This window comes from Henckelia pumila, chromosome 2 (genome assembly GCF_033568475.1).
Source record: "Henckelia pumila isolate YLH828 chromosome 2, ASM3356847v2, whole genome shotgun sequence".
Lineage (NCBI taxonomy): Eukaryota > Viridiplantae > Streptophyta > Magnoliopsida > Lamiales > Gesneriaceae > Henckelia > Henckelia pumila.
Window position 1 is genome coordinate 93586153 of NC_133121.1, and position 72089 is coordinate 93658241.

The 72089-nt window shown below is 37.9% G+C and overlaps 5 protein-coding genes across 9 annotated transcripts; 3 read left to right on the plus strand and 2 right to left on the minus strand.

The window, feature by feature from the left end:
* Nucleotides 1-16957: 16957 nt before the first annotated feature.
* Nucleotides 16958-17503, minus strand: LOC140877937 (uncharacterized). The gene has a single exon (XM_073281535.1). The coding sequence runs from the start codon at nucleotides 17501-17503 to the stop codon at nucleotides 16958-16960; it is 546 nt and encodes a 181-aa protein (XP_073137636.1).
* Nucleotides 17504-19522: 2019 nt separating this feature from the next.
* On the plus strand, nucleotides 19523-26124 carry LOC140883470 (uncharacterized). Of its 4 annotated transcripts, XM_073289949.1 has the most exons (4): nucleotides 19523-19685; nucleotides 23109-23165; nucleotides 24541-25587; nucleotides 25680-26124. In XM_073289949.1, exons 3-4 carry the CDS (start codon nucleotides 24553-24555, stop codon nucleotides 25806-25808), a joined length of 1164 nt encoding a protein of 387 aa, XP_073146050.1. In that variant the 5' UTR covers nucleotides 19523-19685; nucleotides 23109-23165; nucleotides 24541-24552; the 3' UTR covers nucleotides 25809-26124. The 4 variants fall into 4 exon arrangements, with proteins under 4 accessions (XP_073146050.1, XP_073146049.1, XP_073146048.1 ...); XM_073289948.1 differs by lacking the exon at nucleotides 23109-23165 and having other exon boundaries at nucleotides 24521-25587; XM_073289947.1 differs by lacking the exon at nucleotides 23109-23165 and having other exon boundaries at nucleotides 19525-19685.
* A 2653-nt stretch (nucleotides 26125-28777) lies between these two features.
* LOC140881537 (protein FATTY ACID EXPORT 5-like) lies at nucleotides 28778-32246 on the plus strand. The gene is made up of 3 exons (XM_073286923.1): nucleotides 28778-29111; nucleotides 31071-31158; nucleotides 32024-32246. Exons 1-3 carry the CDS (start codon nucleotides 28913-28915, stop codon nucleotides 32094-32096), a joined length of 360 nt encoding a protein of 119 aa, XP_073143024.1. The 5' UTR covers nucleotides 28778-28912; the 3' UTR covers nucleotides 32097-32246.
* A 12602-nt stretch (nucleotides 32247-44848) lies between these two features.
* On the plus strand, nucleotides 44849-47104 carry LOC140885341 (probable serine/threonine-protein kinase PBL23). Of its 2 annotated transcripts, none has more exons than XM_073292306.1 (5): nucleotides 44849-45177; nucleotides 45516-45697; nucleotides 45801-45990; nucleotides 46101-46492; nucleotides 46609-47104. In XM_073292306.1, exons 1-5 carry the CDS (start codon nucleotides 45039-45041, stop codon nucleotides 46870-46872), a joined length of 1167 nt encoding a protein of 388 aa, XP_073148407.1. In that variant the 5' UTR covers nucleotides 44849-45038; the 3' UTR covers nucleotides 46873-47104. The 2 variants fall into 2 exon arrangements, with proteins under 2 accessions (XP_073148407.1, XP_073148408.1); XM_073292307.1 differs by having other exon boundaries at nucleotides 45056-45432.
* Nucleotides 47105-55114: 8010 nt separating this feature from the next.
* Nucleotides 55115-60382, minus strand: LOC140877938 (uncharacterized). The gene is made up of 8 exons (XM_073281537.1): nucleotides 60034-60382; nucleotides 59520-59973; nucleotides 58707-59010; nucleotides 57937-58416; nucleotides 57426-57717; nucleotides 57266-57319; nucleotides 56883-57131; nucleotides 55115-55722 (listed from the first exon to the last, which is right to left on the minus strand). The coding sequence occupies exons 1-8, from the start codon at nucleotides 60380-60382 to the stop codon at nucleotides 55115-55117; spliced, it is 2790 nt and encodes a 929-aa protein (XP_073137638.1).
* Between the last annotated feature and the right edge of the window lie 11707 nt (nucleotides 60383-72089).

Below are 72089 nucleotides of genomic sequence, written 5' to 3' on the forward strand. Positions count from 1 at the left end.
TCAGGACCCTCGACTTGCCGTTCCCCGACTTCATCCCAGAATAACGGAGTACGACACCGTCGACCATACAATGCCTCGAAAGGTGCCATATCAATACTACGATGATAACTGTTATTGTAGGCAAATTCAATCAAAGGTAACTGATCCTGCCAAGATAAACCAAAATCCATGACAGAAGAACGTAGCATATCCTCCAGCGTACGAATAGTGCGCTCTGACTGCCCGTCAGTCTCCGGATGATACGCCGTGCTCAAACTCAGAGTGGTACCCAATGCTTCCTGAAAACTACCCCAAAAACGTGAGGTAAATCGCGGATCTCTATCACTGACAATGCTTACTGGAATCCCATGTAATCGCACTATCTCCTGGATGTATAAACGTGCCATGCGATCATAAGAATACTCCCGGTTATAAGGAATAAAGTGTGCTGATTTCGTCAAACGGTCAACAACGACCCAGATAGCATCACACTGACGTGAAGTCATAGGCAAGTGGGTGACAAAATCCATAGTCACGTGCTCCCACTTCCATTCGGGAATCTCAAGATTCTGCAGTAATCCACCTGGTCGTCGATGTTCAGCTTTGACCTGTTGACAAACCAAACATCTCGAAACAAATTGATACACACTTCGCTTCATCCCCTTCCACCAGAATCTAGTTCGCAAATCCTTATACATTTTCATACTTCCAGGATGAACTGATAATCGACTCCTGTGAGCTTGAGATAGAATATCATTCCTGAGCTCTGCAACATTAGGTACAACCACTCTATTGGATAGGCACAATAAACCATCTGCCTGAAAATGGAATCCAGATGTATTAACTTCATTGGCTAGATGTGCCAATCGCTGAGTCTTAACATCAGATATCTGAGCATCTCTGATCCGAGAATACAATGTTGGCTCAGATAGAATAGTATACAAACGAATACCATTCCTCCCTTTCTTGTGCTTGAGCGTAAAACTCAATGAACAGCACTCTTGTATCATATGAGATATTTCATTAGTCTGAAGTGCAGACAGTCTCACCTGCCGACTCAAGGCATCAGCAGTAAGATTAGCAGAACCTGGATGATATTTGATTTCACAATCATAATCCTTTAGGAGATCCATCCAACGTCTCTGTCGCATATTCAACTCTGCCTGAGTGAATAAATACTTCAAACTCTTGTGATCCGTAAATATCTCAAATTTCTCGCCATAAAGATAATGTCTCCAAATCTTGAGCGCAAATACAATGGCGGCTAACTCGAGATCATGCACTGGATAGTTATTCTCATGCGTCTTCAACTGTCGAGAAGCATAGGCAATAACATGTTCATGCTGTGTCAACACACATCCCAACCCCTGACCAGAGGCATCAGTATAGACAACATAACCTCCTGATCCAGAAGGTAGAGCTAACACAGGTGCAGTAGTAAGACGTCTACGCAGTTCGTGAAATGACTCCTCACAATCCGAGGACCAAATGAAGGCAACATCTTTCCGTGTAAGCTGAGTCAAAGGCCTTGCCAACTGTGAAAAATTCTCGATGAACCGACGGTAATATCCCGCTAGACCCAAGAAACTACGAATCTCAGCAACCGTCGTCGGTCGAGACCAGTTCAGCACTGTCTCTATCTTACTAGGATCAACAGATATCCCTTCATTAGAAATCACATGACCGAGAAATACTACCCGATCAAGCCAGAATTCACACTTGCTTAATTTCGCATATAGCTGCTTATCTCGTAACGTCTGTAGAACAATTCTCAAATGCTGTGCATGCTCATCCTTGTCATGAGAATAGACAAGAATATCATCTATGAAGACGATGACAAATCTATCCAGATAATCTCGAAATACCTGATTCATCAGATTCATAAAGACTGCCGGTGCATTCGTCAAACCGAATGGCATCACCAGAAACTCATAATGCCCGTATCTGGTCCTGAAAGCAGTCATAGATATATCTGAGTCTCGTACCCGCATCTGATGGTATCCAGATCTCAGATCTATCTTCGAATAAACAGAAGTACCCTGTAGTTGATCGAACAGATCATCAATCCGCGGCAAAGGATACTTATTCTTGATGGTGACACGATTCAACTGCCTGTAATCAATACATAATCGCATCGATCCATCCTTTTTCTTGACAAACAAAACAGGTGCTCCCCACGGAGAAACACTCGGACGAATATATCCCTTATCAAGCAGATCTTGCAACTGCTGTTTCAATTCCCTCATCTCTGACGGTGCCAGACGATAAGGTGCTCGGGATATAGGCGTAGTTCCTGGTACTAGATCAATACCAAATTCAACCTCTCGAACCGGAGGAAAACCAGGAATCTCATCAGGGAATACGTCAGGAAACTCGCTGACAACCGGTAGCTGATCAATACCCGTACTACTCATGGACATATCAACTGCATAGATGAGGTAGCCCTCCCCACCTGACTCCAAGACATGACATGCCTTCAGAGCCGAAACAAGTGGCATCGGAGGTCGCGCACCCTCACCATAAAAGTACCAACTATCACCCTCAAGGGGATGAAACTGTACCAGACGCTGATAACAATCCACAGTAGCGTGATACAAAGTCAGCATATCTATTCCCAAAATACAATCAAAATCCATCATCGCTAATATCATCAAATTAGCCGATAACACATTACCCTCAAATTCCAGAAGGCAACCCATCACTAGACGCTTAGTTACTACTTCCTGCTCTAACGGAGTAGATACAACTAAATCTATATCTAATGATACGTAAGGTAATCTATGTCTCTTAACGAAGCGACTAGAAATAAAGGAATGCGATGCTCCAGTATCAATTAATACAAGTGCAGGAATACCACATAACAAGAAGTTACCTGCCAACATGCGATCGCTTCCCTCAGTAGCCTGCTCCTGAGACAGAGCAAACACCTGCCCTTGAGTCTGGGGACGATAACCAGAAGAACTCTGTGGTGCTGGCTGCTGACGTGGAACAATAGAAGCCTGAGATCCAACCTGGGATCCCGATCCACTAACAAAACCCATGCGCTGAGGACAATCTCTCCGCAGATGTCCCTGCTGACCACAAATATAACACGCCTCAGTAGCTCTCCGACATGAAGCTGCAGGATGCTTCCCTCCACAATGGCTACAAAACTCCTCCTTCTTCTTCTTCTTCCCAAAACGGAACATACCTCGTGAACCACGAGATCCAGATGAAGTAGTAGGAGTAGAAGAAGACGTAGGTCCAGATGGCACAACAGATTGAGCTCGAGGCTCAAAAGATCCACTAGGCTGTGCTGGCATCATCAACTGTGCACGCCTGTTGCTAGTCTCCACAAGACGGCAACGGTTCACCAAAGTCTCAAAAGATACCGGGTCATCACAGACGACAACCTGAGAGTAGATATCTTGGTTCAAACCTTGTAAAAAGATATCATACTTCGATGCATCACTCTCATTAATATGAGGACTGAAAGGTAGCAGATCAAGAAATCGTTGCTGATACTGATCAATAGTCATTGATCCTTGCCTCAAAGTAAGCAACTCCATAGATCGTGCTTGGCGAACAGCCGGAGGAAAATATAATTTCTGAAACTCCCGACAGAAATCCCCCCAAGTCACCTGTCCTCTCTCAGTACGTGCCTGAGCAGCTTTGGCATCCCACCAAAAACGTGCTCTATCCTCTAGAACGAATTCTAGAACTTCCAATTTCTGATCCTCAGTGCAATCGAAAGCACGAAAAGTACTCTCGAGTTTAGACATCCAACTCCTCGCCTGTTCAGGATTCTCGCCTCCCACCAAGGGTTTCGGTCCTACTTGCATGAACTTATTGATAGAGTAGCGACGTCTACCCTCATGATGACGATGTTGATCATCATGATGGCGGTGACGATGATGAGGACCACCTCCCTGACCAACACTACCGTGACTCTCGTCAGCCATATCCTGAAAAGAATTGCACATTAAAATCCCAAATGCGCAAGAATTACTCAAGACTAAACTAAAATCCCAAGTACTAATCCTAAAATCTATGCATGCTCTGATACCAAAAATGTAGTGACCCTACATGGAATCACCTACTAACTGGCAACTAATAGCATGCATTAAACTTAATATAGCAAAATACTTAACAGAGTAAAAACGCGCGGAAACATAATCCATAATTTACATATCAGCTTAGTAATATAATCCAGGCTTAAATCTGTAATGATACAACCATAGCGAAATTCTTAACCAGTAAACATTATACAGCTAATAAATCATGCTGTATAAAAACTTTCAAAGCTCCTGCTCCCTAATCCTGCCTTGAACTACCAGCTCCGTCCATCCTGCAACCTTCCCCATGGAATAGGGTGTCCAAGATAACAACTAGGACGTGAGCGCTACGCCCAGTACATAGACATGAGTAAACATATGTATATAATGCATGCAACATGATGACTGGTACAGTGTCATCTGAAAAGTCATGCTCAGTACCGGCGCCATATGAGTGCTGCCACCGCACGGATCAACCTCTGGGTGCAACCACACTCGTCTAGTACACCAGAGTAGACAGACATAAATGCCCCCGCCTTCGCGGTACTCTCAGTGACAGACTATCGAGTATAGAGCTGAGCGGCTCTATAGTCAGGTATAACAAGGTATAGGCTCAATGTGTATATGCACATGACATATGAGTATAGAAAACGGTAAATCATACATCATGCCATATAATAATGCCAAATAAATGCAACATATAAACATGTATACTCGCTGGAAATCTCAGTCAATGTGTACGTACCTCTAGGCTAGTTCAAGTATAATAGGATCCTAGGTTCCAAGCCTATATTCAAAAGTTCACCGTATCACTACATAAATTCTATAAGCCTTAACTAAGCTAATAAGTACTCCCAAAACTTAAATAGATTCCCGGACCATACCTTCGTCCGTAGTTAGCCCTTTGGAGTCGCTAGTCCCGGATGACTATAACCACACCTTGGTTATTCCAGAACCTCTATTATAATCGATAGGGTCCTCAAGTGTATAACTCACACTATATAACTGAAGAAGGAAACTTGGGAATTCGTAATTCAAAAATGAACTCTGAACGGCCCTATTTATAGCCAAATTTCTCGGCTAGGATCGGAACTTCCGATTTCGGGATCGGAGCTTCCGATCCAGCTCATTGCGTGCATGTCTGCCACGCCAGGATCGGAACTTCCGATCTACGATCGGAGCTTCCGATCTGCTCTATGACCGACACTTGTCAAAACTCGCGACTGAGTCATCGATCATTTTTGACAGCTGGGGATCGGAACTTCCGTTCCAGGATCGGAGCTTCCGTTCCGATCGGAGCTTCCGTTCCAGGATCGGAGCTTCCGTTCCGATCGGAGCTTACTATCCGGGATCGGAACTTACTATCCGGTCCAAAATGAAAAAGCCCAAATTTTACTTCTGAAGTCCAATAACACTCCGAAATTGGTTAAATACCAACCCTTAATCATGTTTAACATATTATTATCTTAAAATGGTATCTGGGTTACTACAGTTTTGATGGTTTATATTTGAGCTGAAGTTGTTATCTAGATGATATGAATGCTATAGCATTTTATTCTTCAATTTCAGTCGAGTTTGAAAGGCCAACGAATCAAGACGTCAACTTTGTACCGAAGAAGTTTGATTGAGGTTTGAAATGAGTTTGATTGACGATCTTAGGATGTTTTCGACTCGATTTCGATACTATAGATTGGAATGAAGTTTGATATATGTGTATTTGATGTATTTTTCAGATTTGAAGAGTTCAGAATCGAGATAAACAAAGGTATAATGACGACATCACGAGTTAGGGACTTTGAAACTCAAGAACGTCTATTCTTGAGTTGGCCCGTAAAAACCACATACTTGATATGTTTTGATTTCTGTTTTGATGTTGTCGATCCATCTGATGTAGTTGATCTTTGAGTTTGAGTCGATATGATAGTATATTAAATTGATTCTATGCCTATAGTGACCTTTACCTGGATCACCTACTAAACAGAACTTAGGCATGCAATTAACTTAATTAAACTGATATCAGAATAAAACTGCGGAAACCCAAAAACAATATACAATCCCAAGGAAAGGAATCTGTAAATATCCAAATATTATACAACCAGATCGAACAGCTGAATCAATCTAATAACAACAGAATAAAACCTAGGCGAAGCTCCAGCTGGCCAACAACTGCCTAGCCCCTCTTGGATCCACCCGCCTCATCCAATCGCAAACCTGCCCCATGGAATAGGGTGTCCAGAAATACAGAGTATGAGACGTGAGCATAAAACGCTCAGTACGAGAGTATGAGTATACATGCATGCAAAGTGAACTCCCTATAAACTCGAGGTCAAGGATCAGATAACAGAGACAGACCGGGCCCTGGTATGTAGCATGCTGTGCCGTCGCTTCAGGAGGTGGCTCCCATACCATAATACAAGTGGATATGCCAGACCCAAATCGATGAAAGTCCAACCACTAACAGGATAGGGAAAAACCCTACTAACAGACATCTCGAAGGAGATAGCTCAGTATGCAAATGAATGCAGCATAATCAATGACATATAAACCATGCAGTCACATAATACATGCATACTCAGTCAGGATATCTCGAACAGTACTTTCGTACCTCAAATCAGTGCAAGCTCTACCAACTCTAGGTCCACGCCTATAGTCTGCTCTACACTGCCAAATGATACTACTATCATTAAAGTGCTCTAAAAGCCTTAACTAAGCTATTGCATACTCCTAAATATTTATAGGAAGCAAAAGATATATCTTCGTCCGTCGTTAGCCCTTTGATGTCGATGCCTCCAGAACTTGGGCACAACTCCACTACGACTATCGAACGCCTCGACGACTCCCGGGTCAAGCCTAGGAAGGCTAGAACAACTCAAATATGACTACAGTAGAGAGGAAATCCGGAATTGGCAATTGAAAATGAATTCTCGGCCTTCTATTTATAGACAACGATCGGAGCCTCCGATCCTCGATCGGAACGTCCGAACCTCGATCGGAACGTCCGATCCTGACATCGGAGCTTCTGAAGATCCTGATCTGCCACGTGTCAAAATATCACTTGTTGACTTCGGATAGGGGTGATCGGAGCTTCCGATCCTGATTGGAGCTTTCGATCCAACCACACGTCATGCCTGACATAATACCATCGGAGCTTTCGATCCACCTTCGAAGCTTCCGATCCTGTTCGGAGCTTCCAAACTCTACCCAAGTAATTATGATTAATCCCTTAATTACTGATTTTGGTTACGGGCTACTACATTCTCCTCCACTTAAGATATTTCGTCCTCGAAATCAGATCTTAAGTACTGAATGTAATACAGAAATCAGAAACATTCTTTATTCAAATCAAACGTTTACAGAGTTTGCAACTGAATACAACTTAAAGAATGAAATCAAAACAACTCAGGATGGTCTTCACGCATCCTATCCTCAAGCTCCCAAGTAGCTTCCTCAGTGCCTCGGCGCTGCCACTGAACTAAAACCAAAGGAATGACTTTGTTTCGCAAAACCTTATCCTTATAATCCAGGATACGAATAGGTTTCTCAACATAAGTCAAATCCTTGCTTACCTGAACCTCAGACCGCTGCAGAATATGAGACTCATCCGCCATATACCGTCGCAATAGAGATACGTGGAACACGTCGTGAATACTGGAAAGATGCGGTGGCAAAGCTAGTCGATAAGCCAAATCGCCAATGCTCTCCAAGATCTCAAACGGACCGATAAACCTTGAAGACAACTTGCCCTTAAGGCCAAATCTGAGAATTTTGCGGAAAGGTGACACTCTCAGAAACACTTTCTCCCCGACATCGAACTGCAAAGGCCTACGCTTGGTGTTAGCATAGCTGTCCTGACGATCCTGTGCAGTCTTAATCCGTTTCTTGATCTGATCAACAATGTCTATCGCCTGTTGGATAAACTCCGGTCCCTCAGCCTGTCTCTCTCCCACTTCTTTCCAGAAGAGTGGAGTACGACAACGTCGCCCGTACAACGCCTCAAAAGGTGTCATTCCAATGCTAGTATGATAGCATTTGTTGTACGTGAACTCGATCAATGGCAAGTGATCCTGCCAGGCTGAACCAAAATCCATGACGCACGCTCTAAGCATATCCTCCAAAGTATGGATAGTGCGCTCTGACTGACCATCAGTCTTCGGATGATAGGCAGTACTCAAACTGAGAGTAGTACCCATCGCACGCTGAACACTCCCTCAGAATCTAGAAGTAAACCTGGGGTCCCGATCGCTGACAATGCTCACAGGCACTCCATGAAGTCGAACGATCTCCTGAATGTACAACCGAGCCATACGATCCACATTGTACTCCCGGCTATAGGAAATGAAATGCGCTGACTTGGTGAGTCGGTCCACCACAACCCAGATAGCATCACAGTCCCTCGGGGATAACGGCAAATGGGTCACAAAGTCCATTTTGATAAACTCCCATTTCCATTCAGGAATAGGCAGACTGTGAAGCAATCCTCCAGGTCGTCGGTGCTCTGCCTTGACCTGTTGACACACCAAACATTTCGAAACAAACTGATAAACACTGCGTTTCATTTCCTTCCACCAAAAACGAGTACGTAGATCCTTGTACATCTTGTTGCTCCCAGGATGAATACTCAACTTAGTGCGATGTGCCTGAGACAAAATCTCCTCTCGCAACTCTTCATCCTGCGGAATCACAAGCCTACCAGACAAACACAGAAAGCCATCTGACTGATGATGAAATCCAAACGAGCTACCCTCGTTAGCTAGACGAGCTAAACGCTGGGTCTTTGAATCAGACATCTGAGCTTCCTGAATCCGCGAATACAAAGCTGGCTCAGATAATATCGCAAACATCTGGATACTCTGCATACCTTTCTTAAGCTTGAAGGTATATCCCGAAGTACAACAGTCACTGATCGCACTAGACATCAAACAAGTCTGAAGTGCGGATAGTCGCACTTTGCGACTCAAAGCATCAGCGGTGAGATTAGCAGCTCCCGGATGGTACTTAATCTCGCAATCATAGTCCTTAAGCAAGTCCATCCAACGTCTCTGCCTTATGTTCAACTCCGCCTGAGTGAACAAATACTTGAGACTCTTATGGTCGGTGAAGATCTCAAATTTCTCGCCATACAGATAATGACGCCAAATCTTCAAAGCAAACACAATGGCTGCTAACTCCAAATCATGGACTGGGTAGTTGTCCTCGTGAAGCTTCAGCTGTCTAGAAGCGTATGCGATCACATGACCATTCTGAGTCAGGACACAACCTAACCCCTGCAGAGAAGCATCAGTGTACACCACATACCCTCCAGATCCTGACGGTAATGCCAACACCGGCGCGGAAGTCAACCGTCGTCGAAGTTCACAGAAATTCTCCTCACACTCGGAGGACCACTCGAAATTCACACCCTTGCGGGTAAGCTGCATCAAAGGTCGAGCTAGCTGAGCAAAGTTCAGAATGAAGCGACGATAATACCCTGCTAGACCCAGAAATCTACGGATCTCAGCAACTGTCGTCGGACGTGACCAATTAAGTACCGCTTCAATCTTGCTTGGATCAACAGAAATCCCCTCCTTGGATATGATATGGCCAAGAAAGACCACTCGATCCATACAGAACTCACACTTGCTCAGCTTGGCGTACAACTGCTCATCTCGAAGAGTCTGCAGTACCAACCGCAAGTGAGAAACATGATCTTCCGTATTACGCGAATACACCAAGATGTCGTCAATGAAGACCACGACAAACTTGTCCAAATACTCCCTGAAGACGCGGTTCATCAGATCCATGAACATAGCCGGCGCATTAGTCAAACCAAATGGCATCACTAGGAACTCGTAATGCCCATAGCGAGTACGGAATGCAGTCTTGGCTACGTCCTGATCACGGACTCTCAACTGATGATACCCAGATCTCAAGTCAATCTTGGAGTAAACTGACGTGCCCTGCAGCTGATCAAACAAGTCATAAATATAAGGCAACGGATATTTGTTCTTCACAGTGACTCGATTCAGCTTCCGATAGTCAATGCACAGCCGCATCGACCCATCCTTCTTCTTTACAAAAAAAAACTGGAGCTCTCCAAGGAGATACACTAGGACAAATGTACCCCTTGTCCAAAAGATCATGTAGCTTATTCTTCAATTCACGCATCTCTGACGGAGCCAGACGATACGGTGCTCGAGAAATAGGCGAAGTACCCGGCATCAACTCTATGCCAAACTCGACTTCCCTAGCAGGAGGAAAACCCAGAATCTCATCAGGAAAAACATCTGGGAATTCATCCACAACAGGAATACTCTCTATCCCAATGCTCTCAGCGGACAAATCAACTGCATAGATAAGGTAGCCTTACCCGCCAGACTCTAGAGCTCGACAGGCTCTCAAAGCTGATACCAAAGGCATCAGGGGTCGCGCTCCCTCACCATAGAAAAACCAGCTCTCACTCCCTTCCGGATGAAAGCGTACTAATCTCTGATAGAAGTCCACTGAAGCTCGATAGGTAGTAAACATATCTATTCCCAGAATGCAATCAAAGTCATCCATCTCCAGGACCATGAGATTCGCTAACAGAATGTTCCCTTCGAACTCTAAAGGGCAACCCATCACTAGACGCTTAGCCAAAGCAGATTGGCCCATCGGAGTAGAAACAGACATCACTACGTCTAGTGCAATGCATGGTAACTTATGCCTCTTAACAAAACGTGCAAAAATGAAGGAATGAGATGCACCAGTGTCAATAAGTACAAGAGCATGTATACCATAAAGCAGAAATGTACCTGCGATGACTTTCTCATTCTCCTCCACTACCTGATCATGTCTCAGGGCAAACACCTGGCCAAAAGCTCGTGGCCTCAAATGAGAACTACCAGAAGGCTGTCCCTGCGTCCTCTGCTGAACGGTAGCCTGAGAACCAGATCCTAAAACAGAACCAGAACCTCCTCCCCCAGATAGTGGACAATCCCTCCGGATATGACCAGTCTCTCCACAATGGAAACAAGCTCCAGAAGCTCTGCGGCAACGGTCGGTCGGATGGTTCTTCCCACAATGATCACACTTGTCCTTCTTACCGAAACAGACAAAACCTCCAGAACCAGAGGAAGAAGTAGATCCAGACTTCTTGAAAGATTGGGCACGGGGACCCAAAGAACTAGCAGGCCTCGACTGAGGGAAAGACCTGTTTTGCCGAATGCTGTCCTCCTCCTGGTGACAACGGCTCACCAAACCCTCGTAGGACATGTCGTCGCCAACCGCCACACGGTCATGGATCTCAGGGTTAAGGCCCTGAAGGAACAGATTATACTTCATCACAGAGCTGTCAGCAATCTCGGGGCAATAGGATAGCAGATCAAAGAACTTCTGCTGATACTCATCAATAGACATGGCTCCCTGTCGCAGACTCAGTAGCTCACCTACCTTCGACTGACGGAGTGCAGGAGGAAAATACAGCTTCTGAAAAGCTGTGCGGAACTCGGCCCAGGTGGCCACTCCTCTCGCTGCAATAAAGGGTGCAGAAGTAAACCTCCACCACCTACGGGCTCGCCCATCCAGAAGATAGCCAAGGGTCTCCATCTTCTGCTCCTCGGTGCAGTGTTAAGCCTGAAAAGTCGTCTCCATACGGTCTAACCAGTTCTCCGCATCCTCCGGAGACTCACCTCCAACAAGGGGCTTAGGAACCATCTGCAAAAATCGTCGTACAGTGAAACGATCCTCATCACAACGACGATGATGACGGTCCCGATGACGCTCACGATCATCATCTCCCCAGCGTCCACCTCCACTACCATGGCTACTCTGGTCATCGTAGTTCGCCATCTACAAAAGCACCTCACGGTTACCTTATGCAAAGTCTAAATCCCAAGAATACTATGCATGCTCTGATACCATAAATGTAGTGACCCTTACCTGGATCACCTACTAAACAGAACTTAGGCATGCAATTAACTTAATTAAACTGATATCAGAATAAAACTGCAGAAACCCAAAAACAATATACAATCCCAAGAAAAGGAATCTGTAAATATCCAAATATTATACAACCAGATCGAACAGCTGAATCAATCTAATAACAACAGAATAAAACCTAGGCGAAGCTCCAGCTGGCCAACAACTGCCTAGCCCCTCTTGGATCCACCCGCCTCGTCCAATCGCAAACCTGCCCCATGGAATAGGGTGTCCAAAAATACAGAGTACGAGACGTGAGCATAAAACGCTCAGTACGAGAGTATGAGTATACATGCATGCAAAGTGAACTCCCTATAAACTCGAGGTCAAGGATCAGATAACAGAGACAGACCGGGCCCTGGTATGTAGCATGTTGTGCCGTCGCTTCAGGAGGTGGCTCCCATACCATAATACAAGTAGATATGCCGGACCTAAATCGATGGAAGTCCAACCACTAACAGGATAGGGAAAAACCCTACTAACAGACATCTCGAAGGAGATAGCTCAGTATGCAAATGAATGCAGCATAATCAATGACATATAAACCATGCAGTCACATAATACATGCATACTCAGTCAGGATATCTCGAACAGTACTTTCGTACCTCAAATCAGTGCAAGCTCTACCAACTCTAGGTCCACGCCTATAGTCTGCTCTACACTGCCAAATGATACTACTATCATTAAAGTGCTCTAAAAGCCTTAACTAAGCTATTGCATACTCCTAAATATTTATAGGAAGCAAAAGCTATACCTTCGTCCGTCGTTAGTCCTTTGATGTCGATGCCTCCAGAACTTGGGCACAACTCCGCTACGACTATCGAACGCCTCGACGACTCCCGGGTCAAGCCTAGGAATGCTAGTACAACTCGAATATGACTAGAGTAGAGAGGAAATCCAGAATTGGCAATTGAAAATGAATTCTCTGCCTTCTATTTATAGACAACGATCGGAGCCTCCGATCCTCGATCGAAACGTCCGAACCTCGATCGGAACGTCCGATCCTGACATCGGAGCTTCCGAAGATCCTGATCTGCCACGTGTCAAAATATCACTTGTTGACTTCGGATAGGGGTGATCGGAGCTTCCGATCCTGATCGGAGCTTCCGATCCAACCACACGTCATGCCTGAAGTAATACCATCGGAGCTTCCGATCCACCTTCGGAGCTTCCGATCCTGTTCGGAGCTTTCGAACTCACCTTCGGAGCTTCCGAACTCTACCCAAATAATTATTATTAATCCCTTAATTACTGATTTTGGTTATGGGCTACTACAATGCCAAGGTTGCGGTTAACCTTATTTTCTAGCCCGGAATGGCTACGATAGATGGATATCCATGTCAAGATCGTTTACGAATCTTGATGGCAATGAAGTGATATGAATCAATTCTTATTGAAGCGTTGATTACTCTATTTGTTGAGTCGAGTTTTAAATAGAGTTGATATGATTGATTTAACTCTTTCTATATATGTTGGTTATACTGAGAATTATTTTTCACCGGAGTTTATCCGGCTGTTGTCTTGTTTTGTATGTGTGCATGACAACAGAGAGGGCAGGAGCTGATCAACGACGTCATTGACAGCTGGGAGAGAGTCTAGCATGCGAGAACTCGGGTTGTAGAGGAATTCTTGAACTCTAGAAGCATTAAACCTTAGAACTTGTTGGTTTTTGAATACATGTATGAAACTTGAGATAGTTATGTCGTTTACCGATCTTTAGCGATTTGTTCGATGTAATAAATGCATGTATAAATGCTTGAGACCCTGTTTATATGTAGATGCAAGTTTCAGATCTTTTAAACCATGCCTTGTATTGATTTTGGTGATGAAAATTGATGGTGCACGGTTTTGATAGCAAAAACTTTGATCTGCTGATTTCTGGAATTGGAGCCCGCTCGATCGGGTGAACTTGACCGATCGAGCGAGGCCTTTAAAATGAAAAACAGAGAACTGAAATCTTGGGCTCGCTCGATCGGATAAATTCAACCGATCGAGCGAGGCCAAAATGGTTTTCCATCCGAGAGCTGAGCTTATGTGCTCACTCGATCGGGTGAGTTTACCCGATCGAGCGAGACACTGTTTATAAAAAAAAAAAAATTACTTTGCTCTTGGTTATTTAATTGATGTTTAATGAATGTTAATTGTTCATTATTGCCCTAATATGAGATTAGTAATCCGAGGTCCCCACAACTTTCATCCTGACTATCATTGTCTAATTGTATTTCCTGAAATAAATATGAGATTTGATGAGTATTAGTTACAATATCAGTAGTTAAATCTTCATCAAATATAACATGAATTGATTCTTCAACATTTAGAGTTCTTTTGTTGAAGACTCTATATGCTTTGCTAATTGAGGAGTATACCAGAAATATACCCTCATCTGACTTTGCATCAAATGCAGTCAGATGAATTTTACCATTGTTGTGGATGTAGCATTTACTCCCAAAAATTTTGAAGTATGATATATTAGGTTGTCTGCCATTCCAGATCTCATATGGGGTTTTAAAAAATTTCTTGCATATCATTGATCTGTTCTGAGTGTAGCAAGCAATGTTCACAGCTTATGCCCAAAACCTTTAAGAAACTTTGGAGTCGGCTAACATGGTTCTCGCAGCTTCTTTAAGAGTACGATTTCTCCTTTCTGCAACACAATTTTGTTGTTGTGTTCTAGCTGCTGAGAATTCATGTTTGATTCCATAATGCTCTAAAAAAGAAGATAAAGTTTGATTGACAAATTCAGTTCCTCTGTCACTTCTGATTCTGTCAATCTTAATTGATTTTTCGTTAAAAAGTCTTTTAAAAATCTTGATTAGTTGAGAAGCAGTTTGGTCTTTTGATTTTAAGAAAATGACCCAGGTAAAACGTGAGTAGTCATCAATGATGACAAGATTATACCTCATTCCCCCTAAACTTGTTACTGGAATTGGACCAAATAAGTCCATGTGCAATAGTTCTAAGCATCGGGAAGATGAGTTATAACCCTTGTTTTTTAAAAGATGACCTAACTTGCTTCCCAAATTGACAAGCTGAGCAAACTTTGTCTTTGGAAAAATCAATTTTAGGCAGACCTGTTACTAACTCGAGCTTACTCAGACTGGCAATTGTTTTGAAGTTAAGGTGATTCAGTCGCTTGTGCCAAATCCAGTTGCGCTTAGAATTGAAAGCTACAAGGCAAACTGGTTTGATAGACTGAATGTTCCAGCATACTTTGTATATGTTTCCATATCTATTTCCTGTCAAAATAATGTTACCAGAGGCATCTTTAACAATGCAGTTTTAGTTTTTGAAATTGAACAGAATGCCCATAGTCACACATCTGACTAATGCTGATTAAGTTATATTTCAGAGTTTCAACCAATAGAACATCTTGAATGATAATGTTGCCGTGGATAATCTTAACCTTACCCACGGTCTTACCTTTGAGTTGTCACCAAAAGTGATAGTGAGACCATGGTATTTAACGAGTTCAGACAGTAGTTTATCATTTCCAGTCATGTGTCTTGAACATCCACTGTCTAAGTACCATGATTCCTCCTCCTTTTCCTTGGTACCTGCTACCTGCATTCACAAGGTTGAATAACTTTTGGTACCCACATCTATTTGGGTTCACGAGAGATTAATCCTTTAGGAACCCAAACCTGGAATACTTTAACCAGTTTACCAGTTTCTGTGTTTCTATAGGTGCATACTAAGTTAGATGCTCTAGATGGTGGAGTGTGATGTGCTTGTGAAACCATATGTTGTTTGTCTTTTCCAACATCCTTGAAATTTCTATGTCGCTTTTGAACTGGACGTTGATTATGGTATTGACTTCGATTTCCTCTCATAGAGTTAGGTTGATATGCATTAGTCCGTTCAAGACTTTTAGCAGTCTCTACCTTAGTTTCATGAGGATTGAAGTCGATACCAAATCTTTTTCTGTTCATCTGCTCTATTTGCTTCCAAGTCATCAAGATAGGTTTTTCATTTTCATTTTCTCTAACTGCTCGTACAAAGTTTATGTATTTGCCTTTGCACATGTTCAGTTTGGGTATAGTATTTGATTCACCAGTTTCCACTGTCTTACCATATCCAAGACCAGTTTTGTCATGAAGAGGTCTTTGTGAATCATTCATTTCTGTCAATAGGCTCGAAGATTTATTCCATGATCTTACTAATTCATCCATGTTATGTTTTTCTGTTGTAAGATTCATGATGTCGGTCTTGAGTTGTTCATTCTCAGTTCGGAGCACAACAATCTCTGTTTCAAGACAGTTTATCTCAACTGATTGTTCCCAGGAGGGATCAGTTGAGGCATCTTGCAGATCTTTTTGCTTAACTCTAAATTTATCGAATGCTAAGGACAGTTGATGATACTCATTTTCCATATCATGAAGAGCTTTGATCAGTTCCTATCTGGTAAATTCTTCAGAGCTGAAATCAAATACCTGTTCACTAGTGGATGGAAGCTCACAATCATTTGTCATAAGACACTTGACCTCTTCTTCATCATCACTGGAACTGGAGGAGCAATTTGATCCCTCTGAATCACTATCTGTTTCTGCCCACTTGGTTTTGCTATCCTTTGCAACCAATGCTTCATGTTTCTGTCTCAAAGTGTGTCTGTCATCCCTTGAACTTTTCCTTTTGTCAAAGTTCTTTGGTTTGGGACAATCAGCAATGAAATGTCCTGTTTTCCCACAGCTGAAGCAACTTCTTGGTTCTTCAACTGCCTCTTTCTTTTGGAAATTTCTTCTGTAGGATCCTTCTTGGTTTCTTCTGATGAATTTGTCGAACTTCTTCACAAACAAAGACATGGCATCACTGCTTAGTTGTTCTGCTGATTTTTCTGATTTAGCTGGTGACTCTATTTTTACTGCAGTCAATGCCTTGGTCAATTGTGAGGTAGACTGATCTTCTTCTCGAGTCTGCAACTCGGATTCATAGGCTTTTAAATCTGCAAACAAGTCATGCAGCTCTAATTTATTCAAGTCCTTCGATTCTCTCATGGCCATTATTTTTACATCTTATTCTTTGGGAAGGCCTCGAATTACCTTGAGAATAACTTCCATGTTGGGATATGTTTTTCCCAATCCATTATGCTCAATAACAATGCTGCTTACTCTCTCATCAAATTCTGTCATTGATTCACCTGGTTTCATCTTGATGTTGTCAAATTTTTGAGTGGCGACAGACAATTTGTTTTCTTTCGCCTGTTCATTTCCTTCACAGAGTTGAATCAACTTCTCCCAAATTTCTTTCCCGGTTTTGCATGTATTGATTTTGCTAAAGGTGTTCTTGTCAAGCATTTTATACAAGATATCTTTAGCCACATTATCAATATTTGCCTTTTTTTTGTCTTCAGCAGTCCATTCGATTCTTGGTTTCTCAATGTACTGTGGACCACCTTCAGAAAGAGCTATAGTAGTATTGATCTTGGTGATCGCAAGAGTTCCATCAGTGATGACAAACCACATGTCATCGTCTAGTGCTGATAGGTGTGCTTGCATACGAATCTTCCAGTCATCAAAGTCTTCTTTTGAGAACATAGGAATTTTGCTGAATGAAATCATTTCGGTTCAGTGCTTTAAGAGTAAGATAATAATCTCTCTGATACCACTTTTTAGGATCGGTTGAAAGTCTAGAGGGGGGGGGGGGGTGAATATACTTTCAAACAGTTTAGTAGGAAATATTGAACTCGATCGGTTTAATGAATGAGTTTGAGGCTTATCTTAGTGTCGGATGTAGTTTGGCAAACAAAATATGTGCGGAAATATGTCAAGCTGCAGATTTAAAACACTGAGTGAATATCAGTTTAGGGTGTGTGGTAATGGTGAGTAAACTGAAAATGACACAAGTAGTTGTTTATGGATGTTCGGAGATTTCAAACACTCCTACGTCCCCTTCTTCCACCTCGGAAGGATATCACTAGAAGACTTTGATTCATACAAGTAATTTGCACAAACTCAATCCAGTTTAGGACTTAGACACTGCCTAAACAAGAACTTCTAGTATAAAACTTTAGTTTCAGTCCTAGACTGATAGTATAATAGAAAGAATACAACTCGAAATCCTTAGCACAAAGATTAACCCTTCAATGATCTGAATAATGCTTTGAATGTTTGTGCTTCGAGTTCCTTGATCAAATCTTGAGCGTAAAAAGCTTTTTGTATTCTTGCAAGAATGGCAGAGTTTTTGGAACGTCAGTGGTTCTCTGATGTTGATCAAGATCTCTATTTATACCCTTTGGATTGCCAACGGTCATAAGTTCAAATTGTCCTTCAGATAAGATTTGAATTATTCCCGTTGGATTTGTAACTATCATCAACGATTTCTGGAGCCAACATTCCCTTAGTATCGCGGCACTACCTTCTGCAGGGATGTCAGAGTACGGATGATCTTATCCGAAAATGGCACGGTAGTAAACTGTTGTGGATAAACTGATGCAGTCAGTTTGGCAAGGGTAAACTGATGGATTCAGTTTAGCGAGGTAAACTGCTTTGCATCCCTTTAGTCATTTGAGTGCGGTCGTTGATAGCGACTTTATCAGTTTAGTGATTCAGTTTAGCGATTCAGTTTTAGCGACGTAAACTGCATTCCTATGCCATAATGACGTCATCATTTCCGAATATCAGTTTAGCCTTTTTGTAGTTGCTCAATTATTTTGGCTTTCTTTTGTAAATACCAAAACTACATTTTCCAACATATTCCATTGTTCGATGAGTTGCATAGTAAGAATAAGAGAGTGTTTGGCTGAGCTTATAAGCTCTACAAAACATAAGCTATTTTGGAGTTTATAAGCTCATCTAATTTGTTTGGCAATAATTTTGTCAAACAATTAACAAGCGGTCAAAATAAGTTATTGACAACGTATAAGTTGAAAAAATATCTTATTTTAAAATTTTACTTCACTAAAATAGTCTTCTATGTCCATAAATTTCCACCATATCCTTCACTTATTAAATATTAAATATGTTTAAAAATGAAATTTCCAAATAATATCAAATTTTCTAAATTAAAATATGAATTTTTTTATTTTTTACATATAAGTTTAATATTTATGATAAAATTTAAAACTATTTTTAAATAACATTCATAATATTATACCCTTCTTTGGTAATGTTAACAATAAAAAGATCGTATAATGTCAAACACATCAACATCTTTAATTCGTTTAAAATAAGTTCATTCAAACACTTTAACAATTTATGTTTAAAATAAGTCGTGACAGCTTATAAGCTCTTAAAACAATTTATAAGCTCAAACTTATAAATTATTTTTAATAAGTTTACCCAAATACGCTCTAAATAAATAAATAATCACTTTAAGACTTTTGGAATTCTTCTTCCTTCTCTAAAATCAAAATTATAATCAAATTATTTATTTATTCATTTTGACTGGGCTCTTGCTGATATATTTTTCCAAAAGCCCATTCTGTAGTTGGTCCAGTGCATCTAACCCAAATCTAGACCCGACCCAATTCAACTCTAATTCTCAATATGACACGTTTCATATTAGAATACGCCCGTGTTATTCTTATGTCACAGACTGGTGATTTAATGAGCCAAGCTAGGAAGAAAGCATCGTTCATTACGCTCGTAATAAAAATATAATCTTCTCCCAAATTATAATTAGCATCCCCTAAGCCCCAAAAGCTTTGAATTCGATCCCTCGCTAGGGTTTAACGAGCAAAACATTCATATTTTGTTTCGAATTTACTAGCGAGAAGAAATTACTCCCAAATGCTTCTCAAAGGTACTGCCATTTCACCAGCTTACGTAAATTATTTGTTTTTGTTTTTTTTTTATTTTTTTGTTTTGGGTTTGAGATTTTGCATTATAAATTTTTACCGGTTGTATGCAATTTATTTGTCTTAATCGAGTAACCGTGAGTGTTTTTTGTTCTGAGAAAATTACAACTGACGTGATTGACGTTGCTGGTTTAATTAAATTATTAATTAAATTTTTTTTGTGTCTTATTGATTTTTTGGTTGTTGCATGGTTTTGTGAGCTTTTTCTGGTATGCTTTCTATGTGGAGTACTGAACTTGTTTAGATATATAAAATGGAAGGCGTGGATTTTGGTGGTTATAACTATTATAGAGATGACATGTGTAATATTTGGGTTATGATGGCTTTTTTTAGTATCTGATTTGTTTGATGATTTCTTTTTAATGCTTTCTCAGTTTTTTTCTATTGCAATGAGGTACAAATATTGATGGAATGTGGCTGTTAATTTAAATGCGAATTTGCAGATCCGCAATTCATATAATTTTACATTTTCTAATTATGAAGTTCGGTTTGATCACACAATTTGATATAAGATACACTACAATCTGTTACGTGATACTTTAGTGTAGTAAAATGGTATAAAATCAGGTGAAGAAGCGTGATTGCTTCACATATTCATGTTTCTTTATTCACCTGCCTGTGCATCCCGTGCGACTCGAACTCGGGATCTAAGTTTTGGATCATCATTTGCTTCACCATTTGGATCATTGATCGATATGGTATTTTGAGGGGCACAAGTTTTAGAAGTCTGGAAGCTAATCTATATATGCTTTGGTGTGCTACCCTTTTGATTTTTTGTCTTGTTATTAATATTCATATTATTATGTTAATGTTTATAAAATTTGTAATATCAATAACAAGTTGCACCTACCAGTTTTGCCAGACTTCAACATAAGCCATCTGAGTCTACTGGATGAATAATCTCTATCTAACCCATTGTGGGATTCTCAAAATCTAATCGAGATTTTGTCAAATATTTATATATTTTCTCAAGTGTTTTCATGTAAATATGCATAGCGGCTTAAGTTTGGTGGTCATTTGTTGACAAAAAGCGATTAACGACTGCGTCCGTTGAGTTTCTGTCTGCTTGTTAAGGAAGACTTTTTTACCGTTATATTTCTCTACTAATTTTTGTTCAGTTCTTAATTATTTCTTTATTTTTCTCATGGCTAGTTTGCCTGCTTGACAAGCTTATGCCTATTAAGCATGTACTATCGAAATAAAATTATATTGAAATCAATAAAAGCACTACACTGAGTGTGTAGTTTTTTTAACAAGACGTAAAATACTATATGGTAATAATCTGAAATGGCACTTGACGTTTGTTATTTGAGGCATCATCGCATTAAATTTTCTTTCAACCTACTCATAATATTAGTTGTTTTCTAGTGTCAAAAGCACCTTTTATCACTCGAACTGGTGCAAAAATTTAGAATTAAGTCTCTCGCTTCCAGCTATAAATGTGTGTGCCCTCGTTGTGTTTTGCCATTCTATTCATGGCGATATTTTCATAGCCTTGTTTAAGATCCCCAAATCTTCTATTAATTTGTATGATTTACTTTCTATTCTCTCCGAGAGATATCTGTAGACTCTCGTCAAGGTATACTCTTCCATATTTATTTACATGTTGGTTTGCCTTCATTTGCTTGATTCGTTTAATTTAAGTTATGTGAAAAGTTCTTGCTATTACTAGAAACAATTAGAGATGACTTTGAAAATCTGCCAACTTTTGAGGACTGGGAGAGGTCATTCACATCAAACTTTTGCAATTTTGAGTTTGAACATTGAAGTATGTAAACTTTCGGCGAGAGGCTCATATTTATGGGCAAGTAGCATTTTCCGAAAAGCATAAAACCTCGTAAGTAAAATAATAGGCTTACACCCCTATGTTTTTAAAAGTCAAGCATATTTACCCTATTTGCAAGGAGTTTTATGCCTTATTTTTTTAAAAACAGGGTTTTAAATGATTATTCATTTCACAATGGATGTTTTTGGCTTTTTTGAATTTTTAAGGGGTTCTGATGCAATTTATCCTGTATTTATGATCTTTCTACACCTTGAGAAAGATTCTAAAATAATGTTGATGACATGATGTTCTCAACTAGCCTTAGGGAAATTGAGATTGCAGGAATTTAATTGTTGTTATTGGTCTTCTTCCACATCGTTGTCATCATCACCCATGCCCATTTCCCCCTGTTTCTTGAATCTTGTTAAAAATGAGTCAGTGGTTAGGCTATGCCATGAACAATGGCACTCAATGCTGGACTGCTGGCGCATAGCTGGATTTTTCAGAGCTTTTGTTGGTAATTTTTTGGGAATAAATGATCTTTAATTATGTAATCTTTGTTGATTTAATAAACTATATCAATAAGCATTTTAGTGAAAATAACTATGCGATACGTGAATCAAAACACTGAATCGCTCAACCCTTATGTTGGAATTTAAGGAACAGTAGATCAATACATCTATCAGCATCACTCACCACATCTGAATCCAGCCTGTCAACGATCCGTTTGCATAGGAGTTATTTAAATTTCTCACACTCAGATCCATACAATTCATTTGTAGATTCTCCAAAAATACATTGAGATAAATATAGGAGAGTATCTGGGGGGGTTTTGTTCCATTACGAAATTAGGAGAGAGGCGAATGTTTATAATCTTTTTGTTAGAAAGATAGTCCTTCTCAAGCACTGTATTGGAACTTATCCATATAGTTGCATGTTGGATTATAAATCTATTACTATCTAATAAAGCAAGAGATTGGTATAGTAACTACCTTTTGTTATTTATACGTGAACTTCCAAAAATAACCCTATCCAATAAATAAATTTTAAAAAATATTTGGCAATTTCAATTTATTTACATACAACTTTCCAACATTTCATACTTCACATTTGACATATTTTAATTTCAAAATTCAAAAAATAACTCTCACATATATTACCTACTTTAGATTGGTTTCTTAATTTTTTTTACAAAAATTAACTTTTATCATAATTTATTTTGTAATATGATAATTTAATAAACACACGCACTGCGTGTGCAAGACGCTAGTATCTAATGATTTATGAGTTCTAACCCCAAGCCAGGACTAATAAATAAAAAACCAACACCACATATTACTGATTAATTTAATATTGTTGAGCTTATCTCACTAGGAACCAATGCTCTAAAAAGCACTAGGCGGGCGGCGACCCGCCGCGTAGCGCCTAGCCGTCTAGGCGGTTTTTTTTTTAACCTAAAAAATTAAAATCTTGGAATATTTATGAGTTTTACTATGAAAAATAATTTTTATGTCTTATGTTTTTTTAGTTTTTTGTGTAAAATTCTTTCAAAATTTTAATAATATAGTAAAATATATATACTAATATAGTCAATACTCAATAGTTGGGGAGGCAGCAAGAAGGTTGAAGATTGAAGACAAGTTCACGGCGGCTTTTCTCGGTTTTCTTCCACCTTTTTTTTTTGTTTTGTTTCTTCTCTCTCTTAATTGTGGGTTTGTGGCCCTTTCTCTTCTTTTTAAGTTTGCTTTATTATTTAAAAAAATTAAAAGTTTATTATTATTATTATTAATGGGTAAACCACCTAGGCAGCAGGTGCCTAGGCGGTGCCCACAGCCGCTTAGGCGGCCAGTTAATCGGGCGACGCCTAGAGGCGTGGCTGGGGCGTCGCCCAGCCTCTAATCGAGGCGGCGGGCCGCCGCTCACCGCCTAGGCGGGGATTTTTAGAACACTGCTAGGAACTCGTAGCAGTAGCGTTTTGAACTTCTGTATAAAATAAGCTACCTGAATGACCCAATTCATTATTTGGATGCATTTCTTGCCACCACCTGTTGCAACATACTCGAGGAATGTAAAGTTTGATGATTCATATTTCCTGTGTGCTGGTAGGAACACTTATTTTAAATCGCTTATTCATAAACTCGTAAAACTCTTGTTTTTTTAACCTTTAGTTGACTCTATCATGTGAAGTTTTTTTTTTTTTTTGATTAACTTATTCATCTCGATGTATACTCCAAACCCAGCATCTAAAATGTCAACCACCACATTCATAGTGAAGTAGAGAATGAGTGTATATTTTTTTTTGGTTTCAACAGTATGCATGGTTATTTATTGAATTCAAACATGATATTATACAAAAAAAGATTAAACAAACTTGTTTGCATGGGTGCATGTAATTGCAGTTATTGATAGGACTAACTCTTGATCACCATCCCTTTTGCCGAGCTGATGCTGGGATTTATGTTTTATCTGCAGTCTCCTTCTACTCATTGTTTAGTATTAGTATTTCTGATGTAGAGATCGGTTGAAAGAACCAAATTGTCTGAAAAATATTTTTTTTCTCTCCAACATGGATGAAATTGTAAAGAATGCTGACAAAGATGAGAATTTGTAGGACCACCTTTTACAGAGGAAGAGAAAATTGGGATGAAATTAATGCCGAGAGAGAATACACTAAACATAAGTTTTTAGGCCATCCTATGTGGAAGAAAGATTGAGATGAAATCCTTGTTTACATAGCATCCAGAATTTAACTTGAGATATGAACTTTCATTCCTCGAAGAAGTTGAACAAGAATCGATTAAGTGATAAATTTCATGGTCCAAAAGTGCCTAAGCACCGTTCATATTGATGTTTCTTTCCATTATTTATGTTATGATTGCTGCTCGCCGTCATCATTAATCATGAAAGAATTCAGGGTTTTCTTATTTTCTCACTTACAATCAAGTGTCCTATACATTCGGGGCCTCTGACCTATGGTTATTAGTTAAATATTTCACTTTTATTTGAATTGACTAGGGAATAAATAAACTTTGCAGCTATATCTCAAAATGAATCAACTTGATCAAGGAGAGAGCTCTGGTGGCCCTGCACTCCTTCCTGCGAAGCGTAGACGTGGTCGTCCACGTAAAGATCCCAGCCTAAAGCATGCTAAAGCTGCTCACACAGCACCTGGTTTTGTAGGAACGAAAGAATACCTTTCTCAGAGAGGTGATCAAAACAATGGAATTGATATAATGGTTGGCCAGTCAGTGACGGGCGTTGTTGAGGCTACATTTGACGCTGGTTATTTGCTTACTGTTCGAATTGGTAACTCAGATACAAATTTAAGGGGTGTTGTTTTCAAACCCGGACATTTTATTCCAGTCACGGCAGCTAACGATGTTGCCCCACATATGAAAATGATCAGAAGAAATGAAGTCCACATCCCCTCTGAAAAACGAGGTCGGTCACGTGGTGAGAAACTTCCAATTCAACCAGGTGCTATAGTTCCTTTAAAACACAAATATTCATCACCAAACATAGCTCCTTCTGTTCCTCCCCTCAATGCGACAGGCTCGGCGGTTCCTATTGTACTTCAACCTGGCAGTGGCAGTTTTTCGAATGAGATATCCCCTTCCGACCAAATACCTTTAAACACACCCCATTCTGGCCACATGTTGGAATTTGGAGACAATGATGTGCATATGGTTGAACCTTTAACCATGTTACCGCCTGATCGAGCTATACCAGTTGGCCAGATGTTTGTGGCCACACAGCCCCATCACAGCCACCAAGTTTTTGTAGCTAGTGAGCAGATTAACACCAGTTCTGTTCAAGAAGCTCCCTGTGACAGTGGACTGGAAAAAGGTGACCAGCCAATGAAATCAATAGATACTGATACATCAGGCTCTTCACAAACATCAGATACTCAGACACAGAATAGCAAGGAAGCACTGAAATCCCCATCAGATGAGTTTGGTGGCATTTCAACACAAGAATTTGGAAATATCATCGATCCCTTTTCATCCGACTCCTTACAAACTGAGTCTGGCCCAAAATCTTTTTTCGATTATGGAACCGGGAAAATGACTGATCTTTTAAAGGTAAGAGGCCTCAACTTGTGCAAATGTCTATGTTTTTAGAGAATCCAAGTCGTGATTTCTTGTGTCTTTCTTTGATTCATAACTTGCTTTAGGCTGTACAGGAAAACATGACAGAGAACGAGGTGCACATCACGGAAGAACCAACTCCCATGCCCGAGGTTGAGTTTCCAGTTACTTATGCGGCTGAAACAGATTTGGAAAATGAAGCTATCATTCCATGATTAGGAATACATACATGTGTGTGAGCAAGCGCAGCGGCATTCTGCGAACATGTGGGAAGACTTCTCACTAGCAAAGGAGTTTAGGAGCATGCTCTGTTTTATCTACAGTCAAAATTAATTTAACGTTTATTTACATTATAGGTGCAAAGACTGTCGTCTTGGAACCCAGTTCTTAATTTTATTCTGTTTTTCGGATTCTCCTCATTTCCTTTTTCTTGTTTGGTATGCTTCATTTCTTGATATTCTTGCTACATGTCTCTGCTTTGTGATTATCCTGTCAATCAAGCACTCAGGGCCTCAGGCAGATTCAATTGAACGATGAGTTGAATAGTCGGGTTAAATTTTTTTTCAAAAATTCAAAGTCTATAATTATTTTCTTTAAAATATAAATTTGGTTCGTCTGTTTTTCCCCACCTTGACAATATTGTATGATTAAATTTTCTGGTTGCTCGATTATAGTGCTGGGGGACCGGAGGCTGTATTTGTATTAGTGAGTTTGCATACTAATATTTTTAATGATATAAGAAAACAATATCGAGCTTAGAATTTATCATTGTTAAGTTATAAACCCAAAATGTGTTCTATTTGACTTGCTTATTGGGTGGTATAACATCATGAATTTATAAGCTGTTTTTTATTAGTTTAATTTTTCAATATGAGATATACAATTTGTTCTTTATTAGTTTAATATTTCAATGTGAGATATTGTAACATTGTCGACTTCTTGAAAAGCCGACGTTTGTTTATTATTTTAATGTGAGATATTATAACATTATCGACCTCTTGAGAAGTCGACGTCCATGACGACCTACTCTAGATGACTTTCACTCATCTTTTAGTATTCAGTGCATACATCATGCCCTTAATCCAAGCTATATATTTTTTCAATTATTCAGTACTGATCCGATGATAGCCTTTTTTTAGGTCGTTTTTTTCGCTACGTCGACTCTCATCGAGAGTATTAATGCTAAGTTATAAACTCAAAATGTAATCCATCTCAAAAAGCTTGTCTATTGCATAATGTAACACCATGGGTTCATAAGCTATTCTTCATTACTTTAACATTTCAATGTTGAACATTGTAACAATTATCTACCAAGAATGTTATTTTCCTAGCTATCCCACCTTATATCGATTATGTTTCATGCCCACCCTTTTCGCATGTAATTAAGATTTATTATCTTCTATGATTCTCTAAGCATTATCATGTACATTAACACTCGTATCTTAACCTTTCAAAAAATTATTCGTTCTCTATGATCCTATCGGGAAGTTCTATGCCACCCCAAAGGGCACTGTCCTGGGGTGGCATGGCAGAGCATGATTGGTTAAAATTAGTGGGCCTCACGTGGAGCCCACTGATTTTAACCAATCATGAGTTTATACGCCACCCCCAAGGCCGTGCCCTTGGGGTGACATAAAATTTCCCTGATCCTATCATGTGCATTTAAGACTTGTGCGTTTTCATATAGTTCAAGAAATAATTGAAAAAGTAAATTTTACAATAAAAATTTCTAATATTACTTTATTTAATGAATGTTTTAACAAGATAAAAATGTTGAAAATATTTAATGTATTTAATAATGGATTGGTAAAATAATATAAAAATATTACTAAATATGAAAATTATATTATATATTTGAGACGGATGGAAAAAAATGATTTTTTTTAATAAGAGAAAACGTGACTTTTTTTTTTTTAATATTTGGGAACAAGATAATAACTAAATTTCTATTAGAAACTCCGGCATGTGTGTTTTATGTATTCACACAAATTTAATTATTTTAGAATAAATATATTTTTTAAAATAAAGAGATAAAAACATTTGAACTTTAAGATAAAATAGAAATTGTTTATATCATTACGTCAAAGTCATGTAAAAATATTATGTAATAATATAATTATCGGTTTCACATTAACACTGTATTAAATATCATAAACTATTCGAGTGTTACTAGTTTTCAACTCACACATGTTGTGTGAGCATATATTTTTATAAATAAATAAAAACATTATTTTTATTAAAATCATATCTAATTAATTTAATTTGTATTATTTTGATTAGTTGATTGAAAAATTAGATCAAGAAGAGGGTCAAAGGGAAAAAAATTAAGATAATAAAAATAGTAGGATGTACCAAACATGTCATTTTAATTTTAATATATCGTATAATGTAATTCGTATCTTGGTGACTAGTGTAGGGTTTTTATAGGTGGCTAGTGAAACCTATTTTAGGTCAAGTATCGAAAAATGAACACTTGACCTAGAATATATCACCGATATAAAAGGTATTTCTTAGAAACTCTATAAAAAACTCCCTAAACGACAGACATGAAAACTCAACTATAGTTTATAGGATCCGTTTGATGTGTCATATTAGTAATCTAGGTATAAATTATCTTATCTAGTCTTACGTTTTTTTTTGCCATATTATTTATCCATCTTTCAATTATTTATCTCACATCAATCAAATCATTAATTATTTATCTTACATCAATCAAATCATTTAATTTAAATTACTATATTACCCTTTATAAATAATATTATTCATATTTTATTAATTATTAAAAGGATAAAATAATAATTTACTATTTTTATATAAAATATAATCAATCAAATCAAACAAACTATAATCTATCAATCAAATAAAATCTTATATTAATTATCATTATTTATTTATTTTTTATTACAATATATTACTTATTATTATATTATTTATCTTATCACCTACCTCAAACGAACACTATAGTTATTATTATCATCATATGTATATGTAATATAAAAAGTAAAAATAGCAAACATCCAAACTCAAGGCTTTGTCTATGCTAGCACATGGCACTCCATATGTGCTAGATCCAAAGATTCATATTTTTTTTTATTTAAGATGATATAATTTAAAATAATATCATAACCAATGTTAAAGCCCCACGTCAACTTCTGGATGAAGCAGAATGGTCAACAGAGTTGGCCGCACGAACAAATTGACCGACGAACCATTGGAACTTTCAAAATCTTCTCTCATTTCCTCCCTCCTTTAAATTTGATTTCCAAAATTTGTTTTTTTTGAAGAACCCTAGATTTCCCAGAAAACCCAGTTCAGAAAAATGTTGGATTTCTGCTTCACGATCCCGTATGGGTTGCTTTTAGTGGTGGGGGGCGCAATTGGATACGCGAAGAAAGGCAGCATGGCGTCGCTGGCTGGTGGCGGTGGCACCGGATTTCTTCTCGTCGTCGCCGGAATTCTCAGCCTCCAAGCCTACAACAAGCGCAAAAATTCCTACTTTGCCTTGATTCTGGAGACTGGTATGCTTCTTTTTATTCGATACTTGTTATTATTATTTTTTTTTCTAAATTTGAGATCAAAATAAAATTGGTGTGTGATTTGAATTTAAGTGAAATATTGAAGCGATAATAAATCATTTTGGATCAGTGGGGAAATAGAAGGGATTTTTTGAGATTTGGAATTAAAAATATCGTTTTAGTGTGGTAACTTATATAGGATTTCAAAATTGGATTGTTATTTGATTGGATTTAATAGGATTTCATAAGTTAAATCATGACAAAATTGGTTGATTTTGACCGGATTTGTAGGGGATTTGAGTTTATAATAAATTCATATACTTGACTTATAAATTTTAAGTTTTTTTTAATTTTTTTTACAAAATATCATTTATCAAAAATTTATACTTTCAAATTCCAAAATATATTTTAACTTTTTGCCGAACACAAAATGAAATTTCAATTCCATGGATTTTTCCAATTTCCAATTTTATTTTTTATAAGTACAAAACACACTGTAAGTGATAATTAGTGAGTTTGATAATTATGTAATGGGCGTTATTAAAAAACATTCTTCCTCTTTGTCCGATTACAGGTTTAGTACATGTCGCCCGCATGGCACTATCTTGCGGGTGACATGTAAGCCCATGATTAGTCAAAATTAGTGGGTTTTACGTGGGATCCACTGATTTTAACCAATCATGAGCCGCCACATCACTCGCAGGGCACTACCCTGCGGGTAGCATCGACTCAACCCCGATTACATATTCATTCACAAATATGTCAAATAATCTTTAATTGTTTTTTTAAAAATAATATATTAACTTAGGCGGTCGATTTGGTGGATTTCGAGCCACGTAGGTGGCCGATTAATGTAACAATGTCTAAGCACGACACTTTTTTTTTTATAAACAAAACACACGGTATCGGGAAACCACACATCCACTTCAAAAGCCAAGCCATGATAACCTTCAAATGCTAAGTTTTATATACCACACACATATGATGTTAGCAATGTGGGACACCAGTCAGAAGTGAATCACCACGAAAGCTATCACCTATCCACACCACTTCAATAAACATTTTTTGTTTCTAGTATATATATGGATATAGTTATATATACTATATAATAATGCATGAACTTCTTAGAATAATCACACTGTTAATGTTAATAACAATTTTAATGGACGAACAAAATTGTGTTTCTTTTTACATTTTAATAAATTTATGATTTACTAACTATAATTAATCAACATCTTTCCACTTTATTTTTCCAATTTAAAATATAAATAATATTAATTTATTTTTAGATGTAAAATAATTTTCGAAAGCGTGGATTGCTATTTTTAATGATTTATGCACCGATTTGATAATTGTACTATCATGTACCAAAATCATAATCAACCATTCATAATATTGGTTCCAATCCGAGAATTAACAATGGTATGTATTAATCTGATTTTAGTTTCAAATTAAGAAAGACATAAACTCTTATGAGACCGTCTCAAGGGTCATTTTTTTTAGACGGGTCTGTTATATGGGTTATCCATTAAAAAATATTACATTTTATGCCAAAAGTATTACTTATTATTATAAATATGGGTAGAGTTGAGCCGTCTCATGGATGAGACCGTCTCACAAGAGTGTTACTCAGAAAAAAAATACATATGAACTATCGACTAAGTAATTTTTCATTGTTCTACCAATCTGATGATAAATCAACGGTTCACATATTAAAATGACTGTACTTATATCTTCATATATCATGCATACAAAATAATATCATTTCCTCCACGTTTCGAGTTTTGAGCCAAACATATTCAAATTAATGGATGCAAAATCCATTTTAAATGCTTAATTATATTAGCCAGGAGAGAAATAATACTGATATTTGTCATTTTTTTCAGTTCAATTTTGTATCATTGCACTTTTGGTTTTGCATTATATGTTATCGAGTCATTCATGCGACGTTTCTTGAAACAGCTATTGCCGCCTTGCTAACTTTGGTTATGACCCAGAGGTATCTTCAAACTTCAAAGATAATGCCAGCTGGTATGGTTGCTGGGATCAGGTAAAGTAAAATCGAACGCGCGCTTGCAATTTCTATCGATTTGAAAATCTTTGTGCATAGTGTATTAGTGTTGGTGCAATTGAGTTTCAGAAATTAGCGTCTACGATTATCTGAGATAGTTTATAAATGAGCACACTCATTCAAATTAGCCACTTCCCTTTTTAAGAAAGTAATTCTAAGTTGATGAGCCCATCGATAGCAACTTGCACTTAACCAAGTGTTTCTTATTTGGTGGACATCGAGGGACGAGGAGCTATATTTTATTTTATGTTCATGTTAAAAATTATACTCGATTACAAGAGAAACATTTAGAGGGGAAATCGCCCTTGCGAACCAGCCTTGGCTCTATCTTGTTGCTTTATAATTTGCAGCAGTAAGCCTAGTAGCCTACGATATTGAGTTAACTTGGCTAAGTGATACCCAACATAGAGTGAGGTGGTGTGCGTTAAACAAAATGGAGTTAAACCTCACACACCTAAACAATTCTTTTCTGGATAATTTCTAGTTATAGGCTTAAGTTATGGCTGCCCCTCGACTTACATTGCGATTCACCCTATTACCGCGGATGGAAATGCATTTGTAAATACTTTAGCTCTCTTTTCTTATCTGTACTGTTTGGACGAGATCCTACTCAATTATCAAACCTTTTTGGAATACAACCTACTCTCATTTCCTTTAGGATATGCCAAAGTATCGCCTCCACGCGATGCCGTTTTCAACGTTCTGTCTTTGTAATTCCGCTGAATGGGTCAATCCTCCCCTCCCCCATTTGTCTCTCCGACGTATCTGCTGCTAATATAACATAGAAAACATTTCGATTTACCTAGACTAGCAGAATTATTAACCATTGGTTTCTTATTTGCAGTTTTTTCATGACTGGATTTTATCTGTACAAGATTGCAAATGGTGGCAACCATATCCCTCCGAAATCTGACTAATTCTACCAATAAGTTAGCCCCATACAATTTCATACTATATGTATCCATACAGACATCAGAATTTTGGCTTTGGACAATGAAAAAATCTTGGAAATTTGATGAGATGTATTTTATTTATACTAGCATAAGAATTGTCTATTCCAGGTTCTACCATGTAACGTCTATTGTTGTTATATATATAGTAATATCACGTGTTATTTTGAAACGACCCAAAACTATGCATTTTTTTTAAAAATATACTATATACTTTAATTTATTTTTTGTACTATAAAATAATAATAATACTATATATATCATACTAAATTTTTTTTTTACATAACTCAACATACACTATATAAATATATTACATAAAATCTATTAACCAAATCATGATACATGCACAAAAATTTCATAACTAAATAATTAAATAATATTACTACAACAATTCCATGCAACTTGAACATAAATACGCAAATATAAAATCTATGCATAACTTAATATACAATATATAAATATAAATAAGTATATTACATGCAAATAAATACATAAAATTAATTACTAAATCATGAACAAATCTCATGCAAAAAAATCTCATAACTAAATTCTTAAATAATATTTCTTCCATAAATTCATGCAAACTTAAAAATAAATACTTAAATCTAAAATACATGCATACTCTAAAAATCCAAAATAATAAAACATGTGCAGAATATTTATTCTAACTCTCAAAAATAAATATCATAAATAGAGCTATGGTCACGGGTACTATCTGTCTGGATGCTCATACGTCATCGCCGCCATTCGGGACCACATTTTTTTTATTATTCTCATACTCACTTGCACCATTTAAATCTAATGAGCCTAGAGGCTCAGCACATTCTATCCTTATGTAACTACATGAAACCACAAACAAGCACACATCATATAAAATACGTGAATATACTTATATGTGCATTGTAGTGACCCGTAACTAATTAATGGTAATTAAGGAATTAATCAACGCAAAATAAAAAATTAGGGTCATGATCAGAACGGAAGCTCCGTTGGAGGGAACGGAAGCTCCGATGGTGATCGGAAGCTCCGGTGTACAACGGAAGCTCCGATAATATTACGTCAGCCATGACGTGTGAGACAACGAAAGCTCCGATCTGGAACTGAGGTTCCGATTCTGCTTATCCATGGCCAGCCAGTGAGGAACTAACACGTGGCGGATGAGGGAGATCGGAAGCTTCGATGGCGCATCGGAGGTTCCGGTAGTGTCCTATTTATAGGGGTGCCGAGGGTCATTTTCAAATGCACCATTTTCCCTCCCATCTTCTTTACTTAGCTCCTTTAATCGGTTTTCAGGGTTTCTAGGTGTCCTTTTTAGGATCCGAAAGTGACATAGCGATCCCGACGTTGTAGCGGAGCTGCGGCCTAGTTTTGAGGCTATCGACAGCAAAGGGCTGACGACGAACGCATGTATAGCTTTGGCCTCCTAAAAATATTTAGGAGTATGTAATAAATTAGTTAAGGGTTTTAGAGCTTATTTAATGATGCATGGATGTTTGCATTGTAGACACCTTAGTGTGGACTTGTAGGCGTGGGATCTAGACCAGTGGTGCTAGGATTTGCCTGCATTGTTAGAGGTACGTAAGTACTGACCAAGATAGCCGACATGATATATATGCTTATATGTTGCATGAGTATGTGCTATATGTTTTACCATGTTTTACGGCTTTAGCACATGCATGTTTTTACACCGGACTGCATCTGGTATGATGTGAGTCAAGACAGTTTCCATCGGTGATGAGTTACTCCTTATGGATTCGTGTCTGGGGACACTTAGCCCCTGGTTTTGCTATCACTAGGAGCGACCACGACGGTGGAGTAGACACTATAGTGAATAGGAGAATATACGAGTACCCCGCGGAGTCGCTCTCTTAGCACGATACTGTATATTCATGGCGCCCTGAGTAGACTATTTTAACCAGTATTTTAAAGTCATTTGCTTGCTGCATATTAGTCTATATATCATTGCTTTCGTATTGAGCGTTGTCGCTCATGCCCCTGTGTTGGTTTCTTTTTGGATTCCTTGTGACAGGGCATGTTTGAGGCTGGACGGTCCAGGTGACTCGCAGCAGGGTTGAGGTTGTTACCTGTTGCAGCGAGGTTTTAGTGGTAGGGCTTTATACCCTAAGACTTTCGATTTGGTTATATAAGAGTATTTATACACTACTTTTGTCATCGGTTGTATTCTGACGATTGGATTTGTTGTATTTTAAATATTCCGCTCTTTACGCTAGAGTCGTTACATGCACGATCTTAAAAATATATGCATATGAACATGTATAAATTAATCATAAACATCATCATCATATTATATCATAAACATCATACTTAATAAATTTCATAAATTGGCATGTCTAAATTTCTGAATTCTCAACAGGTCGTATCCATGTCGGTGACCTCATACTTAACGATTGATCAATCATAAAAACCAATGTACGTGGCGGTGGGGTTTCCACCTCTGTGCTGCCACTTCACTAACACTCGATGTTGGATCCATAAGCTCATTATAACATAAACATTATCAGGAAGGTCACCGGGGCCCAGGTATCCTGGCCTCCAACCACATCACTTTCCACCTTAACTTCAACTTCCATAAAAATATTATTTTTCTTAACATGCCTTCAAACTTAACATAAAAATTCTTACATGATGCATGAACTTAAAAATTCTCATTATTTCTTTATTTCATGAAAATTTGCCCGTAAATATATATTTAATTTATTTTCTTAAAATTCATACTTATATATATATAAATAAAATAAATGCATGAATTAAATATATATTTACGGACCCTTTATTTTTCCATGGACTTGTTCGAGCTGCTGACCACTTGACTTAAACCCAAAAATTCCTAGACTGACCCAATAAGCATTAAGCACAACATGACCTGACCCATTAATTCTCATTGACCTCCAGGTCCATGACAAACTAATGAGTTCACATAAAACATTAATTAAGCCAATTAAACTATTTAACTTAAAATTAATCAAATAAATTATTAACTAATCCATTAACCTATAAATTAGACCGTTAAATTACTAAATCCGACACAACTTGGCCCAATAATTCTCATGGACACGCGACCCATGACAAATTAGTGGGCTTATTTCATTAATTATTTAAGCCCATTAAACTAGTCCAACTAACTAATTAACCAAGCCCAAGCCCAATAATTAATAACTTAAGCACTTAATTAGTTAACAATAAAAAAATATACCCGAGCCCAATCAATATAATCTAGACCCGTACCAAAATAATTTGACTCATTAAATTTTAGACCCGACCCAGATCCAAAAACCCGAGCCTGGCCCGCTTAAACTCATGACAAGCCTCTAGCCCCTCCTTTCTTAACCCTCACGGCAGCATCCCCTTTCCCCCTTGCTACAGCCTAGCACCGGCCACCCCTGGCCGGAGCGCCGCCGGCAGGACCACCCCAGGGTCCTGCCGGTTCGAGCAGACCAGCCCTGGCCTAGCCAAACTCCCTATGGCTGAACCCGACCCCCCCTTAAACCATGCATGTTGTGCGATCTGCACAGTCCACAAACTTTGCCCCTTTCTGCCCAGCTCCGGCCACCACTGGTCGGAACTCCGACACCTGGACCACCCCAGAACCCAGACACAACCTTAGGACTACGCCTGGCTCGAGCCAAAACCCAGCATGAACATCCCGATCCCTTCTCTCCATGGCCTACGAAATCTGCCCATCCGAGCAAGATCACGTCCAGCCCTGAACCGAGACCACTCCCAGCCTTAACCACCATCCAGATCAGACCCTAGGAAACCCATCTTGAACCTCTAGCCCCTGGTCAGCTTGCTCGAACCAGCCTCAATTCGGAAATCATCAAAATCGAGCAACCATGAACAAAAACATGAAACTTGCATGAACCATGAATAATATCTTTATAATCTGAAAAACACATGCATTAACATATCATTCCTATTAAAAACAGTGTATATGATTTAAATTGTGGCCAAGAATGGATTCTAGACGTGACTTTGCATTATTTACGCTCGAAACTTCAATACCTTCGCGTAGAACGTTATCCGGGACAAGCGGAGCTTCAAATCCTTTGTTTTTTTTTTCTTCAAAGTGATCGTGAAGTGTGTGTACAGTGAAGGGAGACAGTTGCTGAATCTGGTGGTTGGTGGCTAAGAGATGAAACGTGAGAATGGAGGATGATATGGGCTCAAAACCTTGGTATAAGTTTGTATGAAAGTTGGGCTGAGCTTGCTATCTAATTGAAACAATTTAGACCCATCTAAACCCACAAAATAATCATATATAAACATGTAATTTTTGTAATAAATATGACCCTAAATTTAAAAGTGGGATAAAAGCCCTTAAAATGGCTTACTTTGGTGAAAATCGGGCTTATATATATACATACATGTGAAACTCTTATTTTATGCAAATAAAATCTCAAAATAAATAATTTCTGACCCTTAAAATCCCTCTTAAAAATTTTGGATAAAAAGTTTTTAGCTCGTTCGTCCACGGTTCCGTCTACGCGATCGCAAAATAACTTTATTAAATAAATTCATAAATTACATAATAGCGGGTTAAATGCCGTAATAACATTTAAAGCATGCAAATAAATCACTTAATTCGCATAATAGCACCTCAAAATCATTTAACCCCTTATTCTAAAATTTTAAAATCATTAAATCCCCCTAGTTATGCATGCGGGTTTACGTAGCGAATTTTTCGGACGTTACATATTTACTCCAAAAAATGAAAGATTAAACGAATGTAAATATTTTGGAATGGATGAGGTATGCAAACTAATATTACCGAAAATATTGTTAAAATACTTTTCCTGGAGATGACTTCAAGCCTTCACTAAACGATGAGGTGTTTTTTCCTCTTACTTTCTCTCTCATTCGAAAAACGAAGAAAGCGGGCTTTGCCCCAGGCCATTCAGCTACCGGGAGAAGAGACTAAAAGGCAAAAAGGCAACGTAGAATGATTAAGACTCTTTTAAGTGGTTTGTCTTTTGAGTCCAGCTTGAGTAATGTTTTCGACAGTCATATAAGATAGGATAGTACAAGAAGTGAGCCTTCACGGAACCCGGCTAACCCGATTAATTCGTTTAACTCGAACCAACTCGATTTTATTATTTATTTTTTAACAAAATAATTAAATAAATATTCAAAACACACAAAAATAATATTAATATTTAATTTAATCACATAATAAAAAATCTAAACTTACATATAATTTAAATTTGAAATTTTAGTTGTAGAAAATTTAAATTATACATATTACAAAAAATAAAAATATTCCTGGCACAAAAAAAAATATTATGAAAAAATAAAAATTATACAAAATAAACATTAAATGACGAAAATCTATTATATCAATATACAATAATTTTTTTTCAAATTTACAATGTATAAAAATGTAGTAAATATTTCTAAATTTTATATTAAAAAAATACTAATTTAAATTTTCGGGTCATCTCGGGTTGATCCGAGCCCGATTATTTTTTCAGGTTAGCTTTTGGGATTCGACCCAAATCAAAAAACCCCCAATCTTAACCTGATATTTTTCGGATGGACTCGTGTCGAGTTGACGGGTTGGGTTGAATTTTGACACCCCTAACAAACACACCTGAATCAAACATGTTGAAGCTGATTCTTTTGCTGAAACAGCGAGTCGACTCAATGGAATAAGTTTAAAACCAGTAATATGGAGAAAGTGTCAAGATTTATTATTTATAATAGGCTAGTAATAGTATTGAAGTTAATAGGTAGATTGGTTAAAAATACCATTAAGTTATACTTGGGGAGAATTGTTTCGTTTTTATCCCAATGAATATGGGATAGTTTGAAATATAACTTCGTACAATTTTTTTTTTTAAAAAAAGCTTTATGGCATTTCTCAATATAAAAATTAGCGGAAAATGCATTTTTGGTCCTATATATTTATCTCTTTGTGATTTTTGTTAGTTATTTGTCAAATTTCGGTTCTAGTACACTATTTTTTTTTTGTAATTTTAGTAATTTTTCAGACTTAATGCTGATGTGATAGTATGTGACGCTGATTTGAAATAAAAATAGTGCTTACATATGCAATGTCACGTTAGTACTTCGATAAAAAAAACTGAAATTGAAAAATATAAGAATAAAATTGAAATTTGACGACATAGAAGACCAAAACTACAAATGATAAATATGTAAAATAAAAAATTACTGTTTCTTTATAAAAATATAAAACTGTTGAAAAATATATTATTATTATGTTGAATATTGAATATTGAATGTTGAATATTGAGTTGTAAAATGTGGAAAATTAGTGTGTGATGATGTAGATGATGATGTTTTAATTTTTGGACTAATCTCAAATGTGGATCTATAAATAGGTCTTCATTTGTGATGAAAAATACAATTGAAGTTGAGAGAAAAATATTATAAAGTGTAGAGTTTGATATATTTTGAGTTTTGGAATATTTACTTTTTACCATAAATTTTTACTTTTTCACAACACGTTATCAGCACGATCGCTCGAAGGTTCTCTATATTTTCCGACGCTCCAAAATACAAGAAGAAGTCAAAAATATTCAACAAGTAAGAATTTTTATTTTACTGTTTATATATTTTTATTGTGTATATATTAATATATAATATCATGTTATGAAAAAAATAAGTTTTTTTTCAAAACTTGTTATAAATCCTGGGAGGATATTAAGACGACATCCCACACTCCCGGTAAGGGATACGACAAGTATAAAAGCCTCTAAGGTTTTTAAACAATAACGTGATATATATTTATTATGTATATATATTAACTATATTAATATATAATTTCATGTTGTTATATAAAAGGTTGTCTATGACACTGACCTTATAATAACGTGATATGATATATATTATTGTGTATTTATATACTAACCATATTTGTATAATCTCATGTTATTATATAAAAGGTTGTCTACGACACCGATCTTATAATAATGTGATATGATATACTATACCTGACTTTATACTAACTATATTAGTATAATTTCACAATATTATATAAAAGGTTGTCCACGACACCGATCTTATAATAATGTGATATGATATACATAATTATTTAATTATGATTATCATTATATGCATTGCATCATTATCACGAATTTTTATTCAACACATACTCGATTTTTTTCTTACCCCCAACGGTCACAAACGGCTAGTTTTTGGCCTATAAATATGTTCACTCAAACTCATTTTCAATCACACCAAAATTCACTCTTTCTCTCAAAATATTTTCTCCTCGGTTTTTTCGAAGATGAAGATGATGAAATTTCTAAGGCTATTTTTCATAACGATTATGATCATCATGCTCACGAGTCTTGTACTCACCAGCGATTTTCCACCACATACTTTTTCTCTATTTGTACACGTACTTGTACTCATCGTTTATCCATTATTTTGTATTGTCATATTAATGGAAATTAACTTATAAAATGCATTGTTATTTTTCTAGTACCACCATGTCAAATTTGGCAAAGTTTAAATTCGTTGCTCTCGATATCACTAGAAAAAAGCAAAGAAATGTTAATGAGAAATCATCAATCCCGACTCAATGTATCTACGCATTTCCAGAAGCAAATGTCGTAAGTAAAAAATAAAAACCAAAATCAAAGACATAAACTAGATTTTGGTTGAGGTCGAGGATGTGGTCATGAACGTGGACGTAGAAATGATCGTGGTCGTGGTTATGGCCGTGAATATGAAAATAATCGAGATAGTTACTTCAATAACTAATCTCAAAAGAACGTCACGAACCACCCAAAAAGGCAGCATGAAAATATGAGTGAAAATAAAAATCACTCAAAAAGATATGAGAGTGTTTGTTATAAATGTGGCACTCCAAGACATTGGTCATGTACCCCTGAGCACTTATGTAAGCTCTTTAAAGTATCGATAAAGGGGAAAGAAAAAGAGACCAATTTTGTTGAAAACAGTAACTATTTAAGTGGTTCAACTTATTTCAATGCTGCCGATTTTTTCAAATGATTTCGAAAACATTGATTAATATATTGATGGGACTGAAATGTAACATGCTATATTTTTCATGCATTCTTATGAAACATGCTATATTTTGCATATATATATTATCCTTGATTTTCTTTATTGCATTTTTTTGAAGTATGGAAAATGCTATGAGCAAATATGGAAATAATATCATGGAAATTTGCATACCAGATAGTGGTACAACACACACTATTCTGCGAGATGAAAGATATTTCTTGGAAATAAAACCAACAAAAACAATGGTGAATACCATATCAGGTCCTGTAGATTTGATTGAAGTTGTGGAAAAGCACATTTTTTGTTACCTAATGGTACAAAATTTCTGATAAATGATGCTTTATATTCACCACAATCGAAAAAAAATTTGTTGAGTTTTAATGACATATACTCTCATGGGTATGATACTGAGACGATAACTGATGGAAATCAGAAATATATGTGTCTTACCACATATAAATCAGGAAAGAAATATGTGGTTAAAAAATTATCAATGCTCCCTACTGGATTGCATTATACACATATAAGGCCAATCGAATCAAATATGGTGGTTAATAGTTCTTCAATATTAACAAATTGACATGATCGATTGGGACATCCTGGTTCAATAATGATGCGAAGAATTATTGAAAATAGGCATGGTCATCCATTGAAAGACCAGAAGATCTTTCAGAATAATAAGTTTCAATGTAAAGCATGTTCACTTGGAAAACTTATTATAAGATCATCACCAGCTAAAATCCAAACTGAATCACCCATATTTTTTGAACGTATTCAGGGTGATATTTGTGGGCCAATTCATCCACCATGTGGACCATTTCGATACTTTATGGTATTGATCGATGCCTCTAGCAGATGGTCACATGTATGCTTATTGTCAACTCGAAATGTGGCATTTGCAAGATTGATGGCTCAAATAATAAAATTGCGAAATCAATTTCCCGATTATACAATCAAGAAAATAAGACTTGATAATGCTGGAGAATTTGCATCCCAGACTTTCAATGATTATTGTATGTCAATGGGAATCACTGTTGAACATCTTGTAGCTCATGTTCATACGCAAAATGGATTAGCTGAATCATTGATTAAACGTCTACAACTGATTGCTAGACCAATGATTATGAAAACAAAACTCCCTATTTCTATATGGGGACATGCAAATTTACATGCTGCGGCTTTAATTCGCATCAGACCAAGTGCATATCATAAATTCTCCCCATTGCAACTTGCATTTGGTAAAGAACCAAATATCTCTCATATGAGAATTTTTGGATGTATGGTGTATGTGCCTATTGCACCACCTCAACGATCAAAAATGGGTCCACAAAGAAAAATCGGTATTTATATCGGTTATGATAGTCCATCAATCATTCGATATCTTGAGCCTCAGACAGGCGATGTGTTTACAGCACGCTTTGCTGATTGTCATTTTAATGAAGAAATCTTCCCAGTGTTAGGGGGAGAAAAGAAACACATCGAAAAAGAAATCACATGGTATGTACCATCATTGTTACATTTGGATCCAAGGACCAAACAATGTGAGAAAGATGTACAGCAAATTGTGCACATGCAAAGAATTGCAAATCAAATGCCAGATGCATTTGCAGACACAAAAGGGGTAACAAAATCATATATACATGCTGTAAATGCCCCTGCTCGAATTGAAATTTCAAAGAAACAAATTGAAGACACTCATGATGTCATAAAACGCTTGAAGCGTGGAAGACCAGTCGGTTCCAAGGATAAAAATCCTCGGAAAAGAAAAGGCATAGAGAAACACGACGATCATAAAATAGAAAATGGTGTTCCAGAAGAATCACCTGATGATGAAAATATTCTGTCAGAACCACAAACTGACGAGAATCGTGAAATCTCTATCAATTATATTAATACTGGAAAATATGAAACCGAAAAGACATAGAAGATATTGATGAGATATTTTCTTATAATGTGGCTTGTGACATCGTAAATGAAAATGAAGATCATGAACCAAAATCTTTTGGTGAATGTAAAACTCGTCATGATTGGGTCAAATGGAAAGATGCCATCCAGGTTGAATTGGATTCGTTGAATAAACGCAATGTTTTTGGACCTATAGTCCTCACACCTGAAGGTGTAAAACCTGTTGGATACAAATGGGTTTTTATTCGAAAGCGAAATGAGAAAAATGAAATAGTCAGATATAAAGCTAGACTTGTTGCACAAGGTTTTTCTCAAAGGCCTGGAATTGATTATGAAGAAACGTATTCTCCTGTTATGGATGCAATTACGTTTCGATATTTGATTAGTTTGGCAGTGTCTGAAAATTTGGAAATGTGTCTTATGGATGTTGTTACAGCTTACTTATACGGATCACTTGATAGTGATATATACATGAAAATCCCTGAAGGATTTAAGATGCCTGAAGCACAAAGTTCAAAACCCAGAGAATTTTATTCTGTAAAATTGCAAAGATCATTATATGGGTTAAAGCAATCCGATCGAATGTGGTATAATCGGCTAAGTGAGCACTTGATGAAAAGAGATATATAAATGATCCAATATGCCCTTGTGTTTTCATCAAGAAAACAACATCCGGATGTGTAATTATTGTTGTATATGTTGATGATTTAAACATCATTGGAACGAATAAAGAAATTCAAGAAGTTATAATGTACTTGAAGGAAGAATTCAAAATGAAGGACATTGGAAAAACTAAGTATTGTCTGGGTTTGCAAATCGAACAAAAAGAATGTGGAATTTTTGTTCACCAGGCAAATTATACAGAAAAGATCCTTAAACATTTTAATATGAATAAATCAAATCCATTAAGTACTCCAATGGTTGTAAGATCATTAAACATAGAAAAGGATCCATTCCGTCCATGTGGAGATGATGAAGTTATTCTTGGTCTAGAAGTACCATATCTAAGTGTCATTGGTGCCCTTATGTATCTTGCAAATTGCACTAGACCTGATATATCTTTTGCTGTAAATTTATTGGCAAGATTCAGTTCATATCCAACAAAGAGGCACTGGAACGAAATTAAACATATATTTCGTTATCTACGAGGAACGACAGATTTAGGACTTTTGTACTCAAAAGACACCAATCAAAGTATCATTGGTTATGCCGATGCTGGATATTTATCTGATCCACATAAGGCACGTTCCCAAACCGGATATATATTTACTCGTGGAGGCACCGCAATTTCTTGGCGTTCATAGAAACAAACACTCGAAACAACTTCATCAAATCACGCTGAGATTATTGCGCTACATGAAGCAAGCCGTGAATATGTTTGGCTAAAATCAATGACACAACATATCCAAAATTCTTGTGGATTATCAGTAGACAAGAAGTCTGTGACACTATATGAAGATAATATTGCATGTATTGCTCAAATGAAAGAAGGATACATCAAAAGTGACAGAACCAAACATATCCCCCCCAAAATTCTTTGCCTACAGTCAAGAGCTTGAGAAGAATAAAGATATTGATATCTGTTACATTTAAATCAAGCGAGAACTCATCAGATCTCTTCACAAAGGCACTTCCCACGACGATATTCAGAAAGCATATATAGAACATTGAGATGCGCAATCTGCGGAATATGTGAAGAATCACTCATGTTAACATGAGGGGGAGTTTACGTGGCTGCACTCTTTTTCCCTTACTATGGTTTTTATCCCACTGGGTTTTTCCTAGTAAGGTTTTTAACGAGGCAGTATAAAACACGTAATGAATACAGTCATCATATCACGGTCATCATCACAAGGGGGAGTGTTGAAAAATATATTATTATTATGTTGAATATTGAATATTGAATATTGAATATTGAGTTGTAAAATGTGGAAAATTAGTGTGTGATGATGTAGATGATGATGTTTTAATTTTTGGACTAATCTCAAATGTTGATCTATAAATAGGTCTTCATTTGTGATGAAAAATACAATTGAAGTTGAGAGAAAAATATTATAAAGTGTAGAGTTTGATATATTTTGAGTTTTGAAATATTTACTTTTTACCGTAAATTTTTACTTTTTCACAACAAAAACAAATATAAAAAAAAAACTAAAAAGAGGGAGAGTCAACTTTGTAGATGACGGGTCTTAGACAATGTGGAATATAAAAGATCCGATCTATTTTAACTAGTTTGAGTTAACCTTATATAATTGATCCTTAATAATAAAATATGATTTTAATTAATATTTTTTTTTGAAGAGATTTTAATTAATATTTTATTCTTACCTTTCAGAAATTATTAATTATTAATTGTATGTTTTATCTAGGGATGAGTTTTCGATATACCGTATAAAAAATATTGGTATGAAAAAAATTCATACCGATATCGATATCGAAATTTCAAAATTTTTGTATAGAAAATATTCATACTCATACCGTATAGATACCGGAAAAAAATTCGAAGTACTAAAAAAATGTCTATATATCGAAAAAATTTCGGTACGGTATCCCAAAAAGTCGGTATTTTGGTTCGGTATCCCAGCCCTAGTTTTATCAATTATTATTAGTAAAAAAAAGTTAGAATGAAGCGGAAATCAATTGAGCAGCTAACTCGAGTATTGGGATAAGTTTACATATTATATTTTTCTAGTTTTTGAGTTTTGACCCATAATTGGTGGATTGGCCACCATCCCATTTGCTAAATCTGGAAGGGGAAAAGATAACGACAATGCAAAATACAAGTAGGAAAACAAATTGATTTTTAAAGGGAGAGGAAAAGACTTAAACTCAACCCCTATGTTGGTTTCTTGGGATGCCAGAAAAAAAGATTGATTTTTTTGAAGAATTTTCTTATTCTTCCGCCTATCTCCATTCTATGTTTGTGGGATTAATGGATTGATTGTGTTTTTGTGAAGAACTAATGGTTAATTTGAGTTGAGATAATAACGAATGATCGAAAAGAAAATGTTGGGACGTTTCTCATGTTGCTTATCAGGAGAGAAAACCAAGAGAAGGTCATCTAAAAATGGCGCTCAAGAACATAAGGCTGATTATTTTGCCTCTTTTGCTAATATATCCTTCAAATCTGGTAAATTTTTGTTATGTATATACATATATGTCATTCATGCTTCAACCCATTGCCTTTTTCTTTCCATTCTTCCCATTCCAGGAAGGGGTTTATGCGTCACAACGAAGCTTTCGGATATTGGTGGAAATGATAGATAATGCATGATGAGACTGGCATTTGAATTTTAAACAAATTCGAATTCTGCGTGATGTTTTTAGAAATAGAAGACGATTTTTTCTGGCTAAATGTATCAAGAATAGCCAGCCATAGTAATTCGTACATATCCGTTTTTGTTTCCTACATGAAATATTATGTTCGTTTGAGTAAAATTATTACATATGTATGACAATGATGTGCAGATGCTAGCAGAAGAAGGTATATAGCCGAAGAAATAGCAAAGCTAGGCAAGGGAAATATGTCTGTTGATATTTTCACATTCCGTGACCTTTGTGCTGCAACTCATAACTTCAAGCCCGACACTTTGATCGGGGAAGGCGGTTTCGGGAGGGTATACAAAGGCCACATCCAGAGCAAAAATATTGTAATCCCGCGTCCCTTCACACTTTTGTAGCCGCCACGACATTTTTCTTTTTTGGGTCTTTCGAATTGATTTCATATCGTTTTTCTTGTTTGTACCTCCTCAGGATGTTGCAGTGAAGCAACTTGACAGAAATGGATTCCAAGGGAACCGAGAGTTTCTTGTGGAAGTATTGATTTTGAGTCTTCTTCACCATCCGAATCTTGTGAATTTAGTTGGATATTGTGCTGATGGAAAACAGAGGATTTTGGTTTACGAGTACATGCACAATGGTTCTTTGGAGGATCACCTTCTTGGTATGTTTGATTATTCTTCTTCATATATTAATATTTAAACTAGTATAAAGTGTTTGAAAAGATATAATTTAACCATTAAATACGTTAACTGAATGAATTTTTATGTGAAGATATAGGACCAGGGGAGGAGCCTCTTGACTGGCATACAAGGATGCAGATTGCAGCAGGAGCAGCAAGGGGACTCGAATACTTGCACGATACCGCCAATCCACCGGTTATCTATAGAGATTTCAAGGCATCAAACATACTTTTAGACGAGAACTTCAATCCAAAACTCTCTGATTTCGGCCTCGCAAAGCTTGGTCCGGTTGGGGGAAACACCCATATTTCCACCAGAGTGATGGGAACTTACGGCTACTGCGCACCAGAGTACGCATCCACGGGCCAGTTGACTACAAAGTCGGATGTGTACAGTTTCGGTGTCGTGTTTCTGGAGATAATCACGGGCAGGAGAGTCATCGACACCACAAGACCAAGTGTGGAGCAAAATTTAATAGAATGGGTACGTAAAAGTTTCACATGTTGTCCAAATCCAGACTCATATCTCATATAAAGTATTTTATGCTGCTATTTATTTGTATATTGATTCATTATCTTGTAAACATGAAATCTTTGCAGGCAACACCATTGTTCAGAGACAAGACAAAGTTCCATTTGATGGCAGATGCATTGCTTGAAGGGGACTACCCCGAGAAGGGGTTGCACCAAGCTCTTGCAATCGCAGCAATGTGTCTCCAAGAAGAAGCCTCGGTTCGACCTTTGATCAGCGACGTCGTAACTGCACTAGAATATCTTTCCGTAGGCAAAAATCCAGCAGAAATAACAGAAGGAGAAAATGAATGCTCTCTGGAGAACGGTATAGAAGAAAAGGGAGAACTATGACAAGGAAATATTGCACATATCTTACTATTAACTATCAAGAATTTGTCGAAAAGCACTGTGAATATAAATGTACATCATTCTGTAAAGTTATTGTGGGAGAAAAAAATTATGTGGAGTTATCTTGCAGGCCTCTTGCCGTAATTACTCCTAAAATTTGTGTATCATTAAAAAGACCACCTATAAAGTTACAAAATATGCAACACTTGATCATTCAAACCATAGCCGTGGCATTGTGGAGATCGGCCTTCGTTGATCGTGTAAATAAGGGCTGTTGTTTATAAATTTAGTTCATTTGTATGAATTTTTTTGGGTTTCTTTAGTAAGTCTTTATGTCGTAAATGATTCGTAATACAAATTGAGTATCAAACAACAATAGATTTTAAACCTTGATTAATGTCGTGAATCTGGATAAAAATTTAAATGTAAGGATGATATTGAACTAATAAGGTAATGTGGGGACAGATTTCCTTTTCTTGATATGTTATTTTATGTCTTTACGTAGATGACATGCTTATCATCGGGAGTAATGATAAGATGATTTAATCCACTAAAAAATTGTTGAACTCAAAATTCGACATGAAAGATTTGGGATTATCCGAAGTCATCCTTGGAATTAAAATACATGAAACATCAGAAGGGATAGTTCTAAGTCAGTCACATTATGTGCACAAAATACTTGAAAAATTCAGTAAGGATGACTCTGAATTGGCTAGAACTCCGATAGATACAAGTCAACATCTATCGAAAAATCGGGGTGAGAGTATCTCCCAATTAGAATACTCTCGAGTCATTAGGAATAGACTAGGGATTACCCCCACAGTGATCTACCAAACCAGTGCAATTAGGTTTCTCCATCGAACCTATTTCTTGGGATCTCCAGTCAGCTTAGGTTGGGTTTTCCTTCGCACAATATTATTCTTTAGGCTTCAGTCCCATTCCTTTTGACGATTTTGCAACTAACTCTCTGTTTAACCCTTTGGTTAACGGATCCGCTATATTATCCTTTGATTTTACATAATCAATAAAGATAACTCAGTAGAGAGTAGTAGCCTAATGGTATTGTGTCTACGACGTATATGTCTAGACTTACCATTATACATATTGCTTTGTGCTCTTTCGATTGCAGATTGGCTATCACAATGTATGCAAATAGCCGGTACATGTTTTACCCATCCTGGAACATCTTCTAAGAATAGACGCAACCATTCAGCCTCTTCAGCACACTTATCAAGTGCTATAAACTCAGATTCCATCGTGGATCTGGCTATTACAGTTTGTTTAGAAGATTTCCATGCAATTGCTGCACCTCCTAAAGTGAATACAAATCCACTTGTAGATTTTGAATCTTTCATATCAGATATCCAGTTTGCATCACTGTATCCTTCAATAATAGCTGGATATCTAGTACAGTGCAGCCCATGGTCACGAGTGTATCTTAAATACCTTAGCAATCTGATAATTGCTTTCCAGTGGTCATCTCCTGGATTACTCGTGAATCTGCTCAATTTGCTTACAGCATAGGCTATGTCTGGTCGTGTACAACTCATTAAGTACATAAGACTTCCAATGACTCGAGAGTATTCTAATTGAGAGATACTCTCACCCCGATTTTTCGATAGATGTTGACTTGTATCTATCGGAGTTCTAGCCAATGCAGAGTCATCCTTACTGAATTTTTCAAGTATTTTGTGCACATTATGTGACTGACTTAGAACTAACCCTTCTGATGTTCTATGTATTTTAATTCCAAGGATGACTTCGGCTAATCCCAAATCTTTCATGTCGAATTTTGAGTTCAACAATTTTTTAGTAGATTGAATCATCTTATCATTACTCCCGATGATAAGCATGTCATCTACGTAAAGACATAAAATAACATATCCATTTTTAGTGTCCTTAACGTATACACATTTGTTACATTCATTGATTTTAAATCCACTTCCTAGCATGACTTTATCAAATTTTTCATGTCATTGTTTTGGTGCTTGCTTTAAGCCATACAAAGACTTCACCAATTTACAAACCTTATTTTCTTGCCCACGTGCAAAAAATCCCTCAGGTTGTTCCATGTAAATTTCTTCTTCTAAATTTCCATTTAGAAAAGCAGTCTTTACATCCATTTGGTGTACTTCAAGATTCCGCAAAGCGGCAATTGCAAGTATCACCCGGATTGAAGTTATTCTTGTTACTGGAGAATAAGTGTTAAAGTAATCAAGCCCTTCACATTGTCGGTAACCCTTGATTACCAATCTGGCTTTATACTTATCTATTGTTCCATCTGATTTCATCTTCCTTTTGAAAATCCATTTTGAACCTAGAGGTTTACTTCCTGTAGGAAGGTCCACTAGTTCCCATGTATGATGATTTTGCAAAATAGATTCTATTTCAGAATTTATAGCCTCTTTCCATTGAGGTCCTTCAGATGAATTCACAGCTTCATTGAAGCTTTGAGGTTCACTTTCCATCATGAAAGTGATGAAATCCGGACCAAAGGATTTCTCAATTCTAGCTCTCTTGCTACGTCTAGGTTCAACCTCATGGTTAACCTCTTGTTTCATTGTCTCGTGAGATCTTTTGGATGAACCTGGTTCTTCCTTAGATTTGCAAGGGAACACATTTTAAAAAAATAAAGCATTTCTTGATTCCATTATTGTATTCTTATAAATGTCAGGTATTTGAGATTCATATACAATAAATCCATAAGCGCTACTGTTGTGTGCATATCCAATGAAAATGCAATCAACAGTTTTAGGTCCAATCTTGACCTTTTTCGGAGTAGGTACAACTACTTTAGCAAGACAACCCCACACTCGCAAATATTGATATGAAGATGTTCTTCCTTTCCATATCTCATATGGACTTTATCTTGCTTTTTTCGGGGTACCTTATTTAAAAGATAATTAGCTGTTAGTACAGCTTCCCCCCACATGTTCTGTGATAAACCAGTACTCAATAACAGTGCATTCATCATATCTTTCAAAGTGCGATTTTTCCTCTCTGCAACACCATTTTGCTGAGGAGAATAAGGTGCAGTTCTTTCGTGTCTAATACCATGTTGAGAACCAAACTCAGCAAAAGGTGATTCATACTCACCTCCACGATCACTTCTTAGCACCTTAATTTTCTTATCAAGTTGGTTTTCAACTTCACTTTTATAGTGGACAAATTTTTCAATAGCTTCATCTTTACTTTTAAGAAGATACACATAACAATATTTTGTTCTATCATCAATAAAAGTAATGAAGTATTTATTTCCACCACGTGTTTGCACTCCTTTTAAATCACATATATCAGTGTGAATTAAATCAAGGGGTCCATTATTTCTTTCAATGGATTTAAAAGATGATCTTGTTAGTTTTTTCTCAACACAAATTTCACATTTGTGGTTTTTATCAATATGAAATGTGGGTATGTTTTTTAAGTTAATTAATTTACAAATTGTATCATAATTAACATGTCCTAGTCTACCATGCCACAAATTGGAAGACTCGAGCAAATAAATAAAAGCATTAACTTTATTTATTTTCGGCTTAATAGCCATTACATTGAGCTTAAACAAGCCATTACAAACATAACCCTTTCCGACAAACATTCCATTTTTAGACAAAACAACTTTGTCCGACTCGAAGACCATGCGAAAACCATGCTTGCTTAAAAGCGAACCGGATACTAGATTTTTTCGAATCTCCGGCACATACAACACATTGTTGAGAGTCAGCTCTTTCCCAGACGTCATCTTTAAGATCACTTTTCCTTGTCCTTTGATATCAGAGGTAGCAGAATTACCCATAAACAATTTTTCACCATTCTCTGATTCATCAAGAGTAGAAAATATGTCCTTGTCATAAAAAATATGACGGGTGGCACCAGTGTTGATCCACCATTTCCTTGGATTTGATACAACCATATTTACTTCAGAAATGACAGCACAGAGGTCCATGTTTGAAACCTCTTTAGATATGTCCTCAAAGAGATTTGTCTCACGGTTTCTTTTCGGTTTCTTGCATTCAGAAGACTTGTGGCCCAAACCGCCACAATTATAGCACTTACCAAGAAACTTCTTTTTGAACGTGTCTTTATTTGTGCCCAACTTGAAGCCTCCACCAGCAAATCTCTTTGCCTTTGAATTTTTCTTTTTCTCAAAAATATTAGCTTTAGCAGCACTTGAAGAATACAATCATTTTTTAGAACTCTTGTTGTCTTCCTCGATACGAAGTCGAATAATGAGCTCTTCAACATTCATCTCCTTTCGTTTGTGCTTCAGATAATTCTTGAAATCATTCCAAGTCGGAGGCAACTTCTCAATAATAGCTGCCACTTGGAAAGTTTCACTAAGGACCATGCCCTCCGTGTGTATCTCATGCAAGAGCACTTGTAGTTCTTGAACTTGACTGATCACTGATTTAGAGTCAATCATCTTGTAGTCCAAGAATTTACCAACAATAAACTTTTTAGCCCCGGCATCTTCGGTTTTATATTTCTGATCCAAAGATTCCCATAATTCCCGAGCCGTTTTTTTCTCACTATACACATTGTACAGTGAATCAGCCAAACTATTCATTATATAATTTCTACACAAAAAATCTGAATGGTGCCATGCATCAAATGCACTAGTAGTCTGCACATCTCCCTCAACAGATTTGGGAGAATCCTCAGAGAGGAACTTTGCTAGATTCAAAGTCGTTAGGTAGAACATCTTTTGTTGCCACCTCTTGAAATTCAAGCCTTCGAATTTCTCCGGCCTGTCAGCATGGCTTATAGGCACCGTAGCAGCAGCAGGAAGAGTCATATTTGTAGAATTTGAGTGAGTAGAATAAGCTTCCATAACTGAAGTTGATTCACGTAACGAAACGTCGAAGAATTTGTTTTAAGTTTGTAGGACAAAAATATTACGTGAACTTTTCTTCAAATCAAGAAAAACATAACCGAGTCCTGTAAAATTACAGTTTCCTTAAAACAGATTCGTCCCCTCCCGGATGTGCTCGGAGGATCACTACGGACGTCTGTTTCCCAGGATACAACGGGCAAAACCCTGTAGTCACCTAGCATGAAGGTACTACACCGGCAAACCAAATATGTATCCGAACAATATCACACAAGTTTTCGGAAGAGCAGAGAACGAAGCTTTAGAAGGTGATGCAGTAGAACAAAAGAGCATAATTTTCATAAGCATGTAGAAGTATAAAAGTAACAGCTGAAAGCCGAAGATAAAACTGAAGTTCAGAGAGAGAGCAAAGTGAGAGATTGTTTTGTTATATTTAAACTAAAAGCCTTGGAGGCTTGTACATATAATCATGCGGGCTACCGACTATTTTGGTTGATTAAAAGTCACATCACTTCTGGCCAATCAAAGCATAGCAGCCGGACAATGTTAATCAATTGGCTTGGCATAATAAATGTGAAGGGTAGCCGAGCACATGGAGGGAATTAAATGGAAATTCCATGCAAAACGTGGCCAATTAATATATACATGTAGACACTATATTTTTCAGAAGGTGGCCTACAACCCATAATGTTCATTCAATTATTCCAACACCCGTAATGTCCATTCAATTATTCCAACAATTATTTATAGGACAAAACTATTACGTGAACTTTTCTTCAAATCAAGAATAACACTACCGAGATCTGTAAAATTATAGTTTACTTAAAACAGATTCGTCCCCTCCCGGATGTGCTCGGAGGATCACTACGGGCGTCTATTTCCCAGGATACAATGGTAAAACCTTGTAGTCACCTAGCACGAAGGTACTACACCGGCGAAATGAAATTGTACCGTAACGATATCACGTAAAAGCTCAAAGTTATGAAATGGTGAACAAGGTGTGAGAGACACAGAAGATGAAGCATGTAGTAGCTGAAAATCTACACACGCACAAAATAAGCATGCAAAAAACAGGGCACGCACGAACAGAAGCATACATCAGCTGGAGCTTAGCAACGAAAGAACAAAGCTCATATACAAGCAGATGAATAAAGTCGTAAGCTCAGAAGAAGACGACATAGAAGCTCAGAACTTTTATTTCAAAATTCAGAGAAAGGTTGAATTTATATTTAAGAAGGACCAGACTTCCATCGTATATGCATGCATTTGGGAAAAACACATGATATCAGAAAGTGATAGCTCACGCTAGCAGCCAGACATGCTGACAACTAGTTGGTTAAGAATTAATATGGAGGGCCAAACACAATTGACCAATTTCCATTCACATTTAATTAGTCCAACAATCTCCCACATGAAAGGAAATTGAAAGATAAACGAACATATACGTGATAAAGTTCAACAGTTGAATCCTGCATAGGATAGGTAGGTGTTACCCTTTGAACCTTCCCTTGTGAAAGCATAGTAATTCACTGGTTGACAGTAGACGTGATGTCTTTGAACTGCACAATCGTTTTAGTAAATTAAGATATATTTCACACAGGACTATCCTTGATACAATTCAGTTCTCATGATTGTGTTCGTTTTTGGCCATGAACACTTGCCTGGTTTTGTGAGAGGGTCTAGAATTGTGCCTTGCAATTCCTTAGAGGCGGCCCAACTTTTCTCTCACATAGGTGATTCTATGTTTAATTCCATCAGAATCATTCAAAGCTATATGCTTATCCTCTACACTTACTGTTTTGAAATAGGAATAGACTGGGGATTAACCCCCACAGTGATCAACCAAACTAGTGCGGTTAGGTTGTCCCATTGAACCTAGTTCTTGGGATCTCCAGTCATTGTAGATTGGGTTTTCCTTCGCACCAATTTATTCTTTAGGCTTCAGTCCCATTCCTTTTGACGATTTTTGAACTAACTCTCTGTTTAACCCTTTGGTTAACGGATCCACTATATTATCTTTTGATTTTACATAATCAATAGAGATAACTCCAGTTGAGAGTAGTTGTCTAATGGTGTTATGTCTACGACGTATATGTCTAGATTTACCATTATACATATTGCTTTGCGCCCTTCCTATTGCAAATTGACTGTCACAATGAATGCAAATAGCCGGTATAGGTTTTACCCATCCTGGAACATTTTCTAAGAATAGACGCAACCATTCAGCCTCTTCAGCACACTTATCAAGTGCTATAAACTCAGATTCAATCGTGGATCTGGCTATTACAGTTTGTTTAGAAGATTTACATGCAATTGCTTCACCTCCTAAAGTGAATACAAATCCACTTGTAGATTTTAAATCTTTCATATCAGATATCCAGTTTGCATCACTGTATCCTTCAATAACAGCGGGATATCTAGTATAGTGCAACCCATGGTCACGAGTGTATTTTAAATACCTTACAATCTGATAATTGCTTTCTAGTGGTCAGCTTCTGGATTACTCGTTAATCTTCTCAATTTTCTTACAGCATAGGCTATGTCTGGTCGTGTACAACTCATTAAGTACATCAGACTTCCAATGACTCGAGAGTATTCTAATTGGGAGATACTCTCACCCCGATTTTTCGATAGATGTTGACTTGTATCTATCGGAGTTCTAGCCAATGCAGAGTCATCCTTACTGAATTTTTCAAGTATTTTGTGCACATAATGTGACTGACTTAGAACTATCCATTCTGATGTTCTATGTATTTTAATTCCAAGGATGACTTCGGCTAATCCCAAATCTTTCATGTCGAATTTTGAGTTCAACAATTTCTTAGTGGATTGAATCATCTTATCATTACTCCCGATGATAAGCATGTCATCTACGTAAAGACATAAAATAACATATCCATTTTCAGTTTCCTTAACGTATAAACATTTGTCATATTCATTGATTTTAAATCCACTTCCTAGCATGACTTTATCAAATTTTTAATGTCATTGTTTTGGTGCTTGTTTTAAGCCATACAAAGACTTCACCAATTTACAAACCTTATTTTCTTGCCCACGTGCAGAAAATCCCTCAGGTTGTTCCATGTAAATTTCTTCTTCTAAATCTCCATTTAGAAAAGCAGTTTTTAAATCCATTTGGTGTAGTTCAAGATTCCGCAAAGCAGCAATTGCAAGTATCACCCGGATTGAAGTTATTCTTGTTACTGGAGAATAAGTGTCAAAGTAATCAAGCCCTTCACGTTGAAGGTAACCCTTGATTACCAATCTGGCTTTATACTTGTCTATTGTTCCATCTGATTTCATCTTCCTTTAGAAAATCCATTTAGAACCTAGAGATTTACTTCCTGGAGGAAGGTCCACTAGTTCCCATATATGATTTTGCAAAATAGATTCTATTTCAGAATTTATAGCCTCTTTTCATTGAGGTCCTTCAGATGAATTCACAGCTTCATTGAAGCTTTGAGGTTCAGTTTCCATAATGAAAGTGATGAAATCCGGACCAAAGGATTTCTCAATTCTAGCTCTCTTGCTTTGTCTAGGTTCAACCTCGTGGTTAACCTCTTGTTCTATTGTCTCGTGAGATCTTTTGGATGAACCTGGTTCTTCCTTAGATTTGCAAGGGAACACATTTTCAAAAAATGAAGCATTTCTTGATTCCATTATTGTATTCTTATGAATGTCAGGTATTTGAGATTCATATACAATATAGTGATAAGCGCTACTGTTGTGTGCATATCCAATGAAAATACAATCAACAGTTTTAGGTTCAACCTTGACCTTTTTCGGAGTAGGTACAACTACTTTAGCAAGACACCCCCACACTCGCAAATATTGATATGAAGGTGTTCTTCCTTTCCATATCTCATATGAAATTTTATCTTGCTTCTTTCGGGGTACCTTATTTAAAATATAATTAGCTGTTAGTACAGCTTCCCCCCACATGTTCTGTGATAAACCAGAACTCAATAACAATGCATTCATCATTTCTTTCAAAGTGCGATTTTTTCTCTTTGCAACACCTTTTGCTGAGTTTTGTTCTCAACATGGTATTAAAAAGACTCAAAATTCGACATGAAAGATTTGGGATTAGCCGAAGTCATCCTTAGAATTAAAATACATAGAACATCAGAAGGGATAGTTCTAAGTCAGTCACATTATGTGCACAAAATACTTGAAAAATTCAGTAAGGATGACTCTGCATTGGCTAGAACTCCGATAGATACAAGTCAACATCTATCAAAAAATCGGGGTGAGAGTATCTCCCAATTAGAATACTCTCGAGTCATTGGAAGTTTGATGTACTTAATGAGTTGTACACGATCAGACATAGCCTATGCTGTAAGCAAATTGAGCAGATTCACGAGTAATCCAGGAAATGACCACTGGAAAGCAATTATCAGATTGCTAAGGTATTTAAGATACACTCGTGACCATTGTTTTGTTATATTTCAGTTGAAAGCCTTGGAGGCTTGTACATATAATCACGCGGGCTACCGACTGTTTTGGTTGATGAAAAGTCACATCACTTCTGGCCAATCAAAGCATAACAGCCGGACAAGGTTAATCAATTGGCTTGGCATAATAAATGTGAAGGGCAGCCGAGCACATGGAGGGAATTAAATGGAAATTCCATGCAAAACGTGGCCAATTAACATATACATGTAGACACTATATTTTTCAGAAGGTGGCCTACAACCCATAATGTCCATTCAATTATTCCAACACCCATAATGTCCATTTGAACACGATCATGAGAACTGAATTGTATCAAGAAGATTCCTGTGTGAAGTATATCTTAATTTACATGAACGGATGTACAGTTCAAAGACATCGCGTCTACTGTCAACCAGTGAATTGCTATGTTTTCACAAGGGAAGGTTCAACTATTGAAATAACCAGTGAATTGCTATGTTATCACGTCTATATTCGTTTATCTTTTAATTTCCATTCATGTGGGGGATTGTTGAAATAATTGAATGGAATTTAATGGTTGTAGGCCGCCGCCTTCCTTGAATATATACATGTTCACATGTTTTGTTCCTTGGACATAATGGCACATGGCCCTCCATATTTATTATCCAACTGCTCGGTTGTTTGATGGCTCTCCATACATGTGCGTCCGAATGCCTATATTATGGAAGTGGAAGTATGATATTCTTAACGAAATATAATTGATAATTTCTACACTCTGCTTCTTCTGCTCTCTTCTTCATCCCCAAGCAGCTGTGCACTCCAAAACTTTGCTCGTACAATTGACTGTCACAATGAATGCAAATAGCCGGTACAGGTTTTACCCATCCTGGAACATTTTCTAAGAATAAACGCAACCATTCAGCCTCTTCAGCACACTTATCAAGTGCTATAAACTCAGATTCCATCGTGGATCTGGCTATTACAGTTTGTTTAGAAGATTTCCATGCAATTGCTGCACCTCCTAAAGTGAATACAAATACATTTGTAGATTTTGAATCTTTCATATCAGATATCCAGTTTGCATCACTGTATCCTTCAATAACAACGAGATATCTAGTATAGTGCAGCCCATGGTCACGAGTGTATCTTAAATACCTTTGCAGTCTGATAATTGCTTTCCAGTGGTCAGCTCCTGGATTACTCGTGAATCTGCTCAATTTGCTTACAACATAGGCTATGTCTGGTCGTGTAAAACTCATTAAGTACATCAGACTTCCAATGACTCAAGAGTATTCTAATTGGGAGATACTCTCACCCCGATTTTTCGATAAATGTTGACTTGTATTTATCGGGGTTCTAGCCAATGCAGAATCATCCTTATTAAATTTCTCAAGAATTTTATCCACATAATGTGATTGACTCAGAACCATCCCTTCGGATGTTTTATGGATTTTAATTCCAAGGATGACTTCGGCTAATCCCAAATCTTTCATGTCGAATTTTGAGTTCAACAATTTCTTAGTGGATTGAATCATCTTATCATTACTCCCGATGATAAGCATGTCATCTACATAAAGACATAAAATAACATATCCATTTTTAGTGTCCTTAACGTATACACATTTGTCACATTCATTGATTTTAAATCCACTTCCTAGCATGACTTTATCAAATTTTTCATGTCATTGTTTTGGTGCTTGCTTTAAGCCATACAAAGACTTCACCAATTTACAAACCTTATTTTCTTGCCCACGTGCAAAAAATCCCTCAGGTTGTTCCATGTAAATTTCTTCTTCTAAATTTCCATTTAGAAAAGCAGTCTTTACATCCATTTGGTGTACTTCAAGATTCCGCAAAGCGGCAATTGCAAGTATCACCCGGATTGAATTTATTCTTGTTACTGGAGAATAAGTGTCAAAGTAATCAAGCCCTTCACATTGACGGTAACCCTTGATTACCAATCTGGCTTTATACTTATCTATTGTTCCATCTGATTTCATCTTCCTTTTGAAAATCCATTTTGAACCTAGAGGTTTACTTCCTGTAGGAAGGTCCACTAGTTCCCATGTATGATGATTTTGCAAAATAGATTCTATTTCAGAATTTATAGCCTCTTTCCATTGAGGTCCTTCAGATGAATTCACAGCTTCATTGAAGCTTTGAGGTTCACTTTCCATCATGAAAGTGATGAAATCCGGACCAAAGGATTTCTCAATTCTAGCTCTCTTGCTACGTCTAGGTTCAACCTCATGGTTAACCTCTTGTTTCATTGTCTTGTGAGATCTTTTGGATGAACCTGGTTCTTCCTTAGATTTGCAAGGGAACACATTTTAAAAAAATAAAGCATTTCTTGATTCCATTATTGTATTCTTATAAATGTCAGGTATTTGAGATTCATATACAATAAATCCATAAGCGCTACTGTTGTGTGCATATCCAATGAAAATGCAATCAACAGTTTTAGGTCCAATCTTGACCTTTTTCGGAGTAGGTACAACTACTTTAGCAAGACAACCCCACACTCGCAAATATTGATATGAAGATGTTCTTCCTTTCCATATCTCATATGGACTTTATCTTGCTTTTTTCCGGGTACCTTATTTAAAAGATAATTAGCTGTTAGTACAGCTTCCCCCCACATGTTCTGTGATAAACCAGTACTCAATAACAGTGCATTCATCATATCTTTCAAAGTGCGATTTTTCCTCTCTGCAACACCATTTTGCTGAGGAGAATAAGGTGCAGTTCTTTCGTGTCTAATACCATGTTGAGAACCAAACTCAGCAAAAGGTGATTCATACTCACCTCCACGATCACTTCTTAGCACCTTAATTTTCTTATCAAGTTGGTTTTCAGCTTTACTTTTATAGTGGACAAATTTTTCAATAGCTTCATCTTTACTTTTAAGAAGATACACATAACAATATTTGTTCTATTATCAATAAAAGTAATGAAGTATTTATTTCCACCACGTGTTTGCACTCCTTTTAAATCACATATATCAGTGTGAATTAAATCAAGGGGTCCATTATTTCTTTCAATGGATTTAAAAGATGATCTTGTTAGTTTTTTCTCAACACAAATTTCACATTTGTGGTTTTTATCAATATGAAATGTGGGTATGTTTTTCAAGTTAATTAATTTACAAATTGTATCATAATTAACATGTCCTAGTCTACCATGCCACAAATTGGAAGACTCGAGCAAATAAATAAAAGCATTAACTTTATTTATTTTCGGCTTAATAGCCATTACATTGAGCTTAAACAAGCCATTACAAACATAACCCTTTCCGACAAACATTCCATTTTTAGACAAAACAACTTTGTCTGACTCGAAGACCATGCGAAAACCATGCTAGCTTAAAAGCGAACCGGATACTAGATTTTTTCGAATCTCCGGCACATACAACACATTGTTGAGAGTCAGCTCTTTCCCAGACGTCATCTTTAAGATCACTTTTCCTTGTCCTTTGATATCAGAGGTAGCAGAATTACCCATAAACAATTTTTCACCATTCTCTGATTCATCAAGAGTAGCAAATATGTCCTTGTCATAAAAAATATGACGGGTGGCACCAGTGTTGATCCACCATTCCCTTGGATTTGATACAACCATATTTACTTCAGAAATGACAGCACAGAGGTCCATGTTTGAAACCTCTTTAGATATGTCCTCAAAGAGATTTGTCTCACGGTTTCTTTTCGGTTTCTTGCATTCAGAAGACTTGTGGCCCAAACCGCCACAATTATAGCACTTACCAAGAAACTTCTTTTTGAACGTGTCTTTATTTGTGCCCAACTTGAAGCCTCCACCAGCAAATCTCTTTGCCTTTGAATTTTTCTTTTTCTCAACAATATTAGCTTTAGCAGCACTTGAAGAATACAATCATTTTTTAGAAATCTTGTTGTCTTCCTCGATACGAAGTCGAATAATGAGCTCTTCAACATTCATCTCCTTTCGTTTGTGCTTCAGATAATTCTTGAAATCATTCCAAGTCGGAGGCAACTTCTCAATAATAGCTGCCACTTGGAAAGTTTCACTAAGGACCATGCCCTCCGTGTGTATCTCATGCAAGAGCACTTGTAGTTCTTGAACTTGACTGATCACTGATTTAGAGTCAATCATCTTGTAGTCCAAGAATTTACCAACAATAAACTTTTTAGCCCCGGCATCTTCGGTTTTATATTTCTGATCCAAAGATTCCCATAATTCCCGAGCCGTTTTTTTCTCACTATACACATTGTACAGTGAATCAGCCAAACTATTCATTATATAATTTCTACACAAAAAATCTGAATGGTGTCATGCATCAAATGCACTAGTAGTCTGCACATCTCCCTCAACAGATTTGGGAGCATCCTCAGAGAGGAACTTTGCTAGATTCAAAGTCGTTAGGTAGAACATCTTTTGTTGCCACCTCTTGAAATTCAAGCCTTCGAATTTCTCCGGCCTGTCAGCATGGCTTATAGGCACCGTAGCAGCAGCAGGAAGAGTCATATTTGTAGAATTTGAGTGAGTAGAATAAGCTTCCATAACTGAAGTTGATTCACGTAACGAAACGTCGAAGAATTTGTTTTAAGTTTGTAGGAAAAAAATATTACGTGAACTTTTCTTCAAATCAAGAAAAACATAACCGAGTCCTGTAAAATTACAGTTTCCTTAAAACAGATTCGTCCCCTCCCGGATGTGCTCGGAGGATCACTACGGACGTCTGTTTCCCAGGATATAACGGGCAAAACCCTGTAGTCACCTAGCACGAAGGTACTACACCGGCAAACCAAATATGTAGCCGAACAATATCATACAAGTTTTCGGAAGAGCAGAGAACGAAGCTTTAGAAGGTGATGCAGTAGAACAAAAGAGCATAATTTTCATAAGCATGTAGAAGTATAAAAGTAACAGCTGAAAGCCGAAGATAAAACTGAAGTTCAGAGAGAGAGCAAAGTGAGAGATTGTTTTGTTATATTTAAACTAAAAGCCTTGGAGGCTTGTACATATAATCATGCGGGCTACCGACTATTTTGGTTGATTAAAAGTCACATCACTTCTGGCCAATCAAAGAATAGCAGCCGGACAATGTTAATCAATTGGCTTGGCATAATAAATGTGAAGGGCAGCCGAGCAAATGGAGGGAATTAAATGGACATTCCATGCAAAACGTGGCCAATTAATATGTACATGTAGACACTATATTTTTCAGAAGGTGGCCTAAAACCCATAATGTTCATTCAATTATTCCAACACCCGTAATGTCCATTCAATTATTCCAACAATTATTTATAGGACAAAACTATTACGTGAACTTTTCTTCAAATCAAGAATAACATTACCGAGATCTGTAAAATTATAGTTTACTTAAAACAGATTCGTCCCCTCCCGGATGTGCTCGGAGGATCACTACGGGCGTCTATTTCCCAGGATACAACGGTAAAACCTTGTAGTCACCTAGCACGAAGGTACTACACCGGCGAACTGAAATTGTACCGTAACGATATCACGTAAAAGCTCAAAGTTATGAAATGGTGAACAAGGTGTGAGAGACACAGAAGCTGAAGCACGTAGTAGCTGAAAATCTACACACGCACAAAATAAGCATGCAAAAAACAGGGCACGCACGAACAGAAGCATACATCAGCTGGAGCTTAGCAACGAAAGAACAAAGCTCATATACAAGCAGATGAATAAAGTCGTAAGCTCAGAAGAAGACGACGTAGAAGCTCAGAACTTTTATTTCAAAATTCAGAGAAAGGTTGAATTTATATTTAAGAAGGACCAGACTTCCATCGTATATGCATGCATTTGGGAAAAACACATGATATCAAAAAGTGATAGCTCACGCTAGCAGCCAGACATGCTGACAACTAGTTGGTTAAGAATTAATATGGAGGGCCAAACACAATTGACCAATTTCCATTCACATTTAATTAGTCCAACAATCTCCCACATGAAAGAAAATTGAAAGATAAACGAACATATACGTGATAAAGTTCAACAGTTGAATCCTGCATAGGATAGGTAGGTGTTACCCTTTGAACCTTCCCTTGTGAAAGCATAGTAATTCACTGGTTGACAGTAGACGCGATGTCTTTGAACTGCACAATCGTTTTAGTAAATTAAGATATATTTCACACAGGACTATCCTTGATACAATTCAGTTCTCATGATTGTGTTCGTTTTTGGCCATGAACACTTGCCTGGTTTTGTGAGAGGGTCTAGAATTGTGTCTTGCAATTCCTTAGAGGCGGCCCAACTTTTCTCTCACATAGGTGATTCTATGTTTAATTCCATCAGAATTGAAAAGACCCTAACTCTATAATTAATAAATAAATATGCGGAATTTTTTTTTTTTTTATACTTACTAAATAAAATATGTACATATATGCCCATACATATATGCACAGAATAAAAAAATTTAAAATAAATAAATAAATAAATAAACAAATAAATACTTAAATAAAAATGCATTCTTTAAAATAAAATAAACATCTGAGTCAAACATTTAATTAAAAATACTGCATAAATAAAATGATTAAAATTTGCATGCACTGACAAAATTCCATAAAATATTCAAAATTCACAACCACTGAAAAATAATATAAAATGTAACATGCATGTGACTCAGCCATCTATCACGGTCACGGGGTCACTGCATGTCTGCTCATACATCCTCGCCTCCGGTGGGTACAACATCATCCTCAACGTTCTCACCTGCACCATACCAGTGTAGTGAGCCTAGAGGCCCAACATGCTAACATAACAAGGGTTTAAAAATAATTTAAAACAATTAAATACTAATACATACATATACATGAATGAGCATGCTTAAAAATTACATAACATAACTTAACTTAAATAAACTTAAATAACATAATACATAACATTGTTGAGCAAATTAATTTTCTAACATAGCATAGTTGTATCCATAGTGTAACCTTAAATCATACATTAAATACTGATCAGCGTGGAAACCAACGTACGTGGCCGGTGACGAATCACCTCTTAAATTGGCAGTAAACTGCCCTTCAATCATATGGGGACAAATCCCCCTTAAATTGTCACACTACTTCAACTTCCAACATAAAATATTTTCTTGCTCAACCTTAAACATTAAATCATGCATAAAATTATTATTTTATGAATGCATGTACTTGAATAAAATGTGTGTCCTTCATATATATTTAATTTAATTTCTTACTAACATATAAATATTAAAATAACTTAAATGCATAAAAATAATTAAATATATATTCAGGACACATGCAAATTTCTCATGGATCGTACTGGACTGCTGGCCCTAACACTCAAGCCCAATTACTTAAATCTGGCCTAATAACATACTTAAGCCCATTAGAATTGTTCTAAGACCAATTAAAATAATTTAAAGCCCATAAAACATTCTAGGCCCAATAACAACTTAATCTGGCCCAATGAGCCCAAAAGCCCAAAGACTGGCCCAATAACTTTTATGGGTTCAAAAGCCCATAAAATTAATGGACTAACTTAATTAAAATTAATTAAACCCAAAATAAATAAGTTTGACTCAAAATAATTAAATGGAGCCCAATTAAATTTTGAGATTTAATTAGGCCCATTAACCACTTAAACTTAAATAATATCTTAAAAATAAAATACCCGAGCCCGACTCACTTAACTCGGACCCGGACCCGGACCCAACTAACATAACCCATGACCCACTGACCCGACCCGGAACCCACAGCCCGACCCGGACCAGCTAGAAACCCTAGAACCCGAACCCCTCTCTTATCCTTCTCCTCGGCCGCGAGCAGCAGCTTTCCGGGGCTGCTGCCGCCATGCTCTGGCCGTCCCCTGGCCGGAGCACCACCACCTACCCCTAGCCCTCTTCAAGACGTTTCCAACAAGCTAAAAACCAGCCCAATCCGAGCCCTAACGAAGGAGAACGAACCAAAACAAACTAGCCCTTATTCTGCTCGCCTCCTGCGCGCGACAGCAGAGTTCCGGCCAATCTGCCGGCCAGCTCCGGCCATCACTGGCCAGGAAATCACTGGCAAAACCTACCCCTATGTCGTAGGGTTCTAACCCAACTGGAATCACCCTAAAACATGCTCTGTGGACCGAGAACGAGCAAATCTCCGGACGTTGCGCAATCTGCGCGAACTATTGCACCAGCTACTATGGCTTCGGTTTCGGCCCTTCTTGGCTCAAACCACTCGACCCCACTGACCCTAGGGACCCTAAGGTAACCCCATGAACCATGAACCAGCATCTGGAACAACCATGGCTAAGAAAACGTGAGCAAGGTGGATACAAATGCATGAACAAGATACAAACATCAAGCCCGAAACCATTTTCTGAAAATTATTTGAACCAAACTGTGCATACACGACACACACATATATATTCACTGACATGGTGCGAAAAAGAGGAAGAAAACATGCCTTTCACCGATGCAAATAAAGAGCTAAGTGCGTAGGACGTTTTCGGGACGACGATTGGACGAAAACTTGACAAAACGTTCGAAAGTTGGCTATGGAGGCTTGAAGGTTTCTGCTGAAAACGTGAGAATGGGGTGGAAGGAGAAGGTGTCGGCTGATGGAGTTAGAGTAGGATAGGTTTTTGTTTTAAATTTTGATAATTAGGAATAATCTAGGATAATAACTAACATAAAATAATTAGGTAGATAATATAACATAAATACAAGATTTTAAACTTTTAAAAATACAAAATAATCTGATATAAAAGATAAATCCCGAAATATAAATTTAAGGGATTTTTAAACATTAATAAAAGTCATTAAAATGACTTATTTTGGCTAAAAATAAACTCCTAAAATTATATAAAATTAAATACTAAAAATTTTGAGGAACTAAAACTCAAAATAATATTTTTGGGCTCTAAAAAGGCTCATGAAATAAATTGGATAGAAAGTTGTCATCTCGTCCGTCCACGGTCCCGTCTACGCGATAAAATAATTAAAATACTAAAAATCATAACAATCACTAATTATGGGTTAAATGCTTAAAAATAAATTAAATCATGCACAAATAATTCAAATAATTATTTAACCCATAAATCATAAATTTAAATAATTAATTATCCTAATTATGCATGCGGATTTACGTATTTAAAAATACCGGGTGTTACAATTCTCCCCCCCCCCCCCCCCTTAAATTGAATTTCGTCCTCGAAATTAAAGTACTTACCCGAACAACTCCGGGTAGCGAGTCCTCATGTCTGCCTCGGTCTCCCAAGTAGCTTCCTCCTCTGAGTGATTCAGCCACTGGACTCTGACCATCGGTATGACCTGCGTCCTAAGCCTCCGCTCCTCCCTTGCCAAGATCCGTACTGGCCTCTCCTCATACACTAGATCTGGTGGCAACTGTAAGGGCTCGAAATCCAACACATGCGACGGGTTGGAGACATATCTCCGAAGCATGTATACATGAAAAACGTTGTGCACTGCCGCTAGCCCTGGAGGTAGAGCTAAACGGTAGGCCAACGTGCCAACTCTCTCCAAGATCTCGAATGACCCTATATACCTCGGATTAAGCTTGCCTCTCCGGCCAAAACGCACTACTCCCTTCATAGGTGACACCTTCAGGAATACGTGATCACCTACAGCGAACTCCAAATCTCGTCGTCTGGCATCTGCATAACTCTTCTGCCGACTCTGAGCAGTCCTCATCCTATCTCGAATCTGAGTCACAATGTCAGCTGTCTGCTGCACAATCTCAGGACCCAGCAAAATCCGCTCACCAACCTCATCCCAATGCACAGGAGATCTGCATCTCCTCCCATACAATGCTGCATAAGGAGCCATACCTATAGACGACTGAAAACTGTTGTTATAGGTAAACTCCACTAATGGCAGTCTAGTCTCCCAAGAGCCCCGAAAATCAATGACACAAGCTCTCAGAAGGTCCTCGAGAACCTGGATCACCCTCTCAGACTGACCATCTGTCTGGGGATGAAATGCTGTACTGAACAAAAGCCTCGTCCCCAAAGCTGTGTGCAGACTCTTCCAAAATGCAGATGTGAATCTCGGATCTCTGTCTGACACAATAGACACTGGTATGCCATGCAGTCTAACAATCTCTCTGATGTAAAGCTCTGCATACTGTGTCAAAGTATAAGTAGTCCTCACCGGCAAGAAATGAGCTGACTTGGTGAGTCTATCCACAATCACCCAAATCGCTGTGCAACCTCTGGCACTCCTCGGTAAGCCAACCACAAAGTCCATCGTAATATTCTCCCATTTCCATTCCGGAATGGGAAGAGGTCTAAGAAGTCCTGCTGGACGCTGATGCTCTGCCTTGACTTGCTGACAAGTCAAGCACTCTGACACCACTCTCCCGATGTCACTTTTCATCTCGGGCCACCAATACAATAGCTGCAAGTCTTTGTACATCTTCGTACTTCCGGGGTGAATGGAGTATGGAGATGTGTGAGCCTCTGCTAAAATCTCAGCTCTCAACTGATTGACGTTCGGTACCCACATCCTACCACGGTACTGAACGATACCATCCTCCACTGTATACAAGAGATTACCTCTAGCCTCATCTCTCTGTCTCCATCGCTGTAACTCCTCATCAGTAGACTGTCCCTCTCTAATCCGATCTCGCAGAACTGGCTGCACCGTCAACACTGACAAGCTCGGTGCATGGCCACTCAGATAACACTCCAAGCCAAATCTCTGAATCTCGCTCTGTAGTGGTAACTGTACGGTCAAACATGATACCACTGACGACTTCCGACTCAAAGCATCGGCCACTACATTAGCTTTACCCGGATGGTAGCTAATGTCACAATCATAGTCCTTCACCAACTCCAACCATCTGCGCTGTCTCATGTTCAACTCCTTCTGTGTGAAGAAGTACTTGAGACTCTTGTGGTCTGTGAAAATCTTGCACTTCTCGCCATACAGATAGTGCCTCCAGATTTTCAAAGCGAAGACCACTGCTGCCAACTCCAAGTCATGCGTCGGGTATTTCTGCTCATGAATCTTCAGCTGCCTCGACGCATACGCAATAACTTTACCACACTGCATAAGCACTGCGCCTAAACCTAGTTTAGACGCGTCGGTGTACACCACTAACTCCTCGTGTGGTACTGTCATCGCTAATACTGGTGCAGTAGTGAGTGCTTCCTTCAGCTGATCGAAGCTCCTCTGACAGGCTGAACTCCAGATAAACTTCGCATTCTTCTTGGTCAAGGAAGTCAAGGGTAATGCAATAGAGGAAAAACCCTTGATAAACTTCCTATAATATCCTGCCAAACCCAAAAAACTGCGAATCTCTGAAGCATTCTTCGGAATACCCCAATTCTGCACTGCCTCAACCTTAGACTGATCAACTGCAATCTCATCCCTCGAAATAATGTGGCCAAGAAATGCCACCTGCTCAAGCCAAAACTCGCACTTGCTAAACTTGGCATACAACCGATGCTCTCTAAAAGTCTGCAAGGCCGTCTGAAGATGCTGTCTATGCTCCTCGATGCTCCTAGAATAGATCAAAATATCATCAATAAAGACTATGATGAACTGATCTAAATACGGCTGAAAGACTCGGTTCATGAGATCCATGAAAACCGCTGGAGCATTGGTCATCCCAAATGGCATCACTAAGAACTCGTAATGCCCATATCGTGTCCTGAAAGCAGTCTTGGACACATCTGCATCTCTAACACGCAACTGATGATAACCAGATCGCAGGTCGATCTTGGAGAACACCGAAGCTCCCTGCAACTGGTCAAATAAATCCTCTATCCTCGGCAGTGGATACTTGTTCTTCACTGTGACCCTGTTGAGTTCTTGGTAATCGATGCACAGTCTCATACTGCCATCCTTCTTCTGCACAAATAACACCGGAGCTCCCCACGGAGAAAAGCTAGGACGAACAAAGCCTTTCTCTAACAACTCCTGAATCTGCTCCTTCAACTCTTTCATCTCGGTAGGAGCAAGCCTGTACGGTGCCTTAGAGATAGGCACGGTGTCTGGCACTAAGTCGATGCCGAACTCCACCTCTCTCACTGGTGGAATTCCGGCAACATCCTCCGGAAAGACATCCGGAAAGTCACGAACCACCTCTATCTCTGATAATGATCTGCTAGATGGCTCTGAAGTCGTGACAATACTCGCTAGAAACCCCTGGCAACCCCGTCTCAACAACTTCCTCGCCTGAATATGAGATATCACCTGAGGAATATCACTGCTCCGAGATGCCTGGAAAGTGAACGGGTCGCCTACTAAAGGTCTCACTGATACTGATCTCCGACAAAAATCAATCGAAGCTCCATTGACTGTCAACCAGTCCATACCCAAAATAAGATCAAAACCACTCAAAGGCAAAACTACTACATCTGCTCGAATGGAGTGTCCCTGAAGCTCCAACTCCAACTCTCGAATGACCTTCGAGATAGAAATAATCTGTCCTGATGGCATAGTAACATCATACCCACTGTCAGAACTCTCAGGTGTGATGCCTATCCGCCTGATAAACTCCAGGGAGATAAACGAATGCGTAGCCCCTGAATCTAGCAACGCAAACGTGGAGTTACCTCCTACTAGAATTCTCCCTGCACGCAGAAAATTCCCAACAATTCACACAACTACTAAACTTTTCCCCCAACAAATCACTAATAATCCCATAATTCTAATCACAAGTAGAAACATGCTTTTTAATCTAACATGCAGTTAAATAACCCAAATAGCAACAATTCCAAAATAAAGACGAAATTTTAACCAAAGGAAAATTATTAAAATGCTAGGAGTAGGATATACCGGTGATCAAGGAGGTGTCTGGATCTACCTCCTCAGCCTGCATCACAAACACTCTCCCAGCAGTGTTCTTCTTCCTTGGGCAGTTAGCAATCTGATGCCCTGGCTCCCTACAATGGTAGCACACTCCCGCTCCCAAAAGACAAGGTCCCGAATGCATCTTCTGACACTTCGGCCAAGTAGGATAAGCTATGGCATTAGGGGCCCCGCCCCTCTGCTGCTGCGGCCTCTGCTGCTGTGGCCTCTGCTGTTGATTCGGGCCCTTAGCCGGCCCTGTATACTGCTTCTTCGCAGGAGGCTGCAAAGATGGTTGCTGGTACCCAGCCTGAAACTGCCTCTTCCCCTGCTGCTCCCTCTGGATCTCTCTCCGACCCTCCTCGGAACGCAAGGCTCTACTGACTGCAGACTCATAAGTAAGGACGTCTGCCATACGAACATCATGCCTGATATCAGCCTTCAGGCCCTCCACAAACTGTCTCAACTTCTCCTGCGGACTATCAGCAATCAAGGGCACAAAGTGACAGCCCCTCTCGAACAGCCTCACATACTCAACCACGGCCTTGTCCCCCTGACGGAGACTCATAAACTCACGGATCATGCGACTGCGCACATCCTCAGTAAAGTACTTGGCGTAGAAGATACGCCTAAACTCTGCCCAGGTCAGTGTAGGAAGGTGAACTTCCCTGGCTGCACCCTCCCACCAGAGCGCTGCATCACCCCACAGCATGTACGTCGCACAGTTCACCCTGTCGGTGTCTGTGATCCCCATATAAGCAAAGATGGACTCCAGAGAGCGAATCCATCCCTCCGCCACCAAAGGATCGGTGGTACCAACAAACTCCTTGGGTCCCTTCTTCTGGAACCTCTCAGCAACGTCCTCCTCGTGGGACAACCTGGGACGAGTAGCCTGCTGCTATAACAGAGCAGTAATCCCTGCCATCATATTTGCATTGGCCTGCTCCAATGCTGCAATAGGGTTCTGCGGAGGTGGAGGTGGAGGTGGAGGTGGAGGTGGAGGTCCCCCACGTCTGTTAACTGGTCTCGGAGGCATTCTGCACCACCACATATTTATTTACGTAAATCGCCATGCATAACTAAGTTGTTTAAAAATTAATGCTAACTTAAATTCTAAAAATTAAATCATGCTATAAACATTTAAAACTTACAGACCGGTAGCGTGGATTTCTGAGCTCGCATAGCAGTTATGACCCCTCCAAGGACCGTGCTCTGATACCAACTGAAAAGACCCTAACTCTATAATTAATAAATAAATATGCGGAAATTTTTTTTTTTTTTTATACTTACTAAATAAAATATGTACATATATGCCCATACATATATGCACAAAATAAAAAGATTTAAAATAAATAAATAAATAAATAAACAAATAAATACTTAAATAAAAATGCATTCTTTAAAATAAAATAAACATCTGAGTCAAACATTTAATTAAAAATACTGCATAAATAAAATGATTAAAATTTGCATGCACTGACAAAATTCCATAAAACATTCAAAATTCACAACCACTGAAAAATAATATAAAATGTAACATGCATGTGACTCAGCCATCTATCACGGTCACGGGGTCACTGCATGTCTGCTCATACATCCTCGCCTCCGGTGGGTACAACATCATCCTCAACGTCCTCACCTGCACCATACCAGTGTAGTGAGCCTAGAGGCCCAACATGCTAACATAACAAGGGTTTAAAAATAATTTAAAACAATTAAATACTAATACATACATATACATGAATGAGCATGCTTAAAAATTACATAACATAACTTAACTTAAATAAACTTAAATAACATAATACATAACATTGTTGAGCAAATTAATTTTCTAACATAGCATGGTTGTATCCATAGTGTAACCTTAAATCATATATTAAATACTGATCAGCGTGGAAACCAACGTACGTGGCCGGTGACGAATCACCTCTTAAATTGGCAGTAAACTGCCCTTCAATCATATGGGGACGAATCCCCCTTAAATTGTCACACTACTTCAACTTCCAACATAAAATATTTTCTTGCTCAACCTTAAACATTAAATCATGCATAAAATTATTATTTCATGAATGCATGTACTTGAATAAAATGTGTGTCCTTCATATATATTTAATTTAATTTCTTACTAACATATAAATATTAAAATAACTTAAATGCATAAAAATAATTAAATATATATTCAGGACACATGCAAATTTCTCATGGATCGTACTGGACTGCTGGCCCTAACACTCAAGCCCAATTACTTAAATCTGGCCTAATAACATACTTAAGCCCATTAGAATTGTTCTAAGCCCAATTAAAATAATTTAGAGCCCATAAAACATTCTAGGCCCAATAACAACTTAATCTGGCCCAATGAGCCCAAAAGCCCAAAGATTGGCCCAATAACTTTTATGGGTTCAAAAGCCCATAAAATTAATGGACTAACTTAATTAAAATTAATTAAGCCCAAAATAAATAAGTTTGACTCAAAATAATTAAATGGAGCCCAATTAAATTTTGAGATTTAATTAGGCCCATTAACCACTTAAACTTAAATAATATCTTAAAAATAAAATACCCGAGCCCGACTCACTTAACCCAAACCCGGACCAAACTAACATAACCCATGACCCACTGACCCGACCCGAAACCCACAGCCCGACCCGGACCAGCTAGAAACCCTAGAACCCGAACCCCTCTCTTATCCTTCTCCTCGGCCGCGGCGGTCCCCTGGCCAGAGCACCACCACCTACCCCTAGCCCTCTTCAAGACGTTTCCAACAAGCTAAAAACCAGCCCAATCCGAGCCCTAACGAAGGAGAACAAACCAAAACAAACTAGCCCTTATTCTGCTCGCCTCCTGCGCGCGACAGCAGAGTTCCGGCCAATCTGCCGGCCAGCTCCGGCCATCACTGGCCAGGAAATCACTGGCAAAACCTACCCCTATGTCGTAGGGTTCTAACCCAACTGGAATCACCCTAAAACATGCTCTGTGGACCGAGAACGAGCAAATCTCCGGACGTTGCGCAATCTGCGCGAACTGTTGCACCAGCTACTATGGCTTCGGTTTCGGCCCTTCTTGGCTCAAACAACTCGACCCCACTGACCCTAGAGACCCTAAGGTAACCCCATGAACCATGAACCAGCAGCTGGAACAACCATGGCTAAGAAAACGTGAGCAAGGTGGATACAAATGCATGAACAAGATACAAACATCAAGCCC

What these genes read in the sequence shown, in the direction of transcription:
- LOC140885341 (XM_073292306.1), top strand. Translation starts at nt 45,039, where the DNA reads ATGATCGAAAAGAAAATGTTGGGACGTTTCTCATGTTGCTTATCAGGA. An exon ending in TAATATATCCTTCAAATCTG is followed by an intron (nt 45,178 to 45,515) that starts GTAAATTTTTGT and finishes AATGATGTGCAG; the next exon opens with ATGCTAGCAGAAGAAGGTAT. An exon ending in AGCAAAATTTAATAGAATGG is followed by an intron (nt 46,493 to 46,608) that starts GTACGTAAAAGT and finishes AAATCTTTGCAG; the next exon opens with GCAACACCATTGTTCAGAGA.
- LOC140881537 (XM_073286923.1), top strand. Translation starts at nt 28,913, where the DNA reads ATGTTGGATTTCTGCTTCACGATCCCGTATGGGTTGCTTTTAGTGGTG. An exon ending in TGCCTTGATTCTGGAGACTG is followed by an intron (nt 29,112 to 31,070) that starts GTATGCTTCTTT and finishes TTCTTGAAACAG; the next exon opens with CTATTGCCGCCTTGCTAACT. An exon ending in GGTATGGTTGCTGGGATCAG is followed by an intron (nt 31,159 to 32,023) that starts GTAAAGTAAAAT and finishes TCTTATTTGCAG; the next exon opens with TTTTTTCATGACTGGATTTT.
- LOC140883470 (XM_073289949.1), top strand. Translation starts at nt 24,553, where the DNA reads ATGAATCAACTTGATCAAGGAGAGAGCTCTGGTGGCCCTGCACTCCTT. An exon ending in AAATGACTGATCTTTTAAAG is followed by an intron (nt 25,588 to 25,679) that starts GTAAGAGGCCTC and finishes AACTTGCTTTAG; the next exon opens with GCTGTACAGGAAAACATGAC.
- LOC140877937 (XM_073281535.1), bottom strand. Translation starts at nt 17,503, where the DNA reads ATGATTTCATTCAGCAAAATTCCTATGTTCTCAAAAGAAGACTTTGAT.
- LOC140877938 (XM_073281537.1), bottom strand. Translation starts at nt 60,382, where the DNA reads ATGAATAGTTTGGCTGATTCACTGTACAATGTGTATAGTGAGAAAAAA. An exon ending in CTAATTATCTTTTAAATAAG is followed by an intron (nt 58,417 to 58,706) that starts GTACCCGGAAAA and finishes TGCAAATCTAAG; the next exon opens with GAAGAACCAGGTTCATCCAA. An exon ending in ACATTTATCGAAAAATCGGG is followed by an intron (nt 57,320 to 57,425) that starts GTGAGAGTATCT and finishes CAAATTGAGCAG; the next exon opens with ATTCACGAGTAATCCAGGAG.